Genomic DNA, 50633 nt, shown 5'->3' with positions numbered 1-50633 from the left:
TTAAACAGCCTGTCAGTAACACAAGGAGCTGCTGGGCCCCTGATTACCCACAGTGAGTTTGTATATTACCTGTCTGCAGACTCACTGTGATCACATGAATATATATACTAATGAAGAAATATGCAGTATGTCAGGGAACAAAACAAGACCCATATTTAGACATTTATGTGTCAGTTAAAAGAATCCAAACAGCTGACCACAAACTATTGTTTTACCATAAACTGTATGAAGGTTTTTACATGTCACAAAGCCAGCTGATTGACAGCTTGGCCCCTCAAAGAATAGCAAAACAAAAGGCGACAGAATAAGAAAAATAAAGGAATAAAAATAACTAAATTACATCGGAAACTGAAAATATAAACATATAGGTTATTAAAGTACATGAACACATAAATACGACAAAAAGGGAAAAGGCTCATAATTATTCAATTATATTTATAATTTCCTTTATATTTAAACATCTATAGCCTACTTTTATTCTTATTACTTTCATATTTATTTTCGTACTCTTTTACGGATTTACAGTTTTAATGACTTGATGGATTTCATATACGCAGTTAATGTAGGCTGCTTCAGAGTTGAACTCATTAACGTAGCATTCAGAGCTGGGAGATGCTGATTTGTTGATTAGTTATAAATTATGTATCAGACATGTAGAAAGATTGCATCAAAATGATTTAAATCGTGTTTTGTGGCCTGTTTTAAATGAATAGATCCGGTACAGTATGGCTGGACAGAGTGCATCATTACAGTAAACACGTTAAAGATCGTCAAAGTGTTCAAATCTTACATTTTCCATGGTCGTCTCAAGTTTAGCTGGTCTCTGGAAGTCTGGAGTCTTCGTCAGGGTTCAAAAAGTTCAAAGTTTGCGATGAATTTCCCGAAAGTCCTTAATTGAAACGGAAGAAAAACTTTTGTGGCTGTTTTTTAGAGTCGTTTGTGTTTCAATGATGATTTGATCAAAATGATGCACCTGGAGACAAACCATAGCAACCATGGAATCCTCCGCGTGCGACATGTACACACGAGTGTTTTTACGTTCTGTGTATGCTAATATTTGTCTCTTTCACTTTTTGTAATTTCACACATATCAAAGTTTTAAAGACCCTTCAAAATAAAACTTTACTGCGACTGAGGCAACAGGTGTGAGTGTTGAGTGTGACCAATAAGTTCAGACCACTGAGCATTACCTGAGTTTTTGCAGAAACACCAACACCAAGGCTGTTTTTCCCCCTGACATTGTTTTATATGCATTTTTAAAATCTTTTTTTTCTGTGCAATAATAATATAGTGGAACATATCTATATATCAAGATTTGAAGGTTTTAGAACATAAATAGTGCAACGTTCCTAGCTCAGTTCACAGGGACATATACAGCAGGTCAAGAGGGAAATGACATCAGAAAATGACTCTCTCTTTTTTTAAACATGCCCTCTTGTTCTGAGTTTTATCCAGGTTGTATTTGTTAATCCGTTTTAAAATCACACTCACTCAGTCAGTTGGGTCTGCTGCATCCTGCTCAACCTTTTTCCCTTGTTTGGTTTGCTGCATCACATGCATCACACCACATTTTCACTCATCCACACACTTCAGACATGACTGATTACTGTCATATTCACGTATCACATTAGTTATTTGATATGTTTGATCATTTAAGTTAAATAAAATCCTAACTTGATTGCTTTATCTGTGTGTGGCCTCCCTTTTTGTTACCGTCCCTGAGCCAGGTGGTAACACAAGACAATATACAGAAGAAGTTAAATACTAATGCACAATAAGAGTTCATGGTTTTGACATGTAAAATATATTAAACATTAATGTCTTATAAGGAGGCAACTGTTTGACACAAATTCACTGGAGTCTCTTTAAGTCATTCTTTTCTGTCTCTCCCTTCCTTGTGATGTTTTAAACAAATGACCAAAGAAATATAAAGATTGGATGAATAAAAATGCACATTACAAGCTATAAAAAAGGAACTCTGCTCGGTTCAATGATGCCACCAAGTGTATATGGCAAGGCTTATGAAAGGGGTCGTGGCAAAATGTGTTTGTGTGTCTTTCGACAAAGTTATTGGAATCTATTCATTGTGCCCCTTTTTGTTATAAACCAATCCCTCTGACACAAACCCTTTTTGCCAACTGGCACGAACAGTTACCGTAAAATTCAGTGTATAAGACGCACTTTCAATACTTTTTTTTTCATCTAAAAAGTGGGCTGCGTCCTATACACCGGTGTGACCAATATACCACTATAAAATGCAGAGAGAGGTATTTTATTTTGTGTTTCGATGTTATTCAGCAGAACATGGGTACACTGCGGTCATTAAAGGGATGGACATGGTCAGCAACAATATTAAGGTAGGCTGTGGCGTTTAAACAATGCTCAATTGGTACTACCAAAAGTGTGCCAAGAAAATATCCCCCACACTATTACACCACCACCAGCAGCCTGAACCGTTGATACAAGGCAGGATGGATCCATGCTTTCATGTTGTTTATGCCAAGTTCTGACCCTACCATCTGAATGTCGCAGCAGAAATCGAGACTGATCAGACCAGGCAACGTTGTCCTAATCTTCCATTGTCCAATTTTGGTGAGCCTCAGTTTCCTGTTCTTAGCTGACAGGAGTGGCAGCAGGTGTGGTCTTCAGCAGCTGTAGCCCATCTGCTTCAAGGTTCGACGTGTTGTGTGTTCAGAGATGCTCATCTGCATATCTCGGTTCTAATGAGTGGTTATTTGAGTTACTTGTTGCATTTCTATCAGCTCCAACCAGTCTGGCCATTCTCCTCTGACCTCTGCCATCAACAAGGCATTGTCGCCCGGAGAACTGCCGCTCACTGGATATTTTCTCTTCTTCAGACCATTCTCTGTGAACCCTAGAGATGGTTCTGTGTGAAAATCCCAGTAGATCAGCAGATTCTGAAATACTCAGACCAGCCCGTCTGGCACCTATCACGTTCAAAGTCACTTAAATCACCTTTCTTCCTCATTCTGATGCTGGGGTTGAACTTCAATAGATCGTCTTCACCATGTCTACATGCCTAAATGCATTGAGTTGCTGCCACGTGATTGGCTGATTAGATATTTGCATTAACGAGCATTTGAGCAGGTGTCCTTAAAAAAGTGGTCCATAAGTGTATTTTATTCTGGATTTTGAGGTAATCAGCTGTCCTTTGGCTCACGGATCCATTTGGAAGTTATACGCCTTTTAGATAACCAAGTAGCCAAGTGGCATGAAAACACACACACACTTGACCTTCATGCTAGATTTCTGCCTCCCTGTACAAAAACTCCGGCCATCAAAGGGTGGTGAGATTTTAGTGAAACCGACTATCAGCTGTGGAGCTGCTGATTTCAGCCAAGAATGAAAAGATATAAACTGAGCTGAAACAATAATGTCACTAAAGGATTTTAAATTTGATTCCAAAGTTAGAATCATAGCATGAATTACAAAGTAAATGTAAGAAGAAAACAATAAAGCACAGATGTCTCAGTTGTTGAAAATCTGAAATGCTTAAAATAATTAACAAAATTGAGGTTTTTGCTGCACTGTGTTGTAAAACAGTACTGTAGGTTACAGCTTATTCACATTTCATTTACAAAAATGACCTCCAGGAGACTTTAAACACTTGATATCAGTAAATAAATATGAGGTGATTTTTGTAACACAATCTCAACACCTTGTTATTGTACCTCTTCATATCTCCAGCTGTGAAGCGAAAAGAGATTCCTCACCGTTATCTCGAAGGGAGCCCTCTCCCACGGCCCCGGCCCGGTCCAGGTCCAAGTCCTCTGGGCCCGGGCAGGCGACTCACCGGCACTCGAGCGTTGGGGCTAGGCGATGCCAGAGCTACATCTTTCTGCAGGTTAACACCTTTACCTGCTGACCCAGGCTTCGTCTTAGTTGGCTTTGCATCTGGCTCTGGTTTCCTTTTATGCTTTGGGAGAGACAGTGATGGATCAGCTTTCTAGATACATATTTATAAATACATCACAGCTGTTGGTATCTATCTCATATACTATAATTAAACTTTGTATTAATAAAACATTAAAGAAGCATTACTTCTCTGGATTCATTTTCCAGTATTAAACACTAAAATATACTTATGATGTTCTTCGTATATCTGCATCAATCAGGAGTGTACTGACCCGGCTCTGGAGGAGCAGGACGGCATGAGAGATCGGTTCGGCAGCAGGTCCTCCAGGTCTTTCATGACCTAGTTGATGCTGTCTGTGTTGTTCCTGCGTTTTTTCTCTTCATCTCGAGCCTGGACAGACAGAGAGATGAAGAAAAGTTAACAGATTTGGTAAGAAAGAGGAAACAAGGGGGACTCTAAACAGTTCTGTTAAATGGGTTCCTAGTTGTCTTAAGGTATGTCAAGGTGTTTAAAGGACAAGGCTCTGCTATAGACAGCAGAAACAAACAGCAGTGATGATTAACAGCACAGAGAAAATAAGCCGAGACAGAGAGAGAGAGAGAGAGAGACATTCATTCAAGCGAAATGTCTCCTGTAAAAGTGACTGAGCTCCACATCGTCCAGTGGTGGAAGACATATTTACATATTTGACTTCAGTAGAAGTTTCATAACAGCAGTTTAAGAAAAACAAGTAAAAGTTTGACATCATATTAAAACTACTTTAAAACATATTTCCCTGACTTCATACAACAGCCTTTCTATTTCCATCCTCATTTCAGGATCTTACAATCAGTTAGTGATGCTGACATCATGTCTCCACCAACATCGAACTTTACTGAGCTGTCTTTAGCAATAAAGATTGACATTCAATTATTTTAAAACTACTTTAATACATAAAGTTTAAGTTAAAAAGATGTGAGGCACTCAGAGGGGATAAGGCCTTAATGGCTGAAACACATAGGCATGTTTTTACTGAGTCTATAACCCGGAAGACAGACAGGCTTTGTATTGATTACAGTCTCAGATCTTTTCAATCACTTCAAACTTGGATCCCCACACTGAAGAGCGCCAGAGCAACACCTTCTTCACACCCATGCCACACTCCATGTATATATTTTATTGACCAATTTAAAACACCTCTTGCTAACCTCATACACAGCTGCCTCTCTATCGTCATCCTCAGTTCAGGATCTTACAATTTAGTGATGCTAACATCGCGTCCCCACAAACATCCAATTTCTACTGAGCTGTCTTTAGCAATAATGTTTTTAGAAGAATAAAATGTCATTTGTAGATCTACTGATGTTTTTAACATGTGGAGGACTTGTTCATGAGACAGCCATCTGCCTTTCTGTCTCTGCTAACAGTGGAACATGAGACCTTCAGGTACTGCAAGGATGACAAGAGATACCAATGTAGCTATTAGCAACTTCATTTAACTTCCTGTTTACATCTCGCGGGTCCCTCCCTATATATGTTCCCCCTGTAATTGTATACTATTACTACAAACAGAAACTCCAGCCTGCTGTGTATTTCATACACTTGCTTTTGGGTTATACTCTTGCAAATTTCAGCAGCTCTGATTCAGACCAGACAGTTTCCTCTCTGTTATCCCTGGATGCAAAACCACTGAGGAAATCTCTCTGCTAGATTGCGCTGTGATCCATCCCAGAGATATATTCCTGTGAATCAGCTTCACTGTGCAGATGGATAAAGACCCAGATTGTTGCTTCATGTTGTGGATTAAACAGATGCTGGGAGCGATGTGAGGCAGAGAAAGGCGTGCTCCTCAGACTTGTGAACACGATGAAAGAAACTTTGAAGTGTGTTCTAGTTAAAGAAATGATCTTGAAGATTTTCATTTAAATTAATGTTAAGTCACTATCTTTGCGAATGAGGTAACACAATGGTGATTGAGCCTGTAGCCGACTGATGAAAGCCTTTGCATTTGCAGAATTACAGACTGGGTGTTTGGTGCGACTTTTGTTGAAAAAATCACAAGCGGTGCCCAGTTAGTGAAGCGTTTTCCATCACCCAGCAGTGGTTGGTCTGCCAGAGAGGGTAGACAGAGCTAAGCGGCTGCTTTTCCGGTCTCTGCAAGTGTTGTGAGCAAACAGTAATCTACTATGGCTGAACAAACACAGAAAAGATCGATGACTACAGATACAACTTCAAAAAGAAGTGAAAACTCAAAGAAAAATCCAAAGAAAAATAAATAAATTTGACGCTCAGATGAAGGCAAACAGTCTAAAAAGGAAAGCGACTATCAGCAAGGAAAATCAAGAGTTACAACCGGATCCAACCGTGGACGTCTGGTTATATCAGAGGTATGCGCCCACACCGTCCTATTCAATATGCATTTAATAACCTGAAGTTTAATCTATGAAACATGTTTTTATATATTTTAATATTTTAAGTGCATGTTTGTTGTTTCAGGGAGGTTTTACAGGTCTCTAATATGCAGTAGGACCCGGAAGTAAAATTCACCTTTCAACAGCAACTTAAAACTGCTTTCCCTTCCTGTACAGACGTGTCATGTGTTGGATCTTTCCAGATAAGGTCCTGATGAGTCAGTTTTTTGTTAGGTTGAAATCCCATCTGATGATGTCAACGGTCTGTTCTGCTGCAACTCTGTTCTGATGATTGTATTTGTTGATACCGTCTGGAAACTCTGGAGAGATTCAACACTCTGCCATTGGATCCCATCAAGAAAGGGAAAGAATGACTCGACACTCTGTTAACGTGGCTCCGTCCCAGGTGGAGCTTCCTGTCCTCTTGTCCTGCGAGTCTTGAGGTGCTGAACTGACTTCATCACAGCTGCAGCTCAGTGCAGCAGCTGCTCTGAAGTTCAGACTTTACTTGGTAATAATACAAGCGTCCATGAAGTCAGTATTTACACATGACTTAATGAACCACAGCACCAGAGGAACCTGTTCTTACTCTGAGCTCAGTTGTTACTAAATGTTTCCATCTCACAGTTACAGGACAGACAGCATGTTGGTGTTGAGTGATGCAGATTCATGACCGCTCCACAGAGCTCAGCAGCAGCTCAGGTACATCCCCGCGAACAGAGCCAGGAGCTACCTGCTCTGTTGCTGTAATTTCAGCACCTCGGACAGCGACTGCCACACCAGGCTCCCAGGACAAGAGAACAGGGAAATCCACACAGCTGTGGCTTTTGTCAAAGCAATGGACCTTTGTTCACAGGAGATCTTAACTGCTCTCATCATTTATCAAAACAATCTGTGTCACTGTAAACAGAGGACATGTTACCTGCTGCATCTTAATAGCAGGGCAATACTTGTTCTCACCAGTAGTTGTCAGTAGCAGCTTATGTCAGTGACAGGTCTTCGTGGTTTAAAGCACAAGACAGTCAGGACATCAGCAAATGAGCAGATATTTATCCAAGACTGTTTGTGTAAAAATCTGAAATCTGGATTTTCATCATTCTGTGTGTGTAACAGCAAATATGTTGTCTTGCTCGAGTCAATGAAGAGTTGAAACAATTCATATCCAATCATTTCATACTAACTACATGTCAGCCAGGGTTCCTATGCACAGCACTATTTCTGCCACTTCCCTGGTTATTAAAAATAGTGTCTCAGCATTTAATAATAATAATAATAATAATAATAATAATAATAAAACATTGTGCAGCTTTATTTTTCATTTAAAATTCTAACCTCTCTCACTCTGTTTGTGTTGCGGGTCATCCGAACCCTCCTGCTCCCAGTTTGCCACACCTCTGAGCTAAGATCTCACACTCCTCACACCTGAGACTCACCTGTCATCAGTGGAGCTGAGGATGTAATAAATCCCAGTGTTTCTCCCTTTAACTTGTGCTTCAGACGCCAAGCTGTATGGTGCTACTTGTTGTATCTTTGCCTGTTGAAATCCTTTTCTGTAGATGTTTTATTTATTCTTTTAACTACACCTCGTTATTATTCCACATTTATTTTATTTCACAGATTAATTATCTTATGGCTCTCTTATGTCTTCACATTATTAAACTCTAAAAAGCGATTTAATCACGGTAATAGTTAAAGTAAAAGTGTGTTTATAAGGGTTAGTGTGTGTGAGGAACACAAATGTTCACATTTGTTCTCTGACTTTTTTATATCAACTTTACTCTGCACATTTTTATTACAGACCTTCAAACAAACTTCTCTTCATGTGTTTCATGGTTCTGAGAGGACTTGTTATGATTGAAGTTAAGTGTGTTTCTGCTCACAGCTCTTGTCTAATGTGCACACTGAGTTGGGTACACACTGTAATGTAAGTTTAATGTATCTGTAAACACATGTTTATGAAATGCTGTAAATAAAGTCATTGTGTTTAATAGTAAGGGTGGACATCTTCATTTAGAGAAAAATGTGTAAATCTAAGGAAGTTTGGTGAGCTTTTATTTTGGTAGTTCATTAGAGTTACTTCGTCTTTGTGTCAGGATTGTTCAGTGGAAAACATTTGTGACATTAAAAACACAATCAGCCAAATATGAACCAAAGTGAAGCCTCGTCCACCAACATTTAGACCACAGGACTGAAAGGAGACTCTCCCTCCTGCAGAGAACACAGAGACACTGAGGAACCATGAGACCAGAACCAGAACCCAGGATAAAGCGGTTCGGTGAATGTGGCATTGAAGGTGTGGAGGTGGATCAGTGTGTCAGACGAGACTCTGTAGAAGGACAGAGTGCCAGCAGGACAGTCCACATACACTGCTACTCTGTGAGAGACAGAGGAGGAGGAGGGAGGGAGGGCTTTTCTTCTGTCATTGTGACTGACAGAGTAACCACGATCAGAGCAGTACAGACTCCAGGACTGATCATTCCATCCAAAAACACAGTCATGACTGTCTCCTTTCCTTCTGATTCCTCTGTAACTCACTGATATATAAACCTTTCCTCTCCACTCGACCTCCCAGTAACAGCGACCAGTCAGACCATTACTACATAGTAGCTGTTCCCAGTATTCAAATCTGTCTGGATGATCAGGATATGACTGATCCCTTCCCACGCATGTCACCTTCCTGTTGTTGTCAGACAGTTTGAGGTCTCTGTGTGCTGTGTTTGAGTCCAGAGTGAGTTCACAGAAATCTGATGGAGAGAAAAAGACACAACACAGCAGCAGTTTATCATCAGACACACCTGAAGGGTTTATTCTTTGTTAACTAGTCTAGTACAAAGACAGGGTCCCAATGCATGCACCCCATGCATATATCAATTATGTAACTCAATTAATGTCTCCTTGATTTACTTAATAATTTCAGATGAAAAAGGAGAATACAGACGAGGCCACCACAATAAAACAGGACATTGGGGATGCAGCCATGAACTGAGTATAACAGGGAAATGTAACTAACCAAAATGTATTTAATCCAATATTGCTGATGTTTCTGTTGTGAATAAATAAAAGATTCACTTTAGGCTGTCTCTGACTAATGGCATGAAATATTCAAAAACTCCATAACGTTATGTTACACTCAAGTGTCTGTCCGACCGAATTTCAACTGAACACACAAATACAAGTTAATTTAAACACAATGTGACGGACAGAAATACTTACGTCATTTCTCTCCATGTTGTGACGGTTTAATGAAGCCGTTTAATGAAGCTTTATCAAGAGTTGGCGTTAAATTAGCTTAACCAGTGCCGTTAGCTTATCAACAGCTTTACTACCAGGGTGTACTGTCCTCCGCTTTATCAGTGGCCTGGCTATGGGCCCATCACAAAATGGACAGGAGAGAAAATAGACAGAGTTTCAGTGCGTCATGTTTGTTTTTAAATGAACGAAACCGTAATCGTGCGTTTGTCCTTGTAAACGGACACTAATCTAACTTCCTGTAATTTATCACGTGAGCTACACAAGCCGTGGCATTGGCTGGCTGCCCCCAGCACATGCCGTGCATCATAACAGAGACCCAACTAATCGATGATGAAATTCATTTCCAACTATTTAAATAATTTATTTAATCAATTAATTGTTGCAGCCCTACTGTCATCATCACTGTCATCATCATCCCTGTCATCATCTCTGTATATATATAAATACCCACACACACACAAAGAGAGGGAGTGACAGAACAAGCAAGTTGTCATTGTTCCTTTTAGTCAAAACAATAAAATGGGGTAAGATTTTGAGTGTAAATTAATCTGACTTTTTCACATTTTTCAAGTTTTAATACAGCAAACACTCTCAATCAATTCCTCATGCCAATTAATTTGGTCAGAAATCCTAGATGGCTGCAAAAATGTCTGTTAAACGGACCCTTGGGACAATATTTTTAGTTGGGAACATCAAAATTTGTTTACTAGACACCATGAGGATTACAAAAAACTAAGTAAGAAAAATATATCCATGGGGTGCATGGAGACCCTATCTTCCTACTAGACTAAACTGACAGTCTGCTGTTTGGTCAAACTGATTCCACACTTACACTTCTTCAGACCAGGCTTTAACCACTGCTCTCCACCATGGTCCACCCTGGAGGAAGAAACACAGTCAGAATGATTTTCTATCCAACATGAGTCCTAACTGCTGTTCAACATGAAGCAGTGTTCTTCAGTTTGTCACTGTGACAGAGAAACAGCTGAAACTCATCTGTGTCAACTGTCTGCATCAGTCTGTCACTTTATCTGAGAGAAGAAGAAGAAGAAGAAGAAGACAATGTGATCTACAGATATTAGTGTAGCGTGGCATCAGGATAGGTCTGATCCAGGCCTGACCAGGTCATTTGACCCCAGCAGGAAGAGAGCTAGACCGCTGGCTCTACTCTGGATCAAAGTGGACACTCATGGACTCAGAGGGGGGCTTTACAACGCTCCACCCATTAGTTTAAGCATTTCACAGAGACAGTATGTAAACCTTGGGACACCCTCCAATAAACTGCAAAGATTGTCGTTGTTTAAATATTTGCATTTAGAATAGTATGTTGGGAATAAATAAACAAATGCTTTGATCCAAGGACTGTGGACAACAGGGACAAGTCCCACCTCTGACCCCTGGGGAGTACGTGGAAGAGTGTGTGGGACACTTATCTCCATCTTCACCCCCACACCTCTCCCTCACACAGAGAGGAGAAGAGAGGGGTGAAACAAAGTTAACCCAGGACAGAGAAAATGTTGATTCATCACTGTGGCTCTTTTATTTGGTTTAATAGTCTGTAAACTGTTAGGTTGGAAACATTTTAAAAATGTACCCCCTTGAGCGCTGTGTTAACACATGTAAATGCAACTGTAAATATGCCCACAAAACCTACAGAATGAAGTGACCTGCTGAATAATGAGATGATTGGAATCATTAGTCCTGTGTTACGATGGATTAATACATATGAGAGTTTAAGCCAGGCCACTCAGATGAACTATATTGCTGTACATGCGCTTACACAAAAAGGCCTTCACCTTTGAGTGAGGGAGTTGCTCACACACGTGACTGAATGCAACATCCTGTTGAGGAACAGATTTGTGATTGAACACAGTTGCCACAGTTGCCTGGGAGACACTGATAACGAGACTGCAGAAAGTAACAACAGGAAAGACAGCTCCTTATTAGGGAGACAAAGACAGAGCAGGCATTGAGAGAAGTTACATCTTTGAAGGTCAAGGAGTTTGAGACAGATGAGTGTAGATGCAGGTAGGGAGGATCTTTTTCACAGTGTGTGTACCCCTCTGATTGGATAGATCGAGTGGCTGTGGACATGGACTTGTCCCTCCACCAACGACGAGGGAGCGGAAGTCTAAACCTTCGCTTCCCTCCATCAGTTTTAACCAATGATTGAAGCTTAGTTGCTAAGGCTAATTTGCATCACATGCATCACACACAGAGTATATAACTTACAAATGTATTAGGAAAGGGCATCCTTTTTTGGGCGGTTGAGTGCAGCTAACTGCGTGCAGACTGCAGTGAGTTTATTATTTTAGTTTCAAATAGTTTATTTGATAAGAAAGTTTCGGACAAAGGAGTGGTCAAAAGTGTGCCGTTGCATCGGACAACACCCTCGGGAGAAGACACCCTTTAAATAAGAGATCACACCCCAAGATCGCTCTCTTCCCCTTTTCTGCTCTTTTCACCCTTAACGTTCCTGCATCCTGTTCGACCCGGCAGCTGACGAGCGCCACACCCTGCCTCCGGACTGTCTCGCGAGAAGGCCCAGAGCCTGCGTGCGCCTTGCCAGGCTGTAGTAGGGGGGGGCAATGTATTTCTGTAATTTTGGAATGTTAATTTTTGGAGAGTGGTTGGACTGTCTTATTGGGTGATTAAACTTTGAGAAAAAATATGTCTCCATTTTTTTTCACTATTTTTTTAATACTTTTCTTTCAAATTTGATATTTTGAACCTTATTTGCACCATTAAATTCAATTACAATGGTTAAAATCACTATTTTCGTGAAACAAAATTAAAAGAAAGTCCTCTTTTTAGTTGTGATTATATTTAATAGTATTTTACAGATGTCTTTACAAACAAACATTTCAGTAAAGAACATAAAAGCGATTGATCTTGCTGAAAAAAAACATTTCAATTCATATCATTTTTGACCTTTGCAAAATTCCAAAGTTGTTTAAACATGCCTATTAATATATCTGTGGTCTGAAGGGCCTTCATTTCTGCAATGTAAAGTGGAACCAGCCTTGCATACTTCTGCTAGTCATGAGCAAAGAAGTATTTGCATAACCTATCAAGGGAAGAAAGATGAAGTTCCCAAAGGCCATCATGGCAGCATGGATAAAGGTATATATTAATAACACCATCTGCATGTAGCGCCACACAAATTTGAAGAGGGGATTGTTGGCTTCCTTCTTCTTCACAAACTCTGCCATGGTCTCCAGGACATTGTTGGACTCTAGGGTGCCTAGCATGGCCCGTTGCTCCTTTACCATTTCTTGATGGATGCATTTAATACAGCTTCTGTCAATCAGCTGTGCTGACTCTGCACATGGACCCCTCAGATTGGGATACTGTTGGAAAAATTCTTCCAAAGAGAGATCAAAAAGGGCTTGGACTGTTGTCATGTGCGCCTCTAGAGCCCTCTTCATGCGCTTTGCTTCCAGGATCTGCCTTGTTGTGGTAGGGCCATAGATCACAGTATGCAATTCGCCTAGCCTCAGTACCCACTTGCCCTTGCAGTCGTCCCTGGTCATCTTTAGCTGCTTTGCACGCTCATACAGGGCCATGTCCAAGGTTATGACAGTCTTTCGATCAGGACCTAGGACCACACAGTTGATCTGTTGTGTTTGCTTCAAGACTGTTATAAGTGTTTGCCATTCATGAGCTGGTGCTGTAATCAAAGGCAGGGCACAGACCTCTGTCAAAGGCTTCTCAGATGCTAGAAGTGAGTTATATGCTGACCAGGTAGGGATGTTGTGATGTTTAACTTTGCTCTCAGCTTCTCGGTGTGGTGTCTTAGCAGTGGTGGTCATAGATAGAACCTGCTCATTGTCAGTGGCTTTTGATGGAGCTTTGACTGCCAAGATATCAAAAACATCTTGCTGGGGATCCAGAGAGGGCGTCAGGTCATCTGTTGCCATGGTGCCCAAGATCTGGACATCATCAGTTTCAGTTATGCGCATGATGAAACGTGAGAGTAGCCACACCATGTCTTGTGCATAGTAGGGTTTAGTTCTTTCAAGGCTTCTACCAGGTTTAAAGTCTGTAAAGGTATTACTATGAGTTGCTTGTGTGTTGGGTGCATAGCATGGAATGAAGTCTGGAGTAGTCAGGTTCTTCAGGGAGCGGTCTGTTGCTTTCTGGTCCTGTAACCTTATTTCCATCCTCCTGGGTGTGTCTATTGACTTATCTTGCTGTTGGTAGAGGGCTGTAGCTGTAGCATGGAGAGTCCTCTTACCATCAGGAGTGTCTTCATTGATATCACTGTTGTCTACAGCAAAATATATGAACTTACCCTTTATCATGGTTGCAGGCAAGTATGCTCCCTGTTCCCTGGACAGTTCTATGACCGAGTTGGCCAGCTGTGTTTCAAGCCTCAGGATCCGACTGTAATCAACAGACAGACCAAAGCCATGAAGGAAGTCAAGAAGCTTCTTACTTCTTGTAGACTGGTGAACAGCTATGCCAACAGCTAGCTGCTGTGGCCATTCTTGGCTATGTCGGAATGGTGCATCTTGATGTTTTGGCTTGTACATGACCTGGCGCCTTGACTTAAAACAGTACAGAATATTCTGGCTTAGAGTAAGAACATCACTGTGGACACCAGCTGAGTGCACTGTCTCTGGCTTAATGTTTGTAGTTGGTCCTTCCACTGCCAAGCGGATAAAAGTGTAGAGCATTTTGGGTACATGGCTCTCAGCATCATGTGTACTGAGTTTCCCATCAAATTTCCATGGTTGTTTGGTCTGAGCATAAATAGCAACAGTTGGCGAATGGTACCTTCAGTTGTTTTTGACATTGCATCATCCACAGCCTCATCGCACACTCTGAATAAACAGACACGATCAGGTTCATTTGCTTTTTTTTGCTCCAATCTTTGCGCATGGACAGGCCTCAAACTCAGAGCCCAGAAGACACACTCAGCCTCCTTCCAGTACCAGTCACAACACGGAGTGACCTGCACATCATCGTTTAAAGAGAGACCGAACCGGCCGTGCGGCGCCGCTCCGAGGGATGTTACCCGGGTCAAAGCCCAGGGCACCTGAAGCTCCAGGCCACGCGACGGCCTCCAAACGCCGCAACAGCACGGTTGACTCTTTCCTCCATCAGAGTAGGTCTAACTTTGCTTTACTGTATATCGGAGTTGATGTGGTAGTATTAAGAGTATTAGGGGTTAGAGTAGAACTTTAGCAAGATACCTCCTAATATCTCAGCTGCTGCACCGTGCTCCCTTTACAGGTTTCATTTTCAGTCCATCTTTCCATCATATTCATCCTGTTATTAATCGTTTTCATGCTCATCACCATATTCATTTATCTCATGTATATTTAGTAGTTTAGTTAATAAATTCTTCATTTATAAAGATCTGCATTACGTGTTTTGTATGTGTGAAGTACTCAGCCTCTGTACACCGTGAAACGAACTCAAGTCTAGACTGTAGCAACCTTCAGATTATGTGATTGAATTAAAATAATTGGGTAACTAATTATAAGGTTTCCCTGTTTTATCAAAATAGGGTGGTGCCCCGATAAATACCTACAATAGGTTAAATCTTTTAATTAAAGTTCATCTTAAATTTCCAATTGTCAAAATAGAGTGCAGGCCTTCTACGACTAATTCATTATTAAATGATTAATCGACTGATTTATGCTACATTACATTAATGTTCACAGACAAGTTTAAATAGTTTTTATTGTGTAATTTATATTCTTGAATAAGAGTGGAATATGACGTCCAGCTCGTCAAACCTTTAAAATATGTAGTTTGGGGCCTACCAAATCAAACTGACTTGAATAGAAAATATGTATTGTTATTGTACAGATATAATGAAATTATGAGGCACTGCTGAACCGGAGCTGAAATATAATAAGATAAAAAACATGTATATAAAGTTAAAATCACACACACAAGTTTAAAACATGCATACACAGTCCCTTCGTATACATACACAGTGTAGCAGACACAGGAATATTGCACTTGTCTGAGATTCTGAAGTCACAGTGTTGTACAATGGTTTGTCTATGATGCCTTTAGTGCTGTGTTCAGTGTGGTGATGGCTTTGGGGTAAAAACTGTTCATGAGTCTGTTGGTCCGTGCTTTGATTGATCTGCAGCTCTTCCCTGAGGGCAGGGGGTCAGACAGGTGATGGGCAGGGTGAGACGGGTCTTTCAGGATGCAAGACGTCTTCTGTAGACAACGAGAGGTGTAGATGTCATCCAGACCTGATCTGCAGCCTTGATGTGCTTGAGGACCGATCTCTGCAGGCACTTCATGATAACAGGTGTTAATGCTATTGGCCTGTAGTCATTTAGGCAGGTTATTGCTGTGTGCTTTTTGTCTTCTGACCTCAGCAGTCTATAAGATGAGTTTTGTGATGGTGACATTGTCTACACAGCTTTTTATACAAAACAGTACAGTTCATGTGTAAGTCTCAATGTCCTCATCTTTAAATAGAGTTTCGTCTGTGCGGTTAAAGCAGTCCTGCAGCTGAGCTTCAGGAAGTAAGGGCCTTTGTGTTCCTCAATGAGCAACATTTCTCTCTTGATTTAAATGTACAATTAAAAACAGTCTCGGTAACAGTATCTTATGATTTAAAGAAAAGGTGTTTCATAGATAATATAGATAATAAAATGTGACATAATAAAGCCCTAATCTTAAAGTTTAAAAACCTCACACGGTATTTTTATTATTTCCATAGTCTAGAACGATCTTTCATGTCCAGAATAAATGTTTGCTTTCATAGTTTATTTCTCAAAGGCTGCATCTGAACACAGTAATTCATGATCATTTAAAGACAAACAAAAAAATTTAAAAAAAGGGACATTAAAGCTGCAGTAGGTAAGATGAAGAAGAGAGTGGACTTACAACCTCCAGGTCCCTCCCCTCTCTCTCTGCGGTACTCAGGCTGTCATGCGCGTGCAGGCTAGTAACCATGGCAACTGAAGGAACCAGATTTACAATATGGCGGACACACCGGTAAAAAAGTGAAATGACAACAACCACAGCCGTTGTTTTACACCACCAACACTATCGAAGCAGATACATATGAAACCAGCGGGAATCAGTGTTTTCGCTGTGGACGGTAATCTACAGCTAATTCTATTTGGCAAAACCACCAGCACTTAGTTTGCTAACAGGGACTATGGAAAAAACAGAGCCAACTAAGCAGGAACACACTGAAGTTGTGAACATTTAGCCGTGAGAGCACAGGCACACAGAACTATCAGGAGAAACACTGCCTGGGCACTTCACAAACATATTTTCAGCCACACCGCCATGAAACAACGCTGAACAGCAGCTACATTGAGAACAAGCTAACGTTAGCCTGACTGCAACACCAACGTAATACAGCGTTACAGTAACCGCAGACATCTTAGCAATGTGGAGACGTTTTTTGAAAACAATTACAGCAGAAATGAAGCTGGGGTAAGTATGAAAATGCTGCTCCAATGTTTACTCTCATTTTGTTTCTGTCTCGGTCCAACTCTTTCTTTCTAGCTTGCTTTTCCTCTTTTCTCTTCTTCGGTTTAATGATCTTTGTAGAGTAAGCCGTAGTTGGCAATGGAGGGATGGGCAGTTTGTCATTGCCGATGGTTGTTTTTAAAGGCCCTGGAAACTCAACTTCAAATAGCAAAATGCATATATGATATCAGAGTTCAGTGTGTCATTAAGTATCCTCAAAAATCTGAGTAAAAATAAACGTTCAGAACCACTAGAAAACCTTGTTGAAAAACGGCTCATTTGGCTGTTCAGATCAGTTCTCAGGACTGTGTAGGCGTGTAGGCAGATCCCTTGTTGATTGACACCTGCCAGGGTCCGCCTGTCTGCGTTCTCATGGCAACTGTCAACACAACAATGGCGCATGGGAAAGCAGTGTTTCCGCTAGGATCACCCAGGTATGTGCGCATGTGCACATCAAATCAAAACTATTGCTGTCAGGTGATTAAAAAATGAATCTAATTAAATATAGGCTTTGTAATCAATTGATTTTAATTAATCTCATATATCAATGATTTCTGTGAGAAGCACATCACATGTAGACTTACCCTCTTTCTACATGCTTATTTCTTACTTCCACACTTTAATTGTACTCTCTTCTTCACCTTATTAAGTTTTAATTCACAAACTACTTTAATGTGATCACTTTGCTTTGCTTCAGTCCTCCAACACACCTGCACCTCTGCTCACTGCACAGCTTCTGGCCCTGCCCCCTCTCTCTGTCTGTCTCTCTGTGTGCTGTGTTGACTGTCTTCATCAGCAGTCTGTTTCATTAAGTTACAAAAGTTAAATATTTTGTTCTCGCAATTCAGTTCTCACAGCACGTGAGCTGCGTGTGTACAAGGGACGTTATTAATGACGTAGCGATCAAAACGATCGATCATTACCAAATGACATCACCTTTTATAAGCTTTATAAACAGTGACAATCAATGAATTTACAGTAGGGACGTACTAAGTTAGAGAGACAATATCTCCTCATTTCAGTACAAGATTGTGCAGCGTACTGGAGGGAGATCGCCAGGGTGTTTACAGTTTGATATTGAGTGCGCAGCTAACATAGGCAGGTGGATTGTTTACATTACTTAACAGAACTGCATGTGTGTGGACAGACAGCGTTCGATGTCAGCGATGCAGCGCGGACCCTCTTGCCGTTAGAAGTAAACTGGTTCCGCTGTTGTTTCTTTGGTTGCCAAGACTTCACGAGTGATTGATGTCCTGTGACTCCTGTCACTGTTTCAGTGCTTTTCCTCAACGAGAAGCGGATGGACGACCGTTGATTTGGAGCGGAAATCTCCACAGAGTCGTTTAATTGCAACTTCCTAGAAATCTGAAGCAGCGGTGGCAACAATCCAGTAAATGTATGTGGCGGAAACACTGTTGCTTCTCCAAGTCCACCACAGTTGGAAAATAAAAGAATGACACGTTGTTATCTCATATGGTGAATGTGCACCCGGGGGAAGATTGATCGCAAGCCAAGAAGTGTTATTGCAGCTGTGAGGGCGGGACAACTGTGTTGATTGGTTCAAGGAAATGTATTATGTACTTAATATCTAAGATAACCACGGCCAATTCAACTCCAGTGTCAGGGAAGTTAACAAAGAAAGAATGGCAGTAACTTGAGTTTGGATTAATACTCATTTCTAGAACTTTTTAGATGCTTACAAGTATGTACATAAGACCCTACATTACAAAGTTAGAAGGATTTTGTGGATTTGGGATTCCAGGGGGTTTAAGCCTTTGTGGACACACACCAACTGTCTGGGCACACTGAAGAAATTGAGCTTGACCTTGTGAGCATGCGCGGAGGAGTGGTGTTGAGCGGCATTTGATTGACAGCAGCCTGAGAGGCTGCTCGGCTCTGATTGGTTGTTGTGTTTCGGGAGCGGTGGATTCTTGTAAATGCCATTAGGAGCAGTAGGAGCAACATGATTTTCTTCACAGATTATCTCTCTCATGTACTACTGCATGTTTACTGTGACAGTTTGACAAAAAGTTAGCTTTAATAACATTACCTACTACAGCTTTAAAGCTGTTCATGGTAACAGTCTCTCCATTTTGGTAAGCACTGTTATATTTTCGGTGGACGGTGAACTGAACGGATCAATTTACGAAGTGAGCGTAGTTCACTCTGGAAGCAGTGAGCGACCGCTCACGTTCAGAGAGGTACCAAGAGTTGCCCAGCACTGTGTTTTATGGTAGCCAAAGTCGGAATAAAATAGTTTTTATGGCCCCATCATATCCTCACATATTATAGTAAGATCTTTATTCAACATATTTATCTGTTCTGTGTTGCGGAATGGCATATAAAATATAAAAAATTTTTCTGTCTCTCAGAAAAACTGATATTATACCTTTTGAGGTGTGGGGCGCCAAATCCAAAAGTCGCCTAGATCACCAAAATGGCTGATAAGTACTACGACTGAAAAAGAGCTCGGTGCAGCTAAGAAGACGCATAAATAAACATGAACTAGTTAATTTGAATCTTCGTGAACTGAACTTTGAGCAAGCTCTTTTTAAGTGTGAAATTGCAATACACTGAGCAGAAGGATATATATACAGAATCTATTTTAATTAGAGGCACCTGCAGTGTCTGAACTCTTGTTGTCTGTCCATACCTGAGTGTATCAAGTCTCCAGTGTGGATCGTCCAGTCCAGCAGACAGCAGCTTCCCGCCTTGTTCTCCTGGATGATTGTAGCTCAGGTCAAGCTCTCTCAGATGGGAGTGGTTGGAGCTCAGAGCTGAAGCCAGAGACGCACAGCCTTCCTCTGTGATCAGACAGCCTGACAGACTGAAAATAAAATGATGTCATTAAAAAAATCTTACTGATTTTGAAAGAAAAATATATCGACAGTTGATCGATCAGCCTCATACTGACCTGAGAGTTTCCAGTGTACAATGTTCACTCTGCAGTCCAGCAGACAGCAGCTTCACTCCTGAATCCTGAAGCTTGTTGTTACTCAGGTCCAGCTCTCTCAGACTAGAGGACTGGGAGCTAAGGACTGAGGACAGAGCTTCACAGCTTCTCTCTGACAGATTACAGCCACTCAGCCTGAAGAAGGATCAACAGAGAGCAATCACAAACAATGTCTGTTTTTTTCTGAATAAAGAAAAGATTCTTAAAACTTGTGTAGTTAGGTGTGCGTGCACACACAGAGCTTTGTTGGAGGCCTTGACCACTGGCAGCAGCCTCAGAAGAGCCTCCTCTGAAGTAGAATATTTCTTCAGGTCAAACACGTCCAGATCTTTTTCTGACAGTAAGATGAAGACCAGAGCTGACCACTGAGCAGGAGACAGTTCATCTGTGGAGAGACGTCCTGATCTCAGGGACTGTTGGATCTGCTCCACTAGAGAGCAATCATTCAGTTCATTCAAACAGTGGAACAGATTGATGCTTTTCTCTGCAGACATATTCTGACTGATCTTTTTGATGTACTGGATTGTTGTTTCACTTGTCTGTGAACTACTTTCTTTCTGTGTCAGCAGACCTTGCAGGAGAGTCTGATTGGTCTGCAGTGAAAGACCCAGGAGGAAGCGGAGGAACAAGTCCAGGTGTCCGTTTGGACTCTGTAAGGCCTTATCCACAGCACTCTGGTAGAAGTGTGTCTCTGCAGAGTCATGATGAATTGTTTGTTCTTCTGACATCAGATTGACACCAGAGTTGATGAATGTCAGATGGACATGAAGAGCAGCCACAAACTCCTGGACACTCAGATGGACGAAGCAGAACACCTTGTCCTGGTACAGTCCTCTCTCCTCTTTAAAGATCTGTGTGAACACTCCTGAGTACACTGAGGCTGCTCTGATATCGATGCCGCACTCTGTCAGGTCTGACTCATAGAAGATCAGGTTTCCTTTCTGCAGCTGCTCAAAAGCCAGTTTTCCTAGAGACTCAATCATCTTCCTGCTCTCTGGACTCCAGTGTTGATCCGTCTCAGCTCCTCCATCATACTTAATGTTCTTCAGTTTGGACTGAACCACCAGGAAGTGGATGTACATCTCAGTCAGGGTCTTGGGCAGCTCTCCTCGCCCTCTGGTCTTCAACACATCCTCCAGAACTGTCGCAGTGATCCAGCAGAAGACTGGGATGTGGCACATGATGTGGAGGCTTCTTGATGTCTTGATGTGGGAGATGATTCTGCTGGCCTGCTCCTCATCTCTGAATCTCTTCCTGAAGTACTCCTCCTTCTGTGGGTCAGTGAACCCTCTGACCTCTGTTACCATGTCTACACAATTAGAAGGGATCTGATTGGCTGCTGCAGGTCGTGTGGTTATCCAGAGGCGAGCAGAGGGAAGCAGGTTCTTTCTGATGAGGTTTGTCAGCAGCACATCCACTGAGCTGGACTCTGTAACATCAGTCAGGATCTCATTGTTGTGGAAGTCCAGAGGAAGTCGACACTCATCCAGACCGTCAAAGATGAACACAACCTGGAACTCTTCAAACCTGCAGATTCCTGCTTCTTTGGTTTCAGAGAAGAAGTGATGAACAAGTTCCACCAAGCTGAACTTTTTCTCTTTCAGCACATTCAGCTCTCTGAAGGTGAATGGAAATGTGAACTGTATGTCCTGGTTGGCTTTGTCTTCAGCCCAGTCCAGAGTGAACTTCTGTGTTAAGACAGTTTTCCCAATGCCAGCCACTCCCTTTGTCATCACTGTTCTGATTGGTCCATCTCTTCCAGGTGAGGCTTTAAAGATGTCTTCTTGTCTGATGGTTGTTTCTGGTCTGTGTGGTTTCCTGGATGCTAATTCAATCTGTCTGACTTCATGTTCATCATTGACCTCTCCAGTCCCTCCCTCTGTGATGTAGAGCTCTGTGTAGATCTGATTCAGAAGGGTTGGGTTTCCTGCTTTAGCAATCCCCTCAAACACACACTGGAACTTCTCCTTCAGGTTAGACTTGAGCTCACGCTGGCAAACTTCAACAGTTCCTGAAAGAACAAACAAGAAGTGTGATTAATAAGTTTAAGCTATAATCAATCTGATGATTTTAAAGTTAAACACATCAGGGTGGTGTTTATTTCCCTCCTCTCTGAAATCTCTTCAGCACATCAGGTGTGAACAGTTCTTTTTTGTATAGGCGTCCTTTAAGGCTATCGCTAGTGGGTTTATCCCTCGCGCGACTGCGCAGAACTGAAAAACTTTAGTCCACGCCCACCTGCGTGATGGGCCTCACTCACGGCCTCATCCTGACTATATACTGCTGTGAGACCATACAATCAGCTCCCAGTTTTTCTTCAGCAAATTTGAGCAGCATTGAGAAACAACCTACTAATGAGCATGGCTTCTTCCGGAACCATTAGGATTTGTTCGAACTGTCAGACCAGCTACATCATCAGCTTCAACCTGCACACCCGCTGTGAGGCTTGTCTCGGCCCGGAGCACGCCGGCCTGGCGCTCACACCTCAGGCTAAGTGCCCTTATTGCAAAAACTTACCTATTGAAGACAAGCAGCGACGAGTTGATGCCTTCACTACCGCTGCTAAGGATGTGTTCCCGGTCGCTGACTCTTACTCTCTGAACGAAGCCATCTCCTTCTTCGACAAGCCGGAGTCGGATGACTCCGCCTCCCCCATTGGTTCTCCAAACAGGTTGCCTCTTTCTCCCCCTTCCCTGCCGGTGGGGCCGGAGCCTGAGCGCGACCCGTCGGGTGCTCACTCAGGTGTCCCTGGGGTCCCCTTATCGGCGAAGACGTCACTGCCAGCCATCGGGGCTCTGATCCAGGAGCTTCCTTCTGTAATTGAGAGAGCAGCCGCTTACAAGGCCTCGCTGTCCCGCCGGCGCAAGCTCCACCTCAGCAGGACGACATGGTTGGCACCTTCTTCTCGTCCCGTTTGTCAGGATGGGGTGGCACGTGCCTGTCACAGGTGGTGGGGGGACAGTGGCCAGCTCACATGACCGGGGGACTGGAGCCTTCATCCCGAACTAGTCTCTCAGATTTGGAACAATGGCCCAGGATGCTCCTTCACGCCTTCCCTCCTGTTCCACTGATCCCTCCATTTCTGGCCCGAGTGCAGGAGGAACGGCTGTCAGCGATTCTCATAGCTCTGGAGCGCATAGGCGCACCGTGGTTTCCTTGCCTGCAGCGGCTGTTGTCAGGCCGCCCGTGGGAACTTCCGTGGCAGGGAGATGCACTCTCTCAGGCGGGGGGAGCGATCAGGATTTACCCGTTGATAGGCCAGCATCTGTGGGCTTGGCCGCTAAACGGGAGCGCTTAGAGAGGCTGGGTCTCTGATGTTGTGCGCACAATCCAAGTCGCGAGAGCCGCGTCTACTAGAGCGTCTTACACTGCCAAATGGGCAGCTTTTCAACGCTGGTGTGTGGGGAAAAAGCTTGGATCCCATTATGTGTCCCCTGTCTCAAGTGTTCTCTTTCCTCCAGCTGTTGGTGGATAGAGAGCTGGCTTTCAGCACAGTTAAAACCTACGCTGCTGTTCTTTCGTTCTGTCACGAGGGCTTTGGTGACAGATCAGTGTTTAGTCTAGATCAGGCTTTACGCGCGCTGGTTACAGCCTCTTTTGAACCTCTGGAGCAAGTGTCACTCAAGTTTTTGTCACTCAAAACTGCCTTGCTTTTTGCTCTGACTTCTGCAAAGAGAGTAAGTGATTTATCAGCTCTCTCTGTGGCTCCTTACTGCCTCAGGATCCAAGGAGATGGCAGCTGTTTTACGACCCAACCCTGCTTTTACGCCTAAAAGTATCACCGGCTCGTTCAGATCGAGGTTGTTTACGCTGGATGGATTCTTTCCTCCTCCTCATGGCTCTGAGGAGGAAGCTGCTTTGCATCTCCTCTGCCCAGTGCACGCGCTTTCCTGCTATGTCGCGCACACGGCTACACTCTGTCATTCCCAGCGCCTGTTTACGCATTACAGAGGACAATCTCAAGGACTCCCACTGTCTGCACAGCGCCTTTCACACTGGCTGTGTGAGGCTATCTCACAGACTTATCTTTCGTCTGGCACGGACCCCCCCGAGAGCATCAGAGCGCACTCCACCAGAAGGATTTCATCCTCCGTGGCTTTACACAGAGGGATGACAGTGGGAGACATCTGCGCTGCGGCTTCGTGGTCCTCCCCCTGCTCTTTCATCCGCTTTTATCTGCGGGATGTCTCGCTCTCAATGACCCATTCTGTACTTGGCGTGTTGTCTGAGTGAGTGAGTAATTGTTGGACAGTTACAGTTTGTAATGTTCGTCTACACTTTTCACAGCAGCAGACTTTATTGTCTCCGGCCTTCAATCCATGATGGACATGTTTTCCTTTTACTATGCTGCGCTGTCGTTGCGCACAGGGAATCCTGTGGTGCGTCATTGCGCATATCTCGGTGGCTGGGCATGGTGAGTTATGGATTTGTTTATTGAAATAGATGTGTTTGTGCTTTGACTACATCCTGCTTCGCCTTTAACCCATTAGCGATAGCCTTAAAGGGCGAAGCCTATACGAAATAGAACGTTCGTTACGTATTGTAACTCCAGATTCTATGAGTATCGGCGCAGCCCTTTAAGCTATGGGCCTCACTGTTAAATGGCTGAAGAAAAAGCTGTTTTATTTTTGGGAGCCGATTGTATGGTCTCACGGCAGTATATAGTCAGGATGAGACCGTAAGAGAGGCCCATCACGCAGGTGGGCGTGGACTAAAGTTTTTCAGTGCTGCGCAGTCGTGCAAGGGATAAACCCACTAGCGATAGCCTTAAAGGGCTGCGTCTATACTCATAGAATCTGGAGTTACAATATGTAACATACGTTTCTCACAGTTCATAGATCTGATAAAATGTGTGCATCATATTAACAGCAGAGTTTTAAATGTGACCCTCTCCCATGTTGCCTCCATTTCCTCTTTCCATCATGTTAAATGTGTTAAAATCCTCTTACTGCTCTGCAGACAGTCAGCCAGCTCCTCCTGCTTCATTCTCCTCAGGAAGTGCAGTGTGATCTTCACAAATGCCTCTCTGCTTCTCCTCCTCTGCTCATCCTCCTCACTGTCCAACACCTCCTCATCCTCCCTCTGACTCTCTAAGCATTCTGGGTAATCTGGACTCAGAGCCCTCTTGATCTCCTTCAGCTCGTTCTTCACAAAACTGACAATGTTCTCCTCCAGCAGCTGGAACAGAACAAGAAGTGAACTTTGACTTGTAGAAGTCAACATCAGATCATCAGTGACAGACAGAAAGCCTGCTGGTCTGCAGAGTGCAGCATGGAGACTGGATCACAATGGTAGTTCAGTATTTAGTCTGTGGATGGTCCTGTCTCCTAGAAATGAAGTTGATATAAAATGAGATTCATGTTGGAGAAATATCCTGGTCTGGTTTCACACAGAAAAGATCTGCAGAGACTTTGGACACGATGTGTTTATTAGAATGAAGCTGAAACCACAAACTGTCATTAACATGAACCAAAGTGTTTCTGTTGTTTCAAACACAAACTGGACTCAGTCTGTGAACTCTGCTCTCTGCTGCCAAAGTCTGTGTGAGACCACCATCCACCACGACCTCTGACCTCTGACCTCTGACTCTGTGCTGCTCAGCAATGTAACGCTTCATTCAGTCAATAAAACACTGACTGTGAACATAATTCAGACAGAGATAATGTTTGCAGTGTAATCAGGAAACAATTCAGTAACATACAAATGTAATTTGAAGTACACTTTGATTCTCAGTAGTAGCTGTGTTTGTTCATTTACACACCATAAATATGGAGTCCAGCTGTGTTTGATGCTGCTGGGCAGACTGAGCAATGGGAACCTCTGATCTCTGCTGCTGAACTCTGTGGAACAGATATAATATAATATACTGTATATAATATAAAGACACAGTGTTACATGTGATAGATTCTATCAAGTGGATCCTGTTAGATCCTCCTACAAACACAGGACACACATGAAGGTACATGCTCAGTACAGTTATTGATGTGTAAAATAGTTTCCTGCTGTTGGATCCTGATAGAAACACAAACACTGATAAATGTTCAGGTTCAGACATAAAACACTGCTGACCTGTTGGATTTTAAAGGTTTTAATACAGATCAACAGAAACATGTTCTGTTTTAAATTCTTACCTTTGACAATCAGAGTTATTTCCATCTTTGAAAACAACAAATCGACACATAGACTGGTCACTCTTGAAGGACACACAGCTGGGTTCAGGTCCAGGAGAATCTGGTCTCTCATGTTCGATACTGAAAGAATCACAAACACTGATGAACGTTCATAAACACTGAAAATCTTCCAGAATTATTGCTGCTGAAAATTATTAAAGTTTAAATACTGATAACAACAAACTGTGAGATAAATGATTACTTTTGATCCTCAGACTGCTGGCCATGTTTGAAAACAATAAATCGACCCACAGACTGGTCACTCTTTAAGGATACACAGCTGGGCTCAGGTCCAGGTCCAGGTCCAGGTCCAGCAGAGTCTGGTCTGAGCTGCTGCTCTGGCCTTCAACACAACACACACAAAGCTGTGAGTGTGAATAATGATGGTGCAGTGATTTGAGTGCTGAGCTCTGACATGGAGAAGAGTCATGGACAGTTAGAGATCCTCATCTCACCTCTGAACTTTGGTCTGGCTGTCATGTTCCCCCCACAGATTGGTCTTAGAGGGAGGGGCTCCCTCCTCTCTGTCCTCACACTGACTCATAGCAGAGCCCCCACCTTCACACAAACACAACAACTTGCTCATTCATTACAACCAGCTTTACATCACAGAGACACACACTGCTCTCTACCACAGTGTCATTCCTGATTCTACCACCAGATGGCACCAAATAAAGAAATGATTCAAAGATTTTCACTGTGGATAAATGGAGAAGAATATATTCCTTTTTATACAGCTGTACTTTTTGTCCACTAGAGAGCTCATATGGATTCATTTATAGTTCACTTCTGTTCAAAGTGAGGACATGCAAAATCTTCCAGTTTAACATGTGGCAGGAGAAAGAAAATACTCACCAGGTGACTTCAGATCCATGTTCTACCTTCACCTGTAGAGGAAACACAAAGAGAGAAGCTGCTGCTGATCATTTTTCATAAGTTCTTCTTCAACAATCTGAGGATGCTGTCACACTCCAATAACTTCACAGTCAAAGTCAATATTTATATTGATACAATCTACATTCATCATCATAGTGTATTTTGTTCTTTACAAATGATAAAGTTGTCTTGAATACAAAGCCTTTAAAGGCCTATGGCTGGACCTGAATAGATAGAAACATCACTTAGTCTGGTGGCTTTGAATAGAGTGACTTAACACTGTGTCGTGTTTCAAAAAAGCTTCACTCTTCAACAAAAAGCTCTCTCTCTGCAGGGATCCTTTCTGTAATGCTGTCAGACACTTAGAATAACAGTCTGAGTCTGTCAGAGGAAGAAACAAGAACTTTTAGTTGTCATACTTTGATTGGGGATATTTGCGACTTTAGTCAGTTAGAGCCCAAAATATGTCAGAAATAGGGCAGAGGTTCAAAAGTACCTGAAGTACCCCTAAAGGTGAGAGAGCCAGGTGATGAATGAACAGCCATCTTTAGTACTGAAGTGTGTGAGAACAGTGTCTGTATTCCCCACACCACCTCCCATATGAAAACTACCATCTGCAGGTCATCAGGAGGAGTTGTATCTTTCTGCTCTCTTGTGGTTGTCAGAACTCTCCTCTCAATCTGAATATAATACACCTGTAACCATAGTATCGCAGGTGATCTGCACTGTGACAGACAGAGAAGGACATGAATGAAATGGATCACACCTGTTTGTTTAACTTTGGAAAAATGTTACCTGTCTCACTGATTTAGATGTTGAAATGTGAAAGGCGGTGTAGCGCCCTGCAGCTTATCTGCATGCAAACACAGCAGAGAGTCTGTGAGCTGCTCAGTGTGAACAATGTGTTAAACCTTTCTCAACCAGCCCGTCAACATTTACACACAGGTAATTTGATTTGAATAATGACTGGATAATGGCAGTTTGTTGCCACAGGTTTACTTTTCAGCAGACTTTAATGTGTCTGTGGTTTGTGGTTGGACCTTAAATACTAGATTACACCCTGTACATCCTCACATGATGCCGTGAAGAGACAAGGAGAGAAAGCAGAAGAGTCACTTTTGGTGAGCAATGACACTCGCCCTACGGCTGAGGCACTTTTCGCTGGGTGTACGATAAGGCCCTTCATGCTTACTGTCAAGATTAATTATGCTGTTCGCAAAAAGTCTGATTACCTTAGTTATGTGTCATAACCTGACCCATAGGCCATGACAAAGACGGAAAGGGACACCGATTTCCAAAAGAAAAGAGTATTTATTACAATCCTAAAGTAAATAAACTGAACATAACACTGAGAGATGTGTGAAGTCAGTATCATCAGTAGTGTGCATGTGGGTGTGTGAGTATAATGTTGTGGAGGGAGCCGAGCTTTATATCCTGTGGAGCAAGGGGCCCAGATGCTCCAGATCTGGGAGGATATGAATCAGCTCCTCTGGCACCTCATAGAGGACATATGGACATTAGTAACTATATCTAGACAGCATACTGTTAGTCTAAGCAGGGGGGCGTCACATATGTCACCCACTTTTGCCTCGTATGAGGTGGCAGGAGTAAATCATTTTGAACATGTTTAGTTTCATTAGGATGGAGACAGTTGGGGACGATTTAGATACAAAATTAGGATGAAGATTGTAAGGATGATTTTTTTTTGCCACTGGGCAACTATAACAAAATAATGCACACTTTTGGATTCTCGGATTCTTCGGCCCATCCAGTCGAGGCAGATGGCTGTTCAACATGAGTCTGGTTCTGCTCGAGGTTTCTGCCTGTTAAAATGAAGTTTTTCCTTGCCAATGTGCCGAACCTGCTCTTTCTGTAAAGTGTCTCGAGATAACCCTGGTTATGATTTGGCGCTATACAAATAAAATTTGATTGATTGATTGATTAATTGATTGATTGATTGATCAGATATCTTGAAAAATAGAAAGTGAAAGTTAAAAAAAAAAAAGTGAAAGTACTGGTGTAAAAAGTGACTCAAGGAAAAAGTACATTGCTTAAAAAGTTGTTAAAGTAAAAGTTACTTACCAGCTGATCTTTATAATAATCATATGTTGCCAAGGTTAACCTCACACATGCATCCTATGCAATGAATTGAAAAGAAAGAGAGGGAATGATCGCACAATTGGAACAATGTTAAGGTTCATGTAGTTGAAGTAACTGTATTTTCAAACCTGGGCCCTATGTTACCATGTTTTGGTGTCAAAATGAGGAGATGGACCTTTAGTTAAAGAGTAAGATCCTTCGTTGAATTAGAAACAGCAGTTCAAGCACTCTCTTCATAGCCACCAGACTCCACTGACAAAGAGTAATTTCACCTCGCAGAACACGCGAGTTGCTGAAGGTCTGCGGCTGCCTTGATCGGTTAGTTCGTTTGTGTTATTGTGTTGTGTTTTAAAGGGTTAGTTTGGTCCCAGCGGCAGACCAGCAAGTCCCATGTTCTGCGAGGAAAAATTACTAAACACACCTGCCTCACATAACACAAAATGTCATAGAAAAGTCTCCCTTTTTGGCTAACGTTAACCGCCTGCGCACACAAGTGTCCCACTGCTGTGTGTTTCCCGTTGCATCGGCGGAACTCTTATCTGTCCCATTCATGGTTCACTAACGTTATGTTTGGGGCTAGTAGTTGCAGCCCAGCTCTCCTTTTTCACTTGGGACTCAGTGAAAATCAACCAGCACCGCTGTTTTAACGCCATGCATGACACTTTGATCTGATTGGCGTGTTTTTGGTGGTCTGGTCCAAGTCAGTTTTTCTTTCTAGCTTGCAATATCTGTAGATAAACATTTTACTCAGTAACGGATGGATGTACAGATGTAGCAAATTACTTAACTTCATTTAAAACACAGCTGTCTTAGCGACGCTTAGTGAGTGTCAAAGCCACAAGACAAGTCAAAGGGGCCACAGAGGTCATAGGTAGGGCTGCAGCTACCGATTTTGGCACTCGAGTATTGTACAGATTATTCCAGCGATTAATTGGTAAATTGGTTTACTTTTTGTGCCATCCTTTTTAATTGCCATATCATTCAGGGCTTTAAAGAAAACATGTTCTGAAATGCAAATAAAATAAAAAAATAAACAATAATAATAATAATTTCAAATCAGATTAATAAATGGTATACATACAAATGAAAACTAAGGCTTAAATTATATATGTTATGACAAATAAACAAACATTTCTTCATGTGCAAGTTGTGCAAATTAACTTTCAGAATGACCTTACTACAGCTCAGGCATAAGGGAACCTTTGCTGTCTTTTTGTAGGAGGCAAAACATGTTAAGAGGAAGGTTGGAACTAGATTCACATGATTTTTTGGGGTGCTTTTACAAAGCCAACATGTAATGAAAGTTATTCATGTGAACCTTAAAGAGTAACTGCACACTTAAACATGTTTTTTGAGCTGTAATCTAAATTACATTGCTGTACTGTGATGAAACACATCAATGCTGGTGTTAATATTGACAGTTCATGACATTTCATGGGTTGGAAATGACTATAAACTAAATACTGTTTTAAATCAGCCCTGGACCTTGCCAGCCGATGGCGATGTAGAGGCGACCGTTTGGGACAACCCCCACCCCCCTCTCAGCCCCTTGCCCACTTTGACCATTTTTCAAAATTGTGCAGTGGATGGAGTTATGGTCAGACCTGTGGGTGCAGTTACATTTTAATGTCTCTCACATGTATGTGTGTGTGTGTGTGTGTGTGTGTGTGTGTGTGTGTGTGTGTGTATGTGTGTGGGGCTTTCAATTAGCTTGTGGTTGCAATGGAGAAAAGTGAGCATATCCACATGCTCAGAACTGAGGCTTGCCCTGCGCTTTGATGCAATGTTTCCTGCTGAAGATAAACAGACGCTCTGGTGGCGTGGATGTTGGCGGAATACACAGCAAGGACTTCGCCAGCTTTGTTAGGGTTGGATAGAGCGCTGCATTAATTTCCGACCATATCAGGGGATTCTCCATCTTGGACAGGGGATGTTCGCCAAAATACATCGAGACCTCTTTCTGAACAATTTAGTTTAAGTGCTGCTCCTCATCTTTTTTCATCACTGGTGCTGGAGTCAGATGATCCCAGTATGTTCTCGAGGAATGATGTTGCACCCTTGTCTTGTGCTGTGCTGGAGGCTCCATCCTCACTTTCATTGGGCTGCCTCTCTTCCTTTTTGGAAGCAAGTGCCATGTTTTGTACGGTGCTTTGGGCCTTGACTAGTTCGTCAGCAGAGAAGAACTTAAGTTTTCTAAACCTGGGATCCAGGGCAGCAGCACTTAGGACTGTGTTTGGAGAAACAGGTTGAAATACAGATAACCCTTGCCATCTTGCTGTGATCTGTTCTGACACATGAGCCTGGTATGACTGGTGCAGTCTCAAAGGCTGAACTCTTGATGGCCTTCTTCAGGCTTTGCACTAGCTGTGGAAGTGCAGAGGGTAAGATATTGTTGCCCATTCAGAAACACCATAGCTCCTTCAAATGGCTCAAGGGCCTGGCTCAGCTCCTCAGTCAGGTTCCATTGTTCAGGCTTAAGATCAAGCTAGTGGTGTTTTCCTCTCTGAGTGACTGCTGGATCAGAGAGTGCAGCAGTCACTGGCCATCTTTGTTCCAGCAGCCCGGGTAACATGTTCCAGCGAGTACTTACATCTTGCACCAGCATGTGCTGCAGTGTGCCCATTTACTGCTGCTTATCCTTTAGGTTGGTGCATGCCAGCTCACTTTTTAAAAAATGTTCGACAAGGCATCTTGCAGCAATATTTGCAGCGGTGTGTCTCTCTTCCAGGGGCATCGTTAACAGGCTGTGGGACTCCATTTCCCAATCCTCCCCAAGAAAGTGGCATGTCACCCCCAGATACGCCTCTGTAGCAACGCTCGTCCAAATGTCTGTTGTGACAACTGATATTTAGCTTTCTGGGAGGTTTTTTGTGTATCACTTAGAGGTGTGTGTGTGTGTGTGTGTGTGTGTGTGTGTGTGTGTGTGTGTGTGTGTGTGTGTGTGTGTGTGTGTGTGTGTGTGTGTGTGTGTGTGTGTGTGTTTGTGTGTAAGTGTGTAAGTGGTTGGGTGGGTGTAACTGTGTGTATGCATGTAAGAGAGAGAAAGAGAGACAGGGACAGAGACAAGGAGATGAAAATTCTGACCTGCAGAAGTCTATAATAAATACACACACGCACGCACATACAAATTAGTTTCACCTTACACACACACACACACACACACACACACACACTGAGTCACGTCTGCGTTTCGTGCACCACGTTGTTCTGTTTCAGAGTCTTTACATCTAAACCGCTAGTGATTAAACTCCATGTTGCCAATGAGCTCATTGTTACCAATACAAGCTTAACCTTAACCGTGTCCTGATGTTGCAATTAAACGACTCCGTGGAGATCTCCGCTCCAAATCAACGGTCGTCCATCCGCTTCTCGTTGAGGAAGAGCACTGAAACAGTGACAGGAGTCACAGGACATCAATCACTCGTGAAGTCTTGGCAATCAAAGAAACAACAGCGGAACCAGTTTACTTCTAACGGCAAGAGGGTCCGCGCTGCATCGCTGACATCGAACGCTGTCTGTCCACACACATGCAGTTCTGTTAAGTAATGTAAACAATCCACGTGCCTATGTCAGCTGCGCACTCAATATCAAACTGTAAACACCCTGGCGATCTCCCTCCAGTACGCTGCACAATCTTGTACTGAAATGAGGAGATATTGTCTCTCTAACTTAGTACGTCCCTACTGTAAATTCATTGATAGTGTTGACATCACCTTTTATAAGCTTTATAAACAATAAAGCTTATAAAAGGTGATGTCATTTGGTAAGGATCGATCCTTTTGATCGCTACGTCATTAATAACGTCCCTTGTACACACGCAGCTCACGTGCTGTGAGAACTGAATTGCGAGAACAAAATATTTAACTTTTGTAACTTAATGAAACAGACTGCTGATGAAGACAGTCAACACAGCACACAGAGAGACAGACAGAGAGAGGGGGCGGGGCCAGAAGCTGTGCAGTGAGCAGAGGTGCAGGTGTGTTGGAGGACTGAAGCAAAGCAAAGTGATCACATTAAAGTAGTTTGTGAATTAAAACTTAATAAGGTGAAGAAGAGAGTACAATTAAAGTGTGGAAGTAAGAAATAAGCATGTAGAAAGAGGGTAAGTCTACATGTGATGTGCTTCTCACAGAACCCCTTGATATATGAGATTAATTAAAATCAATTGATTACAAAGCCTATATTTAAATAGATTCATTTTTTAATCACCTGACAGCAATAGTTTTGATATGATGTGCACATGCGCACATACCTGGGTGATCCTTGGGGAAACACTGCTTTCCCATGCGCCATTGTTGTGTTGACAGTTGCTATGAGAACGCAGACAGGCGGACCCCGGCAGGTGTCAATCAACACGGGATCTGCCTACACGCCTACACAGTCCTGAGAACTGATCTGAACAGCCAATTGAGCGGTTTTTCAACAAGGTTTTCTAGTGGTTCTGAACGTTTATTTTTACTCAGATCTTTGTGGATACTTTATGACACACTCAACTCTGATATCATATATGCATTTTGCTGTTTGAAGTTGAGTTTCCAGGGCCTTTAAGATCTTTTCTCTCTGCTCGCCTTGGTGAAGTCTGTATGCTTTTAGTCTTCAAAAGAGTTTAGATGTATTTCAGCCCCAAAATTCTATGGATGAAATAAATGTATTTATTTAATCACATATAATGAAATAAGTAGTCAAATAAATATGAAAGTAAAATAAAATGCTTTTAGTCATTCTCTTAATTATACATTTATTTACACATTTGTTTGTAAGTTTTTATGGTACGCCTATGACTCATAGATTTAAACATACGATTGTGTAAGTGTTTCTTTTTTTTGAGGAACTCTTTAAAAAAGAGGAAGAGAGAGCACTTTTTACTGAGTAACTTGTGATCAACTACTCAAAATATGGGTATATTTTGTATCACTGTCTTTATAACAAACATTTTTTCTTATTATGGAAACACTGAGTATTGATGCACTGCATGCTGGGTAACTGTAACTATAACACCAATAAACCAAAGACTTTCTTCAAGTGCTGCCTGCTGCAGTAAACAAACTCAACGAGTTGCTGCACCCTTATTTATTATGCCACTTCTCAGCTTTCAGACCTGCTGTGACTCGTCCTGATTGGCTGTCACTGTTCTGCTCTGACTTTGGTTTCAAGTATGCGGGTCAGAGTCGATTTACAACAAGCACAATATGGTAAAAGTCTGATGTTTGCAGATTGCGAGAGAAAAGTGAAACCCAGACAAACTATAACCTGCTCAAGTTGAACACAAAGTCCTGTTGTGGTGAAAATCACAATAAACAAAAAAAAAAAAATCTCACTCGACCCGTGACTCACGTAACACTCAACTTTCCCTTTTTTCCTGCAGGTTGGATGTTTCTCGTCCACAGAAAGCCGCAGACAATCCTGCAGATTAGCAGCTCACTCTGAAGAACAAACGTGTGCCAGCTTTGCACATTAAACACAAACAGCAGTCAGAACAAGAAAGCAAGAATGTAAGGTAGTTTGTTCTTACCAGCACTGCGACCTGCAGCTGAGCAGGAACTAAACTGGAACAAGCCCAGAGGATTTGTTCACCAGCAGAGGAAGGTGTGGCCTGTGACTTGTGAAAGAGCCAAGAATTCCCTCTTCACAGTCCCACTTCTGTTTTCAGAGATTCCACAGCAGATTTCAGAGGCAGGACGAAGAAATCTGACAACGATTTACTTTCTCATTAATCTCATCATCTGCAGCAAGTTCAGCTAACAATCTGCTCTGGCTCTAAAGTTCAACTTGAGATAATTTCCCTTGATGCTGGTTCATGAAAGCCGATCAGCATTGAGATTTGCAGACTTCCTCAGATCATCAGATCGATTCGACCTCCGTTCAACACTCTAAAAAGTGTATTTCAGCAGTAGTTGAAGTTACGTAAGGTTCAGAGTGAGTTTCATTAAGATTTCTGCTTTAGTGGAGCCAGTCTACATTTGTGGAGTATATCAACTTGTTATTACGTGTTGTTCCCTCAGTACACATGTAACCTGCTATTCTCATTTGAGTCAACCTGCATCAATTAGGTTTCTCGTGACGCAGTGCGTCTGACGTCATGACGTCTCCGCCTTCTCCAGAATTTTCTACCTGCGGTTGAGACGCCATTTTTTCGGCTCCAACAATTTGGGAATAAGGTAACGAAGATATTACTTTTTCCATAGTCCTTGAAGGTAAGTCAAATGTAGAACAAATATTTTAATATATTAGATATAAAAATAGTCCAACTGTATTGTTAAGTTTGTTAAGTGTTTAGTAAACTGACCTGACCAAACCGCTATCATTCAGCCCTGCTAACATTAGCGAAATGTCAGACCTGTTGGTAGTCTGTGCTTGGACATGTAGGTTAAGTTAGTAGTTTGCCGGCGGGACTCTCTTGTTTTAATATCGTAACGCTAGCTTAAAGTTGTGTATTCATGCAGTGTGTTGGTGTTGGCTTACTGTTAGTTATTCATTAGCATTAGCACATTATAGCGGCAAGTTGGGCCGCGGTTCTCTTCAGACTACGTTACTTCGGGCGCTCGCATTTATACACGAGTGGTGGTTCGCAGTATGCCTGTCGGCGCGAACAGTTCATGCGGTCACGGCCACGGGTGATGTGGGAGGTAAAGTTTAACTGTGGTGGCTCCAGGAAGCGTGCATTTACTGCCGCTTGCATTGCTTTCAGTGTACATGACGTTAAGAAGGCGAGGAGAGAGGGGGCGTGCAGCGCTCGTACACGCACGGATCAGCCGTGTGAGAGGAAGATGGTGTGCGGCAGAAAATCAAAATTAGAAAGGGAGATGGTGTGCGGCAGCAAATCAAAATTAGAAATCATAGAAGAAAGTATTACGCTATTGAACACAGAAAATACAGCCATCAGATTTCTTGTAGACCTAGCACACTTCTAGTCTGTGTCTGAATACATATATTTAAGTACATAGATGCAGATGAACACTGTAAACATGATGAAAGATCGACAGACTAACTCGAACATATCTTTAACCTTTAGGACTTAGGGTAGCGCTTCCTTTCCTTCCTGTCAACCTCTCCAGAGGGGTGTCTGCTGATGGCAGAAGGATTACATCACCTCTGGTTGGAACCCTGGACAGTGCCACAACCTTTGGCTTGGTGTCCAATGTGATGCCCCACCGCCACCTTCTGACCTAACTTCTTCTCAGCTCTGTGACTACTTCAAGAGGGGCATTCCTGTGTGGAGGCGTGCCAGGCAGCTCGTTTTACCTGTGAACTTGCGTACTTTCACTTCATCAACAACAAAGGTATGCAAGCTCAAAATAGTAATGTCTCATTTAAACTTAATTCAGTTTTACACTGAACAGGAATAAGCTTTATATATAAAACAATTGCAAAAAAAATGTACATATGGGCATTTGGGTTTTGTTTTTAAACTTTTTTGTTTTGAACTTATCCCTTTAAAATCTAATTAGAGAGGGCTGGCTACATTTGATGAATACATTTTGTGTTTAAATGATTCGCTTTGTGTTGGGCAATGTGGCAAAAAGCTGAGATGAGATCTAGTCTCATATCACCATATTGATATATTGTAATATTGCCCAACTCTCCCTCTGTGTTTTCCCCAAATTATTTATATACACCCAGTAAAGCGTGTCTCTTTGTTTCTCCAGTGCTATGCTTCATGTGGAGATGCAAGGACTGTGGGAAAACATTAACAAAAAGATCTGAATTGCTCAAGCACTACAAACCGATTCATAGGCATTACGGACAAGGCCACTCATATCCATGCACTTATTTAAATTGTGCATGTAGGTTCAAGACTTGGAACGCCCTACTGAGCCATCTATCAAGAAATCACCCTGCCCAACAAGCAGTCTCCAAAGCTGCGTCCAAATTCACTTGCCATATTTGTGGCCATAATCAACTCTCCACAGAAAGAGAATATTTTCAACATATCTATCAGCATCTTAAAAATAAGGAGACTGTAACATGTGTGTTCCAAAACTGTGAATATAAAACCAATGTCTATGAGAACTTCAAAAGTCATAAATACAGAAAACACTCTGGTACAGTGAACACTTTTAAGCCTGGAATAAGTTATGTTGAAGAATCTTGTGCCAGTGTTGCCAGTGATATTTCAGATGTGGAAATTATAGAGAGTGATGTAAATCTAAATTCTGCTTTTGACAATGGGCATTCTGAAAACTTAGAGAAGGATATTGAGCTTAAAATTGCTTCAGTGCTCCTTAAGTTGGAACACATCTTTCTTGTATCTAATGCAGCTGTAGATGAGCTTTTGCAGGAGTTAAACTATTTGATTGGTTCTCTTTCTCTGCCAGTTACCCAAGAGACTATTAGCCAAGTATTACAAGACAATGGATGCCAATTTGACCAGTCAGTTGTTGAAAAGCTAGCCAGTGTACTCTGTGAGACAAACCCTGGAAAAAAAGCAATTGGAGATAAAGGTCCACTTTCCAGTGCTTGGAGGCGAAAAGCTTACTATAAGAGCCACTTTAAAGTAGTGGAACCAGTGGAATATATACTTGACCGAAAAAATAACAAGTCATTCCAATATATTTCAATTTTAAAGTCTTTGCAGCATATTCTTGACTGCCAGACAATCTTGGATCAGGCTGTTAATTTGAATACTGTAGATAATCAGCCTCAAAAAACTTCTGTGCACTACAAAACTATCTTCGATGGTGCCTTCTTCCATGAAAATGGACTGTTGTCCAAGCAGGAAAGCATTTCATTGATATTATACATTGATGAATTCGAAATATGTAATCCCCTTGGTACATCATGGAGGAAGCATAAAATGTGTGGATTGTACTGGATTTTGGGTAATTTGCCACCAGGCTGTAATTCTGCTTTATCCTCAATCTATTTGGCTGCTTTAATCAAAAGTAATGATCTGAAGTGCTATGGGTATGAGAAAGTGTATAAACCTGTAATTAATGATCTTGTAATTTTGGAACAGATGGGATATTTCTGTCAAAGTTGGGCAGAACAGTAAAAGGCACCGTTCAGTGTGTTGTTGCCGACAACCTTGGTGCACACAGTATTGCTGGATTCATTGAAAATTTCTCAGGGACATACGTATGTAGATTTTGCACTGCAGAAAGATCAGAGTTCCAGACTATTGAAGTCAGAAGTGAAGTCTTTACTTTGAGAACAAAAGACATTCATGCAGATCATTTACGAATTATTGAGGAAAACAAATTGCCCAGTTATTATGGTGTGAAATCAAAGTGTATTTTGTCAAAGCACCTCTCATATTTTGATGTTACCACTGGGTTTCCACCAGATGTTGTACATGATCTTTTTGAGGGAATTGTTCCTTTCGAACTTGCGCTTTGCCTCAGTTTGTTAATCAAAAAAAAGTATTTCACATTATGTACATTGAATGAAGCAATATCATCTTTCAACTTTAAGTGGGCTGACAAAACAAATCAACCTCATCCTGTGCCTCTCAGTTTTGCATCCAAAAAAACTGTAGGAGGGAATGCACACGAGAACTGGAGTCTTATCAGATTTTTGCCTTTGTTCGTTGGGCAGAGTGTACCCTGTGAGGAGCCTGCTTGGCACATCTTAACAGACTTGAAGGACATTGTTGATCTTGTTGTCAGTCCTGTTCATACTGAGGACTCCATTGCATATCTTGGTTTTAAGATCTCCGAGCACAGAATTAAGTTTCAAGAGGTTTTCCCAGATGTTAATCTTAAACCAAAGCACCACTTCTTGGAACATTATCCATACTTGATCCGTCAGTTTGGGCCACTGGTTGCCCTATGGACTATGTGATTCGAAGCAAAGCATAGCTTTTTTAAAAGACTTGCAAGGAATATCAGATGCTTCAAAAATGTACTTCTTTCCCTTTCACAGAGACATCAGTATCAGATTGCACATCATTTGCATGCAAGTAGCTTTGCCAAACCCCCACTGGAAGTAACAGATGTTTCCACTGTTCACATTGATGTCCTTAACAAGGACATTTCAAATGCACTGAGACAGAAGTCTCCAGATATGGACAATGTGTGCTTGGCTAAAAGTGTAGCATATAATGGACTAATCTACAAGTGTGGGATGATCTTGATCCACGGCTCACTGGGAGGACTGCCAGAGTTTGGTGAAATCATCCAAATGGTGATACTGCAGGACAAACTAATCTTCATTGTGAAAAAGCTTAGCGGATGGTATATGGAACACTACAGAGCTTATGATCTCAAAACATCACCAAGCAAAGAAGTGGAACTTGTTGAGCCACAAGAACTGCATGATACCTACCCACTGGCAGACTACAAAATTAGAGGGATGCGTCTTGTCACTTTGAAAAGATATGTCCATGTTTAAAGGGTGAGGCCTCAAAATATGATAAATTATTTTCTTAAGTGTGAAAACAAAACCCAGACCCATACAATACTAATGTGTTCTCAGAACATATTTATTTTATACTGTAAGCCAAAGTGGTGTGATGATGTCATTGGCAACTTATCAGTTATGTCATTTTTTAAATGCAGGTTGCTGGATTCCAGTCAGTGAATGCTAATCCTATGCTCTCCCCCCTTCTGCTTCTCTTCTCTTTTTCTTCTTTCCTCTCCTTGTTGTCTCCTATATTCTCCTCACCTCCTCTCCTTTCCTCCACCTCTCCTTCTCTTTTCCATCGCTCTTCTCCTTGTCTCCCATCTTCTCCTCACCTCCTCTCCTTTCCTCCACCTCTCCTTCTCTTTTCCGTCTCTCTTCTCCTTGTCTCCCATCTTCTCCTCACCCCCTCTCCTTTCCTCCACCTCTCCTTCTCTCTTCTCTTCGATGTCTCCCTTATTCTCGCCATCTCTCTTCTCCTCCCCTCTCCTCTTCAGTTTGCCTTCTCTCCTCGCTGCCTCAGCTGATCTCCACCTCTCCTCTTCATTTTCTCCTCCCCTTTCCTCCTCTCTTTGCCTTCTCTCTTTTCCTCTAGTTTGACATTAAATTCTCCTAATTGGAAATGTCAGTGGTTTACATGTTGATCCTCACTAACTGTGCTTGTGCTCTGTTCTCAGACCACCATGGCTGGTTCAACACCTGCAAGACTGAAGGTGATTTTAGGAGAGAACAACATTGAAAAGCTGACTCTTCCAAATGGCATCCCAGAGTCACTTGAAGACCTTCTCGGCACGATAAAGACTACCTTTGGGTTAAAAGGTAACCTCAGACTGCAATACATGGACCAAGACTTTGGCAACGACTTCTTCAATCTGAATTCTACCACTGAACTTCAGAATTTGGGGACAATCAAAGTGATCCACCAGCAAACAAATCCACCTTTGATCAGTGACCTTCAGTCCACTTCATCTCTGTCTATTTCATTTGAGTCTGATGACGGTGCTTCGGTGGCATCAAATGACACAATTATCCTCTCATCCCCTGAATCTGTGTCATCTCGAACACAACAGTGGCCAGAAGACTTTGCAATTCCCCAATTTTCATATGACACAGAGCTTCAGCTAGAGAGGGGGAATACTGAGTACCGTGTGAGCCAAAAAATGTTGACTTTGAGCTCCCGAATGCTGTCTGATATCCTGAAAAGAGTAGCAGAAGAAATTTACCGTTACAAGGCCTATCCAGAGGATGCACATTTCTGCGCAGCTGCAGAGGCCCTTATCAAAAAGCACCCATGTTTGAAAGAACCTGGATCATTCAATGGCTGCTACGGTTGGAAACAACGACTGAAGTACAAAATGGCAAACTACAGGACCCAGCTCAAATTACAGGGGTGTCCAGAGCTGTGTGTAAACTCCTTGAAATCTAAAGCTTCTACAGATACTTACCCTGCTAAAAAAGTGAAGAAGCCAAAACGTTCTGAAGCTAACTTTTATCCATCTTTCCTACTGGTGAGACTCTGGACAGCATGGAAAAAGTGAGACTAGAACTTCTGACAGAGATCGGGATAAGGGACAATGAAAGGGTCATCGCAGACAAAATGGCTAACATGTTTGCCTACAGACGACATGAGGTGGTAAACCAAGAACCAAGCATTCAGGAATTGAAGGACAGATGGCCTGCACTCTTCACACAGAAAGAGGTAAGAATGGAACTGAAGTGATCGAAGTCTGTATGCTTCAGGATTTATTGCAGTTAACTTTCATGAATCGGTCATAACTTGATGTGGTTGAGATTGTATAACACTGAACTTAATGACATTTCCATTTTGAATTTCCACATATGTTATACTTTTTGGGATATAGACATTTTGGCATACAAGATGAGATCAGTTTCAGCATTTTGTTCCATAATACAATATCTACTGTCATTTGTGTTTTGTTTTTAGATAAATACAGAGTTCCAGAGGCTCATGGCTGTTCCTCTTGAGGGGAAGTTCATGGCCCAGTTAGACGTGCACTGAAGTCAGCTGATCAAAGTCATACGTGCCAAAGGAGGGGCAACACGCCAAAAGATTGCAAACATCATGGACACATTGGACCAGGTAAATCTGTACCATCAAACAAGATACTTGTAACTAAGAGGGCTGTCAAAATATATCTGAATCCTTCATAAAGACATTAATATGGGCAGGCCAATGCTAATCATGGCTTTCATATGCATGAATGTTTTTAGCGACTCAAAAAATACACCACTGAACTCATCCCCTTTTCTTTCTATAATGAATCTCTGGGCTTGTGAATTACTGTTTTTAAATAAAGTACATGTAAGAGTTAAGCAATAAGAGTAAGGATGTCTGTCTTATGAAATTTAGAGTTTAAAATTAATCAACATTTGTTGTTCTAGACTGTGGAAATTAATCATCGGAGGGAATGTGTGCTGAAAGCCCTCACCATCTTCCTGGGAGAAGATGCAGATGGCCTGATCAAGGAATACCTTGTAAGTTTCAACAGTTTGTCAGCACATCTTGTCAAAGGGAAACAAAAAAAGTTAACTGTTAGAACAAACATAACACCTGAACCATAGTTGGATTGCTGACATGTATTTATTATCATGACCATATTGGACATTATGTAATTCCCAGCAACAACACATAACATATTGGATTGATTTTTTTTTAAGTAAGAAGGGCTTACTTGATTATTTAAGTTCAAAGGAATAGTTTGACATGTTGGGAAATCTTATCTTTCTTGCTTACAATTAGATTAGAGTCAGATTGATACACCTCTCTCTGCTGTTTCTGGTGTGTGATGACACCCAGCCAAGAAATAGCCCAGCACATAACACATATTGGTACATCACCCAAACACTTAATCACAGTAAGAAGTGAGGCTAATGATGATTTGTGTTTGTGTCTTGTACCCCTCTGTAGGACTGTGGAGCAGATGATGTTCAGAGGGACCTGGAGCAGGTCACCATGGCAGTGTTTGTGATTCGGAAGGAGGGGGAGGGACTGCAGGAGCCACCTGAAGACATTGGCATCGTCATTGAGGGCGTGAAAGTGTTGCATGAACTGACTTCGGTTGCCTCAGCTTGTGCCCTGCTTCTAGGTTTGATTTATGCACTCAACCTAGCTTATCCAAAACCCTTTCGCTTCACTTTTGAAGTGCTCCAAAAAATCTTCATGCAGCTTGATCAGCACAAGATGTCCCCCAAAGTCCAAAATCTGTATATCAAACTTCAAAGCTCCCAGTAATGGCACACAACGATGACCAACAAATGGCCTTGTGCCATAATGTGAAGGAACAACTGTGTTTGGACATATAGCATGTAAAATATGTAGTCTCTTTTGGATGTTGGGCCTTTTTTATGCTCCAAGAGACCTCAAACCACCATTTAATGTGCTTTTATACATACTTTGTAACGGGTATGGTATTTTTTTTTTTTTTTTACAGACATATTTCCCTCCGTTTCAAGGGAAAGGTTGCATTTCAGGTTTGATGTGCTCAGTTATACAACAAACTGTTGTGACACTCTAAAACTCTAAAAGAAGTGTTTATATTTTTTCATCCCCATTGGTCAGCTACACTGTTCAGATATAAATTCATTGGCTATAGCTGAAGAGAAGTTTCTGTATACTCTTGGGGCACTTTTTCATAGTTGACACTATATGTGTTGAGATTGTTAGGCATATTTGTGTAATACTGTGTTGCACTTTACACTTTGATGACAACTTTGTGGTCCTACTAACAGTTACTTGCATTTTGTACATATGTGTTTTAAAAAGGACAAATGTGTAATGTGTTTGACCAAAAGCTGTGTTGGTTGCCATAAAGGTAATGGTTTATTACATTTATACAATGAAGTATTTAAAAAAAACATTGGATTTTGAATTTTTTAAAAATATTTTCAGCCAACTTAAAATTGTAATTTTAGCTTTATTAAACAAACTAAAATTTCATTTTAGAGTTACTACAAAAAGTAATTTACACTAAACCATATTATTAGGTTAGAAAAGAGCAATATTTAACTTTTGGGTTATGCAAATTATTGGGTTGGAAAAACTGAAAACTTTAAGTTGAAATGTCTTAATTTTAAGTTAGATTAATGCAAAATGTTTATTTGACAACAATTAATTTATTAAGTACATGTGACTTAAATCAATTGTGATAATCTAATTTATTAACTTCATTTCAAAGAACTTAATTAAATTAGGTGTTACCAATTGAAACAATTCAATTAAGTTGGTTCAACTATTTTCTTTTTTCAGTGTATGTTTTCATTCCAACATTGAAGTATATATTATCATTATTGTTAAGAGAGTTCCCTCCAGTTCTATGGGAAAATTAATAATAGGCATTGTTTTAAAACTTTTGAATTGTACTTTCTTTATTTGATTTGACAGACGTTGATATAACTGATCGGGTACTTCAAAATGTATGAGACTGAATCATAATGCAAGTTAGACAATATATGGCTGAGCCCCCCTAAAGGTCTGATCCTAAACTCGCTCCTACGCAATAATGTGATCGCTGCAAGGTTTTTACACTAGTTGGCATCCACGATTTTGCATTACTGCCACCATCAGTGTTTAACCTCTCAGTTTCTGTTCATAATGCCGTATTTTCAGTTAAAGGTCCACTCATTAGACCAACAAATGTCTCCTGATTGACAAAGTAACAAGTAACTGAGATTGTTCGGGGAAATGTATCGGAGTAAAAGTACACATTTTACTCAGGAAATGTAGTGGAGTAAAAGTAGAAGTTGTCAGAAATGTAAAAACTCAAGTAAAGTACAGATACTCCAAGAACATACTGTAGCGAAGTATAGTAATAGTAAAAGTAATAGTACTTCATTACAGCCTGCTTCCTGACCCTGGACCTGAATGGAGGTAGGGCAAGTCCATTTTGATAATCCTCTCTGCAGACCTGATTGTTCGTTGTAGTCTGTTTCTGTCCTGTTTGGTGGCAGATCCAAACCAAACAGTGATGGAAGTGCAGAGAACAGACTGGATGATGACGGAGTAGAATTGAATCAGCAGTTCCTGAGGCAGGTTGAACTTCCTGAGGTGGCGCAGGAAATACATCCTCCGCTGGGACTTTTTTCCTGACGTTGTCTCTGTGGGAGGTCCACTTAAGGTCCCAAGAGATAGTGGATCCCAGGAACCCGAAGGTGTCCACAATAGACACTGTGCTGTTGAGGATTGTGAGGGGGGGTAGTGTAGGGGGGCTTCTCCTGAAGTCCACTGTCGTCTCCACAGTCTTGAGCGGTTTGAGCTCCAGGTGTTTCTGATCGCACCGGAGGACCAGCTGATCCACCTCCGGTCTGTAAGCAAACTCGTCACCATCCCCGATGAGGACGATGACCGTCGTGTCATCTGCAAACTTCAGGAGTTTCACAGAGGGGTCCCCTGAGGAACAGTCATTAGTGTAGAGGGAGAGGAGCAGAAGGGAGAGCACACACACCCCTTGGGGTGATTCTCCCCAGCCTCACCTGCTGCCTCCTGTCAGTCAGGAAGTTGATCCACTGACAGGTGGGGGCTGGCACTATGAGCTGGGTGAGTTTCTGTTGAAGGATTTCAGGGATGATGGTGTTGAACACCGAGCTGATGTCCACAAGCAGGATCCTTGCATACATCCCTGGAGAGTAGAGGTGTTGTAGGATGTAGTCCAGTCCCATGTTAACTGCATCATCCACCGACCTTTTTGCCCAGTAGGCAAACTGCAGGGGGTCCAGCAGGGGGCCTGTGATGTCCTTCAGGTGGCTCAACACCTGTCTTTCAAAGGACTTCATGACCACAAACATCAGGGCAACCGGCCTGTAATCATTCAATCCTGTGATGGAGGGTTTCTTTGGGACTGGGATGATGATGGAGCGTTTGAAGACTTCGCACAGCTCCAGAGGTCTGTTGAAGATCTGGGTGAATATGCGGGCCAGCTGATCAGCACCAGATGTGGACAGTAACTTGAGTACTTCGAGTATCTGTACTTTGCTTGAGTTTTATTTTTTGGGGAAACTTTTTACTTTTACCACTACATTTGAAAGACTAATTGATTATTGTACAGGTGTGCCTAAGGCTGGCCACAATAAAAGGCCACTCTAAATGTGCAGTTTTATCACACAGCACAATGCCACAGATGTCGCAAGTTTTGAGGGAGCGTGCAATTGGCATGCTGACTGCAGGGATGTCCACCAGAGCTGTTGCCCGTGAATTGAATGTTCATTTCTCAACCATAAGCCATATCTAAAGGCGTTTCAGAGAATTTGGCAGTACATCCAACCGGCCTCACAACCGCAGAACACGTGTAACCACACCCGCCCAGGACCTCCACATCCAGCATCTTCACCTCCAAGATCGTCTGAGACCAGCCACCCAGACAGCTGCTGCAACAATCGGTTTGCTTAACCAAAGAATTTCTGCACAAACTGTCAGAAACCGTCTCAGGGAAGCTCATCTGCATGCTCGTCGTCTTCATCGGGGTCTCGACCTGACTGCAGTTCGTCGTCGTAACTGACTTGAGTGGGCAAATGCTCATATTCGATGGCGTCTGGCACTTTGGAGAGGTGTTCTCTTCACGGATGAATCCCGGTTTTCACTGTACAGGGCAGATGGCAGACAGCGTGTATGGCGCCGTGTGGGTGAGCGGTTTGCTGTTGTCAGTGTTGTGAATCGAGTGGCCCATGGTGGCGGTGGGGTTATGGTATGGGCAGGCGTATGTTATGGACAACGAACACAGGTGCATTTTATTGATGGCATTTTGAATGCACAGAGATACCGTGACGAGATCCTGAGGCCCATTGTTATGCCATTCATTCATGACCGTCACCTCATGTTGCAGCATGATAAGGATCTGTACACAATTCCAGGAAGCTGAAAACATCCCAGTTCTTGCATGGCCAGCATACTCACTGGACATGTCACCCAATGAGCATATCCAGCAACTTCGCACAGCCATTGAAGAGGAGTGGACCAACATCCCACAGGCCACAATCAACAACCTGATCAACTCTATGCAAAGGAGACTTGTTGCACTGCGTGAGGCAAATGTTTCAAGTTATTTTGATTGCCTTTTTGTTTCAGTACTTTGATCGTCTTTTGTTTAAAAAAAGGTAAAATTGGATTTGGACTTTGGATTTTCTTTTGGAACGATACGCGTCAAAGTAACAGCCCACTCTTACGCTCTAAGCAGCATTATACCACCTTAGTCGCTACAATGTGATTTTAAAAATGTGAATGTTTTCTAAATAAACATAACAAAGCAGAATGTACACTCATGCATTCTTAACTGCACTCATGCATTGTGAAAATGTTTTAATATTTTTTTTAAAGTAGTTTGAATACTTAGTATTTTTAAAAGCAAGTGCTGCAGTGCTTTGACTCAAGTAATAATTTGAATTAGCAACTTTCACTTGTATTGGAGTAATATTTTACCAGGAGTATCTGTACTTTGACTCAAGTCATGAAGTTGTGCACTTTGTCCAACACTGGTCAGCACAGACTCTCAGGCAGGAGGGAGACACACCGTCAGGTCCTGGAGACTTCTTGCTCTTCTGCCTCTGAAGAGCTGATTTTACATCTGATCACCAACACTAACAGATCAATTGGAGTGGTACACCCAGTAAAACTATATTTGATATTATAAATGATTATAAATATGGGGGATTGATAGAATATAAAAATATTTATATTTTATTTATTTATATTATTATTATTTTATATAAGAATATTTTTTGGGCTTTTTGCCTTTATTAGATAGGACAGCTGAAGAGAGACAGGAAATGTGGGAATGTGCACCAAAAGAATCGACAGATCAGGAGTCAAACCTGCAATCAGTGCGACAAGGACTGTATCCTCTGTACATGGGGCACCTGCTCTACCAGCTGAGCTAAACCAGCACCCCAGAATATGGAAATATAACTGATAACAATAATTACACTGAGGTGATAAAAAAAAAAAATATATATATATATATTTATATATATATATATTTATATCAGAGAGCATTCGAGATGGACGCTGGCAGACTTCCTGTGAGAGCTGTGGTATCTTGGAGTTGCTATGTGACGACAAAAAAATGTCCAATGATTTATTGCGACGTTGATGAAACTCAGGAACACCTTCTCATCGAGTGCTACAGATCACAGGAAGTCTGGAGCAAACTGAAAAGTATTGGGTTGTTGTTCAATGTATGTTATGTTTCTGTCATGTATGGTTTGTTGGAGGAAAAATTCCCAACGAAACAAAGAGAACTGTTCCCGACTATCATAAGTGTTGTTTGTTATCATTTATGGAAAACACGATGTGTGACCACCATACATCAGACTGTTGTTGATTCCGATACTGTCATGAAACAACTCTAGATAAGGCTCAGCGCCTCCCCTGGCACATTCTGAACTTTTAAGGAACATGGACTGTGATTCGCACGATCTGCACTTTTATCATAATTGAATTTGTATTATTATTATTTATTTTTTTGAAATTGTAATTTCTGTCTTATACTTGAATTGTAAACTTTAACAAGTGAAACTTAATCTGTAACATATATATATAATTTTAGTTTTTTCAATAGAAGTCAGGGTGTGCAGCTACTTCTAGGTCGGATTGGGTGAGGGGTGTGAAAACCTGCATTAGAAGATGTTCAGGTCGTCATCCAGGGTTTCTACAGGGTGGGGGGATGGTCTCATGTAGTTGGTGATGTTCTGCAGGCCTCTCCACACTGATGCAGGGTTGTGATGTTCTTTTAGCTTCTCAGTGTAGCTCCTCTTTGCTACCCTGATCTCCTTTGTCAGTGTGTTTCTGGCCTGCTTGTACAGGACCACATCCCTGCTTCTGTAGGCCTCCTCCTTGGCCGGATGTAACCTATTCAGTTTTGCAGTGAGCCATGGTTTATTGTTGTTGTGTGTGCAGAAGGTTTTGGTCTGCACACACATGTCCTCACAAAAGCTAATTTACGATGTCACAGTGTCAGTAAGTCTGTTGAGGTTTTTGGCTGCAGCTTCTCTACTCTACTCCAATCCCTGTCAAAGCAGGCCTGTAACTCCAGCTTTGACTCGTCTGTCCATTTCTTCACCGTCTTCACTACAGGCTGAGCAGATTTTAGTTTATGCCTGTACGTAGGAATAAGATGGACCAGACAGAGGTCAGAAAGTCCCAAAGCTGCACGGGTAACAGAGTAAGGTGAGTCCTTTAAAACTGTGTACGAAGAAGAAGAAGAAGCGGAGGATGATGTACTTTATTAATCCTCGAGGGGAAATTCAATTTTTTCACTCTGTTATTACAATCATGCTACACACACAAAGGCCCGAAATACACACATGCACAAACAGGAACCAATCTATATGCATTAATGGAGAGATGTCAGAGTGAGGGGGCTGCACATGGACATGCACCTCAGGCAGTTGGGGATTTGGTGCCTTGCTCAAGGACACCTCGACAGTGCCCAGGAAAGGAACTGGCACCTATCCAGCTACCAGCCCCAATTCCACACTTGAACTAGCCACCCTCTGGCTACAGTGGTCTAGAGTGTTAGTAATGAACTTGAGTTACATTATTTTAGGCCTCCAGGCATGTCATTAGTCTTTCCTCTTGCTTTTGCTCTTTTATGACGAGAAAATGACGCCCTATGTTTAACCAGAGAATCATTTGAGATATATCTGACAGACCAAGTCTCTTTTCGACTGCAGCCTCTGAATCAAACGACTGAGTCTCTTGTATAAAGGCTTTGTGGGCTTCTTGGGCTGAATGGTATGATAAACACTTCCTTCTCTTTATTTTAGAGTGTTTACAATCCAGGGCAAAATCATTTTACAACTATCCTTATCAAATGAGTTTTATATGACTATATATAACTCCACAAACAGTGCGTTAGAGTTCTTGCTCTCTGTTATTTTTAATACTCTGTTCTGTTTGTCGAGTGAGGGAACATTTACTGAAGCTTCATGAGTCACCTCAGATCAAATCAACACATTCAATGTTTAATTCATTTGTATTTTTGGTGATGGATGTTGAGTGAGGGCTGCATTTCTTCCAAAGGTATTCTATTGAATATTATATTTTCTTTCCTTTGTAATCATGTAATTGTGAACATTAGTCTGTATCACCACCATAAAGCTTTGAGCAGGACATATGTTGTGTTTTTAGTCTTAAGGCATGTGTTCATTAACTTACAACTGTGGTCGATGTAAGAACTAGTTTCTGTGGTGCTCCCTGTTTAGTTATAATTAGTAAATATTTACTTCATTAATACTAGCATCATAATTCAAGTCTAAGCATCAAAACAACCGGCGCAATGAGTTGTAGCAGGTTTCATTTCAGCACCTCGGACAGCGACATCAGACAACACTCCCAGGATAAGAGGACAGGTAGCTTGCACTCACCTGAGAGAGCTGAGCTTCATCGGCGGCCAATCTCAGAACATCTGGCTAAACTACAGAAGGAGCTGCAGCATCTGCTTTAAAAAGACAAAGACATATTATAAGAAAGAAAAATAAACTCTACAATCCACAGCTGTGTCCTGCACAATATGAGTTTTTTTCCCTATTGAACAAAAAATAAAATAAATATGAACTCTACAAAACAGATAAATATGATGAGAGAGAAAAAAGACATTAAAATGTTATGAAGGAAATAGTTTCAGGTTGCATTTTGACGTCTTAGTGTTTTTTATTGAGCATACAGGTGTGAAACACAAACCAGCACTGTGAGATCAACACGAGAGTCAGCTGACCAACAAGTGTTCAAACTTCCTGCAGTGAAAAGGACACAGAGGAGGTTCTTTGTTCACAGTTTCAGACTTTGGTGCAGCGATACAAGTGATGTTTTTGTTACAATGAGATAAAGTAGACTAATAATTGATTACAACTAAAACTCGACCAATTCTGCTTCATGTATAGTTAAATTATTTTAATGCACACTGGACTTATATATAGTCTGTTCACATTGCACTATTTTAATTTTATACCGTAAGCTTTTTGCACTCACCAATATCCTGCACAGCAGTACAGTTTTTAATTACACATGTTGAACATGTTTTATGTTTCTTTCGTCTTGCCTATTTTTTTTTAAATCTTATTCTATTGAAGTCTTTTACCTGTTTTTATTCTATTTCTGTTATTTGTTCTGCACCAAAACAAATTCATTGTAAAGCTGATTCTGGTTCTGACCTTATAAATATAACATAATATTAAACATCAACAAACCATTAATATTAGCTCATAAA

The 50633-nt window shown here is 41.8% G+C and overlaps 1 pseudogene; it reads right to left on the bottom strand.

Annotated features, from left to right (window-relative positions):
• Positions 1 to 7977: 7977 nt before the first annotated feature.
• On the bottom strand, positions 7978 to 26651 carry LOC138595381 (NLR family CARD domain-containing protein 3-like; annotated as a pseudogene).
• Between the last annotated feature and the right edge of the window lie 23982 nt (positions 26652 to 50633).

The sequence above is a fragment of the Semicossyphus pulcher genome, unplaced genomic scaffold (assembly GCF_022749685.1).
Source record: "Semicossyphus pulcher isolate SPU_LCO1_2020_fin unplaced genomic scaffold, fSemPul1.0.p SCAF_17, whole genome shotgun sequence".
Classification (NCBI taxonomy): domain Eukaryota; kingdom Metazoa; phylum Chordata; class Actinopteri; order Labriformes; family Labridae; genus Semicossyphus; species Semicossyphus pulcher.
Note: the sequence above shows the minus strand (reverse complement) of the source record. Positions and strands in the feature narration are given on the sequence as shown.